A 72089-nucleotide genomic window follows, 5' to 3' on the forward strand; every position below is an offset into this window, starting at 1 on the left:
GATTTAACAGGGAAAAGGGACTCAGATTATTGAGGTTCAGCAATGATGGCGGTTAATTAGGATGCCCTGTAGTTCGCCCAAGTCCTCCAGAAAAGGAAACTACTTTTAGTCTTCATTTTACAGCTGGCAGGTATTGTACAAATCAGTCAACTCAGGCTGCGTGGCCCATGTCCCAGTGCTCTGCAGGACTTGCCTCTGTCCCCCATGTGCATTGCCCGGATGATGCGAGCACCGGAAGGAGACGCGGAGCCGACGCCCGGCCTTCCTGCGGTCGTTACGGGACACCGCCGCCATCCACAGCACTCCATGCAGAAAATGCTGGCCGCCTTCATCTCCCGCGTGTTGAGGCGAGTTGCCCAGAAGTCAGCTCGCAGAGTGCTGGTGGCATCCCGTAACTCCTCAAATGACGCTACATTTGAAATTGAGAAATGTGATCTTCACCTGTTGGAGGAGGGTCCCCCCGTCACTACAGTGCTCACTAGGGCGGAGGGGCTTAAATACTACAGGATGATGCTGACTGTTCGCCGCATGGAATTGAAGGCAGATCAGCTGTACAAACAGAAATTCATACGTGGTTTCTGTCACCTGTGCGATGGTCAGGAAGCTTGCTGCGTGGGCCTTGAGGCTGGAATAAACCCCTCGGATCACCTTATCACATCCTATAGGGCTCATGGTATGTGCTATACTCGGGGACTTTCTGTCCGATCCATTCTCACAGAGCTGACGGGAAGAAGAGGAGGTTGTGCTAAAGGAAAAGGAGGATCCATGCATATGTATACCAAGAACTTCTATGGGGGCAACGGCATCGTCGGCGCACAGGGCCCCCTGGGCGCTGGCATTGCTCTGGCCTGTAAATATAAGGGAAACAATGAGATCTGTTTGACCTTATATGGGGATGGCGCTGCGAATCAGGGGCAGATAGCCGAAGCTTTCAATATGGCAGCTTTATGGAAATTACCTTGTGTTTTCATCTGTGAGAATAACCTATATGCAATGGGAACATCTGCTGAGAGAGCAGCAGCCAGCACTGATTACTACAAGAGGGGCAATTTTATCCCTGGGCTAAAAGTCGATGGAATGGATGTTCTATGTGTTCGTGAGGCAACAAAATTTGCAGCTGACTACTGTAGGTCTGGAAAGGGGCCCATACTGATGGAGCTGCAGACCTACCGTTATCATGGACACAGTATGAGTGATCCTGGAGTCAGTTACCGTACACGAGAAGAAATTCAGGAAGTAAGAAGTAAGAGGGATCCTATAATGATTCTCCAAGATAGAATGGTAAACAGCAAGCTCGCCACTGTGGAAGAATTAAAGGAAATTGGGACTGAGGTGAAGAAAGAAATTGATGATGCTGCCCAGTTTGCTACCAGTGATCCCGAGCCACGTCTGGAAGAATTAGGCCATCACGTCTACAGTGGTGATTCATCTTTTGAAGTTCGTGGTGCAAATCCATGGATCAAGTTTAAGTCCGTCAGTTAAAGGGAGGCTAAGTGTGAATTTATCATCAGTCTCTCAATGGAATGTTCATGGTCAAATTTAAGAAACTGTGTTCTCAACTCAAGGAGGAATAAAACTCATAAAACAAAAGCCTTGTAAGCATTTATTTAAAGAGATTAGTAAAAGAGATTGAAAGGCATACATTCAATAAAAGTGATATTATATTCAATTATGCTGTATATTTTTGCATTAAAACATACTATATAGGTAATAATTCAGTGTGAATATCTTGAAGATTATTTTGAACTTATATAAGTCTAAAATAGGAAAAGCAGATTATTTAACTTCTATTAGTCATAACATTTCCATTTGATTTAACTTTATACTATTTTAATACACTCTCTTTAAAAGAAAGATAGTTGTTTCCTGCTTTCCCTGCCATGGATTTCTATGTAGAACCTCCATCCTGAGGTAAGGAGATTATTTCAAGCTACTCAGGACACCTATGGATATGTAACCATTTACTTGAATTAGGTAATAACAAATACAGTTTAGTGTAACAGTGTGCACATGTGGTGCTGAAGCTTGTTAACACTGACCATTTTTCCAACAATATGTGATATTTAACAGGGCAGGGGAGGAAGAATAAGGGTTTTTTTTTTTTCATATTATTGTATCTTGTTACAATATTTTTAGTCTTTTAACCTTTAAGGAAAAATATAACAAAAATTAAAATCTAAGGGAAAAACTGCATTCCGCTTTAATCTTTAAGTTACAGCTACTCTTATTTTGCAGTCCACTTATGCTCTTATATATTCTAAAATTTAATGGGCCATTCTGGTGAATTTCAGACTGAAAAATAAACAGAGATGGTGATTCAAAGGAGTTAAGCAGAGGAGGTGACATTAATAAAAAGTTGAAAGTAAAATCTACTTTGCTTCTTACTAGCTGTTAACTATGTGTTACTAATCACTACATGATCAAGTATTTAGTATCTTTTAATACAACAGAACATTCACAGATAACTTTTTCCAAAGGAACACACAACGTGTCTTTTCTACAGTCAATTATCCATGTCAATTATCAAGTCATGATTTGGTGAAAGTAGTTTTACTTGGTTGTATTTGACTACTTAAAATCTTACTGAGCTTGGTGCTTGGTATATGTTATTTTTCTGAGATAGACTAAAACCAGAAATGATAATTTGCCTGTGATTTAAGAATAATAGGTGGAACATACCAAAACAGTCAAAGGTTAACCCTTTTTCTTTACTGTACAGCATCTACTTCTACAAATAGAATCTAGATTCTAAGAAATAAGAAAACCAAAAGCTCAGAGGCCTGTGAGAAGATGAACATATGTACATGTATGTACAGACTTAATCTCTGTATCTTCTCCCAAACAAGTTTAAACAAGATAGCCTAACATTCTGAATTCAGAAAGCAAAGACAAACATTGTTTTGCTTATATGTAAGTGATATTACTAGCTAACATGTTTTGATTAGAATGCTGCAGCTGTTCATAGGTACTTGGATTGGATTCCTACAATTAAAAACAAAAAAAGATTTTTCATATGACATGCAGAATAATAAGTACATTCTTCTAATGATAAAGGATTCTTTTTATTTTTACATACTGATATTTTCACATATTTGCAAGTGGAAGATAAGCTGCTCAATTAAGGCTATTTTACATATGCAATATTCAGAAATAACTTTTAAAGTTTTTTAATAGATTCTTTTGATGCCAGCAAAAATTAAGATACAAATAATTGATTAGAAATGAAACCATCCTTAAATCAAGATACATAGATATTGTACTTCACTTCAGGGAGATAATCCAAATTTTGTTGTTAGAGGAATAAAGCATGTTTGTCACAACACAATATATGTTTTCAAATTCCATTAAAGAAGGGGGTTGTCAATGTTTTCTATATGAAAAAATGTTCAGATTTCTTGCATACACTGAGTAATTATAATCATATCACTGATTACACACAATTCCGTAATCATGCAAAACAAAAAAAAAGCAACCAAAAAATTCAAACATGTTGTTTTCAATTAGGTCAAGATTTATTGCCTGACTAATAATAGCAAAAATTTATCAAGCTGTAAACCAGAGAGGTGTAGAAATCTAGCAATTGGATTCTATTTCTTGTCTATAGTACTGGGTTACTCAATCTGTTTTATCCTCAGGTTAAAATACCTACTAAATTATGATAGTCATAGTAAGAATTTCACTGCTGCAGCAAAGCTAGAGTTTCTGAGAAAAGGAAGAGTTCCTAATTTCTTAATCTTTATGATGTGTTATAATTATAAAATATCATGTAGTATGTGTGGAATGGAATAAGAAAGGAGGTTAGAAAGATTTATAAAGGGTATACTAGATTAGAATTACGTTTTTTTAAAAAAATAATAGATATGTCTTCCCATCCAGTGTACAAAAACCAGAGCATATTGTTATGAAAATTTAACTTGAAATTTTGTAAGAGCTACGTTTTAAAAACTGAAATATAATTTTATATAATGGAAATATAAGTTTTACATATGCAATATACAGAAATAATTTTTAAAGTTTCACCCTTCTAAAAGTGTACAAGTCAATGATTTTAGTATGTACACAAGTCTATGCTATCATCACCACTGTCTAATTCTAGAATATTTTTATCATTCCCATTTTCATCAATCCTATTTCCCCTGGAAACTACTAATCTACTTTTTGTCTCTAGATTTGCCTATGCTGGACATTTCATGTAAGCCATACAATATGTTGGTCCTATATGACTGGCTGCTATCCCTTAGCTTAATGTTTTCATATTTCATCCATGTTGTAGCATGTATCAGTACTTTATTCTTTTTTGTGGCTGAATAACATTCCATTTTATTTATCCATAAGTTACAAAGATTTAGAATTTTTTCTGCTTTTTGACTATTATGAATAGTGTTGCTGAGAAAAAATTCAATCACAAAGACAATAAAAATTTTAAATGTATTGGCTAATGCAAAAAACAATATCCCTTACAATGCAATCCCTTTCGATTATAAACAAATAATGATAAAGAAAAGTGTTAAAATACTTTAAGCCTGAATATTTATCAACTTATATAACCTATTGCTCCAGTTGGATTTAGAATTACAATTTTAGACTTGCATAAAATTTGAGAAAAATGTACAGATGTACCACATGCCATGCACTCAATTTCCCTTTTATTAATATTTTATATTAGTGTGTGGCAAGGAAGAGTAAATTCAGCAGGCTTGAGTTACTCAAAACCTGCACGTTTAAGGAAAGATCTCTTTTCATACTCCTGGGAGATAATCTCTGAACCCTTGGAATATTCTACCTGATACGAATGTTTCTGTGAGCCGCAGGCCTTGGGCCATACTATGCCAATATGACCAGATTAGTTTATCTTAATGATGTGTCCCTCTTTTACTCCACTGAGAAGATATACCTGGAAACTTCTGTCTGCTTTCTCTTGAACTTCCATTCATGTGTCTGTTTCCTTTCCTGGCTTTAATTTGTATCCTTTCACTGTAAGAAACCATAACTACAAGAGAAAAACAATCCAGTTTTTTAATTACACAGAAGAAGCTATATATAAAAGAGGAGGTCCAGAGATATTAAGTAGCTAATTCAGATTCACATAGTGAATGATAGTGATAGCTACTGTATCAGTCCATTCTCATGCTGCTATAAGGACATACCTGAGACTGGGTAATTTATAAAGGAAAGTTTAGTTGACTCAGAGTTCAGTAAGGTTGAGGCAGCCTTGGGAAACTTAACGATCATGGCAGAAGAAAGCAAACGCATCCTTATTCACAAGGTGTCAAGAAAAATAATGAGAGCAGAGTGAAGGGGGAAGTCCCTTATAAAACCATCAGATCCCCTGAGAACTTACTCACTATCATGAGAATAGCATGGGGGAAACTGCCCCCATGATTCAATTACTTTCCACCAGGTCCATCCCATGACATATGGGGATTATGGGAACTACCACCGAAGATGAGATTTGGGTGGGGACACAGCCAAACCATATCAGCTACTAATCATAGCCACTATTCTATTTTACTAGACTGCTTTTGCATACAAGACACTATGCTTCGTATTTTGTATACATTATCCCACTTGATGTTTACAATATCCACATAATATAGGCATTATAATCTACATTTCACAGGAGAGGAGATTGAGGTGAAAGTAAGTTGCTCAAGATTTTGCAATTTACAATTGGAGGATGCAGGATTAAAAGCCAGGCAACAAAATCCATATTTTGAAAATTACTTTTTTGTACTACTTTGTACAGTAATAACCATGAAATCTGTTTTTAAAAGGTTCATTAATAAATGAATGAATACAATTAAACTAGAACTAAGGGATTTTATCAGTTACTATAAACTGAGTCTAGATTTCAGGCCTAAAGTAGAAATGCAAAGACCAAGATTGGGAGGAAAACAGACACAGGAAACAAGAAGTAAGGCAGAATAAATATAGCCACAAAAGTTGTGATACTCATCCCATTAAGAAATTGGATCTATGTCCCTTCCTCTTGAATCTGAGTGAGCTTATGCCTGCTCTGACCAATAGACACCAGCAGAAATGACACTGAAATGCAGTTTCAGGGCCCAGGATATGAGAAACAGGCAGCTTTTGCTTCGTATCTCTTGGGAACATTCTCTCTAGGAGCTGTGATTCTCCACTTTAGAAGTTCAAATACACTGAGAACCTCCCGCTAGAGAGGGCATGAGCAGACAGCCTGATCACCAGTCCTGGCTGATCTCTGCCTTGCAGCCAAAGCTGCAAAGGCAACAGACACCTGAGTAAGGCTATCCTAGACCCTCCAGACAGCCCATCTACTAGCTGAAAGCTAACGAGAGATGTCAGACAATGTCTGGCAAAACAGTAGAATCAAAACCAAACTCTCCCCAGATTCCCAATGTACAAAATCACAAGAAAAAATAAAAATGGTTGCTTTTAATATTCTAATTTTTGAAGTACTTTGTAGCGATAGATAGCCAGAATGAAAAGGGAGTTTAGACTCAGCAGAAATTAGAATTACATTGCTTATTCAAACCCAGGGATCTCAGGATAATAGGTGAAGGTTAGTAAACCAAGTCAGAATCAGAAAGTCCCAAGGATATTCCACTGCATAGCTTCACAATTTATAAGTACCAAGGGAGAAAAGATGGGAATCCAGTAAAAAGAGGATAACCCAGGGACAAAATGGTAACTGTTAATATAATTTTACACCATGTGGGGCTGGTTTCCAGATTAACTAGAATACCTACAACATGCATTTTGAGGTTTTTTGAGTAAAATATTGCCAACCATAGGTTTGGAAACACATTGCAGATTACATTTGCAATTTCAGCAACTGTGATTTGGCTGAGTTCAGGCAGAAGTTTTCTGTTGATTAATGAGTATTGGGCCTTAATGGGTCAACTCCAGCACGTGAAATGCCAAGGAAGTATATGAACACTTCGTTGGGAGTGCACAGCTGTTTGTGACTATTCTAGCTAAGTAGTAAAGAGAAATCCAGGCAGCCAAGGGCTTGGGAACATAGAACCCAAGAAGCAAAGAGGGAATGAAGTCAGAAACTCAGCCAAGTTAATAACATTAGACAAAGAAACAGAAGACTAAATCGGAAGGCAGGGGAAAGAGTGGACTTGTATAATGAACAAGGGCAAGGGAACTAGAATTAGGAGTTGGCATTTGGTGACCTTTGTGCTATCACAGGAGTCAATACCTATTAGATGAATTGAATCAGTGGTATCTCATGTCTTGATTGACTCTTCAGAACCTAATTCTTCCTACCCAGTTTCACTAAGTCTTAAAGCAACCCTTCCTTCATGTGGAATGGAAATAAATTAGAATCTGAACTTCGGTGTCATTCAGATCTGCGTTCAAATCACAGCCCTGTCATTTATGAGAAATGATATCTTTGGAAAGTGACCGAATTCTTTGCAACTTTGCTTCTTCATCTGTAAGAAGGTTAACCCATATGACTGTTGTAAAAGTTAAATGAAGAACTAAAGTGACATCTCATCCAGGCATACCCAATGTGATCAATTTCTGTCCACAGGAAGAGAGAGCTTTTCACTTAGAAAAAGAAGAGCATTTAGAAAAGACTATCCCACGACATCTGAAAGCAAGCAAAAATCCTACGTGTTTTGTATAAGGATTGTAGTGGTCAGAAGAAAATGAAAGCAGTATATGGGATATATTTTCTGAAATTCAGCCACCTTTTGTTTTCTTGTGACGCTCTTTTTCTTGACTTAAGTAATTCTCCTTCAACCAGCTTTGGATACAGAAAATCGTACAGAAGGGCCAACAAGTATGGACAGTAAGATTAGATGTACAAGCACTGGAACTACCCAATTTGCCCCAAATTTTGTTCAGAACTGGAGTCAATTGATCTATCCACTATAGTAAAGTGTGTAGCTATTGTGCAGACACTAACTTTGTAAGATCAAGGATGTGGAATACTGCTTTTATTGTAATATAGATGACTATAGATAACCTAATACTAGCTAGCAATTTCCTTAAAATTTGCCCCATTCTTTCTATTGTAGATTCCTTTTAAGGAATGCTCTGAAATAATATTAATAAAAACAAAGATCTGATCAGGCTCAGAACACAAATCAAACAAAAACTCTGCATTCAATCAGTATTATAATTCTTTTACATTGACTTAATTTATGTCTATTTGATCTATGAGGCTGATCTATATAGCAAACAGCAGAGATGTACTGGAATTTGAGAAGAAGAAATGGAAATTTTCTGCTGGCATTATGCACAGAAAGGAACACAATCAAATTAGGAAACACTGAAGAGCAACAAAGACAGTTCATACAATACTTTCCTTTTGACAGGCCAATAAATACTCAAGCTGAATAATTTACCAAAAGAAAAAGGGCTCACTGGAACCTCATGACCTTTTGAACAATGAGCAGGAGTTCAATTATCCACAAACGTTCTATTAAAAGGCTGCTTTCCAGGACACAGTGTTATTTTAGCAGTCATACGTTAGAATTATTAAAGAGAGGGAAGCACTGCCTTTGTAGTTTCTGTGTCCTGCCATAGTTTGTTACCTTGTTTTTAAAAACTCACTGCCACATGAGGTAGCACTTTTCCCAAAAAAGGAAAAAAAAAGTAGGAGGAAGCAATTATTTTCATAATGATTCTGGCAAGTATGAGCTATTAGATTTCACTGGAACATTTTATCTGCACATTACTGGAGTGATATTGTCACTTTAGAAAGTATGTAATTTGCTTCCATTAGAGACACAGTAGCATGTCAACAGCGCTCAAAGAATTTTCTCCATTTCTGTCCACATGGACCACAGTGTTGTGAGCTGCTAATCAATTTCTTGGGTGTATCTAGGCTTCAAGTACTGGAGAGCTTTCTTCTTTCTCTGTCTTTTACAAACCCATATCTTCCCTAAGACAAAGATCTGTAGAAGTCATGTGTGGAATATCACATATTTTGGAATTAAAGCACTGGAGTTTACTGCTATTACAAAAGAACATTATGAACTCAGATCTTATAGAGGCAACACAGTTCCTATGATTTAAATTTCTCTTCAAGAATCCTTTATCATTTCTCACTGTTTTTTTGAATATTCTTCTGAATCTTTTATGTATCTTTCCATATTTTTCTGAATTGTTGAGATTAGAACTAAGAACTCCATACAATTAAAACTCTGACTGTTCTAAAGTGAGTGGAAAAACCGTTTCGCTATTTTGACATGAATATTGGTTTAGTCACCGAATTATGCTTACTGAGGAGAAAGAGTTGAATTCTTATGAGAGCACAATCAACTAAATTCTTAAATATATCTGCGTTCAGACCCAACAAAGTTGGAATATTGTCCTTTCCTGGATGAATTAACTTCCTCTGAGTCACTCTTTACTACTCTATAAAAAAAAAGGAGTATCACACTTACCTTGTAGTGCTGCTATAAGGAGTAGAAATTACGTGTATAAAGTCCTTTCGGCCTGACACACATTGAATACTCCATACAGTAGGTATATTTTTTCCTTCCCCTCCCCTTCTTTTTTTTTTTCTTTTTTTCATCTCCTATCTTATGTTAAAGGTTTGATTTTTCCCACATATCTGTACAGAAAAACATTTCATTTGCCTTTTACCTTTCACAAAAGTCACTTAGACTCAGTCATTCCAAAAGCTTAGTCAGGATTTTTTGCTCATGGATTCCAGAAACTGATTAACTATCATTTTTATTACATTATATAGATCACCAGTGGAAAATTCAGATGTCACCTGGTCTATAAATTGAGTGCACCACACACATAGTATAGGCATGAGTTTCTAGGAGTGGCTTTGCTATTCTTATTATCAAGACTGATCTACTGTGAACTGACCATTTTCTAATAACTCTATTAAATTTTATTTTATCAAGCATTATTATGAAACATAGTACTTGAAAGATGTCATCAATATGACATCTTTCAAGTCTCCAAAACACTATGAACCTTACATATTTTAGTTACTTTAGAAAACTGACATATGTACAGTAAGTTTACATGTGTACAAATGTTTCCTTTGAGAATAAATTTTCTATCTCTATTCCTTAATAAGGACTTTAGTTTTGTGTTAATCAAAAGTATTAAGGGGCAGGTGGCAACATGCTGCCAAGTTAGAGGAGCAGCAGTGCAAACGTTCTATTTTATTAATGTTATTCATAAAGTTTCTATTGTAAACACTGTTAAACTACTTACTATTCACCAAAAGGGTATAAAAAGTGGATCAGAGCTTCAAAATCAATGACATGTTACCCTCTAACCAATGCTACTCTTCAGCAAAGAGGGAAGAAGCTGCTCCTCAAACTCAGCATGCCATTTTTTAATTCACACTTAAATTTCCACTTGAGGAGGCAAACCAAAACAGACTAGTTCTCCCTGAGATGCACCATGGGAATAAGTGTCCTCCCAACTTTAATAATTATCTGAGCAGAGTCTTTCTTCCACTCCCGTTTTCCATCTGAATAGGGCTTGCTTACTAAGCCCTAGTTGTTCTCTACTCTTCCATTTGCATAATTCGCAGATGTCAACTTGCTGGCTCTATTCTGTTCCATAGAATGATAGTCTTTGATAAGTAAATTGTTCTCTCTTTGTAGCTATAATTAGGGATATACGATATAAAAATTTAAAACTGAAACAAACATCAGGATTTAGATAGATAGGTAGACATATTTCCTAATCATATCCTGATTCAAGACTGCTTCCTTTACAAATTAACTTATGTGAATGCCTTCAAAACAGTGTAGAAATATTTAAACATACACTAGTTCAAGAATATGTAAATAGCTGTTATTGCCATTTGATTCATTACATGCAATCTATAAAATCACATTACTCACTTTACTATAGGTAGGAAGTATATCATTATTTAGTTAATGGATCTTGAAATAAAAATTAGAAACTATGATTTTCTATCCATCCACAATGTTTTATTAATGATTTCATGGGTATTTAGGTAAAGTATTTTATTCTTCATTTGATAGTCTATGCAATTCAGCTTAATTCTTCAAATGTTTTTAATCTTATTTTGACACTTTCTTAACCTAGATACCTACTATGTTATTTTTCTAAAGAAAGTAATACACAAGATTATAGAACTACTGTAAGTAAAAGAGACACTTACATATTCAAATCACACAAAATTTCAAAGACAACCAAATAAGATTGTGCTGTATAGACCTAGCAGCATTGGGGAATAACACTTCTGATCAGGATGTTAATATACAATAGTATTTTCAAAAGCAAAATGTTTGGGTTCAACAACATGCAGTGAAATTTGATTTACAAATATTTTGCTCTAGTGGGATCTTTCTGGAGTTCTATTACACTTGAAGTTTCGATTTGATCTGTATTTGCTGCAGATTGGTTCACCCATTGGTTGATGGCTAATTTTTGAATAACATTGAAGTGCTGGAAATACTACATTTACTCATCTTCATAAAAATTGTGGTTGAGTATTCTTGGAAGTGTAAGTCTATACTAATAACCATATGTCACAGCATGATTTTGTACATTCTTAAATAGTAGTGAAACAAAAATTTTTAATATAGGAGTTTTTTTTTTTTTTTTTTTTGGCCAAGAATCAGAAGACCCATAACTCATTTTTCAAAAGAAATTGTTTGTTAACATATGGAAAATTTAAATTGAATTGCTATCTGAGAAAATGGGGGTCTCTGGTGGCAAACACATACAATCACTTATAGTTGTCTTTTTTTGTGAAGGTTGCAAATATATCCAAGATGCAAGCATATCTCATATCTCAAAGGATTGCATTACCTTTCCCTTATTATTCGTATGTCAGTCTTTTACATGTGCAAATAATACCGAAGTCTGATTTCATACCACTTTATGATTGAGGAATATTGGAATATCTGTGCCTAAGAAAATTCTCTAGATTTCTGTCCAGATGACTGTAACTGTCTAGTTATGATTTTCATGACCTTTTAGAGTCTAGAACTGAACATTCTATAGTCTTCTGGAAGATGTGTAGTATTTGAACTAGGGTGCCTGACATACATATAAAAAGAAATGAGGAAAGTGAAGTACTTCCTAGTGGCCACATGATTAAAAGCATGCAGTAGATTTCACTATAATCTCTTCTTTCCTCAATTTAACTATGAATGAACCAAAGTTAGTTATAATAAATGTTATATGAGAACCAAACCTAGCAAACTTATCTATTACACTCAGCACTGAACACATGTTAAAGGCTCCAGAAATAAAGAGTAAATAAAGTAAATACATAGTTTACTGAAAGGAGAAAAACTGAATATATTGGTCAAGAAGACAGAAAATGAAGTTACCCTTAGATAAAACTGGCTTTCTCTAATTGCCTTTTCCGAAAGATTTCCAAAAAGGAACTGAGGGTGGATTTTTAAATCTGTTTCTTTTGCCGGTAAAGATACATGTTGTTCAAAAATGAAAGGAAAAATCAACAGAAAGGGAGTCTAAGACTTCAAAAAAGTATGTAGCATTAGTATGTAATAGTCCTAGAGACAACTTGGTAAACCATATGCTAGAACTGAAAAATCATATTGCCTTTTGAAACTTAAGGAATTTTGAATGATCCCCCCTTTTAAAATAGTTATCATTGGTGCTAGATATTATTGATTTAAATTAAACTTTCCTGCATACTAATATAAATAAATACATACATAGAGAAGAATAGATATGTCTTCCGGGCAAAAAAATTCCAAAGAATTTCTGTAAATACTCTGCCTTTAAGTAGGTGGAGCATAACTCCCAACTCAAGTTTGGGCCGCACATACTGACTTCCTTTCAGAGTATAATATAAAATGGGGAAACACAGTAACTTTACAAGGGAGAAAACTGACAAACACCACCTAAGCCAGGTAATCAAGTTCAATATCAACAATAAAAAAATCACTTTGATATTATCTATGCTTGATATGATGTGATGGAAATGGCACTTTACTTTTGTGGTCTCCCCAAAACATGTAACTCTCTAGTCTAATCGTGTGAAAAATATCAAACAGATACTTCTGGAGTAGCATTATGTAAAACACCTGATCAGTACTACCCAGACCAATCAAGGTCATACAAAATAAGGACTGTTTGATGTAGGAGCTAAGGGCTTGGCCCTCTGAAGTGTCACTGAAAATCACTGACATGAAACCGATTAATAGGAGAAAAGGTATACAAATTTATTTAATGTGCATACATGGGAGCCTTCGGATTGAAGACCCAGAGATTCAGGGGAAATTGTCAATTTTTATGCTTAGGTTCAACAAAATATGGACAGCCAGCAGAAATATGACTGAACAAAAAATGGTATGATCTAATCCTAAGAGACTGAGTGGGGAAACCCAGGAAGGCTGTCTGGATTCTTCTTGGCCTGAGCATTCATTCCTTCCTTCTGGGTGATGGGCTGGACCCTCTCTTGAAAAGGAGGCTTATGAACTACAGTCAAACAAGGTAGTTTGACCTTAAAAAGATAACTTTTATATGGCCAGTTTTTAGTCAAATTTGGAGGGATATTTGGAGTAATATTTTTAGGTATTTTGGTTGACTTTGGGGATAGGAGGTTCTGGTTTCTAAGACCTGACTTGGTGAAGAGGGATTCTAGTTTCTATAGGTAGCTTAGGGAGAATGGGACTGAGAGGTAGGAGGACAGGATGACAGAGAAAAATTTTTGCTTCTGAGGTGATTCTGAGGTTTTCATTTGGAGGTATTGTTTTCTGAGCTCCAACACTGCCCAGAGGAGTTACGAAGTAAAGACAAGTAATAATATAGTATCCTGGAAGAGATCCTCCAGTAGAAAAAGGGCATTCAGTAAAAACTAAGGAGATCTGAAAAATAAAGGATGGACATGAGTTAATAATAAGGTTTCAGTACAGATTTATTAATTGTGACCATACAAGATATTAACAATAGAGGAAACTGGATATGGGATATGTAGAAACTCTGTACTATCCTCACAATTTTTCTGTAAATCTAAAACTGTTCCAAATGGCAAACTTTATTAGAATTTACAAAAGAATTCCAAAATAATTTAACAAATAGGTTTCTATACTAGATTATTCTCAAAGAACTTCAAACACAAAAAAATGTATTTTTAGTATTTAGTCATCAATCTAGTGTTTCATTTATGCCCAAACATTTACAAAGCTGTTAATTCACTGTTTTGGGTGTTGAGATAGAGAAAATATCATCAGATTAATAAGGCCTGTCACAAAGTTGAAGAGGAAAATGCCAACTAACTAAAATTTTAAGACAATAAATGGTTTTAAACTATTAAATGGTCAATTAAAATTTTTTATATACTAATGCTTATTAATGTCTAAATTCTTTATTGTATTCCATTTATTTTTGGAAGGAATTAATTTTGGATATAATTATGTCAATATGAATTTTATTTTATTTTATTTTATTTTTTTGAGACAGAGTCTCGCTGTGTCGCCCAGGCTGGAGTGCAGTGGCCAGATCTCAGCTCACTGCAAGCTCTGCCTCCCGGGTTTATGCCATTCTCCTGCCTCAGCCTCCCGAGTAGCTGGGACTACAGGTGCCCGCCACCTCGCCCGGCTAGTTTTTTGTATTTTTTAGTAGAGACGGGGTTTCACCGGGTTAGCCAGGATGGTCTCGATCTCCTGACCTCGTGATCCGCCTGTCTCGGCCTCCCAAAGTGCTGGGATTACAGGCTTGAGCCACCGCGCCCGGCCATCAGTACGAATTTTAATGTAGGATAGTTGATTCAAACTAATATGACTTATTGTGAATTTTGATTTTGTTTTTGTTATTGATTGCAAAGGTATAAATTTTGAATACAACAAAATATTAAATATTCAAAATACTTAAATTTATTAAGCAAGTTAAAATGTTACTGTTTCAGCCAAAGCATTAATACTGTATGAACATGCTCTCTTCTATTAAATGCAAGTTTAATTATCTTAATTACTGTGGCTCAGTTAGAATTTTTTATATTGTATCTATGCTGCCACATTTATAAATCCCTCTAGGTGCACAATCATAGCTACTATATTTTCATATGTGATGACTTTCCTAAATTGGGCATTTTATTTTTATAAAAATTTTATATTGATTACATGTAATATGGAATTTTAAAGTGAATTAAAGATTTTGAAAATAATCTCAGTGAAAACTGAAATGGAACTAATCTATATTTTTTAAAAGCTGAATAAATTAATCAAAAACTGAGCAGCATTAATATTGACGGACAATTTATTAATGATCAGGTCACGAACACAGAAGAACACTAAGCATGGAAACAGAACAAATTGAAAGAAATAATTACAGGTTATTAGTCAAATATTCTGCAAAATATGTATCATTTCTATCTAAAAATCCAGGTAAACTTCTAATTCCAGTTCCTGGGTCAAAATGGATATATCTGGGTTATTTATTTGTGTATACCTCTCTTGATAAAGAAAATAATCTCAGTTACAGTATTTTATTTCCAGTCATGATTTGAGATGAGAGCAGAGTAGCCTGACATTTATAATACTTCAGTGGCAATTACAGCACAGTTAATATATCAATTTAATTAAATTCTTATAGTGATTCATGACATAAAATATCAAAATAAGTTACCTTGCACAGAAATAGACAAAAGATCAATGTAGTGGGCAGAGATACAATGAATTAAATTAAAGTGTAACTGTCATCTACTGAAAGGATTGTGTACATAAGTAGGGTTTTTATTTTTGTTTTGTTTTTTGTTTTTGGTAAAGCAATCACTTAGAAAGACATCATTTAGGAAAATTAATTAAGATAGATCTCAGAAGGTTCCAGAGATTCCTAAAATCAGCCTTAAAGCAAAATCTAAATTGTTTTTTATCTTAATGAAGAATCAAAAAACTATGTTTGCATTAAATAAAAATAAATTAATTTTTTAACTTATGTTTTACTAAACATAATACAAAATTTTGCATTTTCAGATGTGATTTGCCACTAAATTTTAGTGTTTTTAAATAAACTGATATCATTACAATCCTCGAGGAAAAGCTATACATCAAAGAAAACATATGTGTGTCAAAGAAGAGAGAAAAGTGGCACCAGTGAGTGAGTTGGTCAGGTTTGCTCATCTTCTCACTACCACTTTGAACTAAGTCTGATCATGTAATTCTACAACAATTCAGAAGGAAAGCTGCTGTTTTTTTTCTAATAATAAAGGCAGCAGGGGCTTGAGTAATGAAAGAATGAAAAACAAGATAGAAAAGAGGAAAGAAGGAAAGAAAGAAGGAGAGAAAAGAGAGAGAGAGAAAAAAATGCCATCAGTATCCTAAGTGAGTCTTACTGCTTACATTGTGCTAGAAAATTAATAATTGGTACTTTTACATGTCAATGATTGATAAACAATCTTGTGATCATGTGTTTTTCTCCTTGTGGCTTTCAGCATCTTCATCTGGAAAAAAGAATGAGTTGTGTTTTACTCAGATATCTTTTTTTTTTTTTTTTTTTTTGAGACAAAGTTTCACTCTCTTGCCCAGGCTGGAGTACAATGGTGCAATCTTGGCTTATTGCAACCTCTCCCCTCTGCGTTCAAGGGATTCTCCTGCCTCAGTCTCCCAAGCAACTGGGATTACAGGTGCCTGCCACCACACCCAGCTAATTTTTTGTATTTTTAGTAGAGATGGGGTTTCACCACATTGGCCAGGTTGGTCGAGAACTCCTGACCTCAGGTGATCCACCCACCTTCGCCTCCCAAAGTGCTGGGATTACAGACATGAGCCACCATGCCCAGCCAGATATCTTCTAATGATACATTTTATAGATTATCTGTGAACCTAAAATATCTGAGACAGGTCTCAACCAATTTAGAAAGTTTGTTCTGCCAAGGTTAAAGACCCAGTTGTGACACGGCCTCAGGAAGTCCTAAGGATGTGTGCCCAAGGTGGTCAGGGTATAGATTGCTTTTATACATTTTAGGGAGACATGAGATATCAATCAATATGTACAAGATGTACATTGGTTCAGTCCAGTAAGGCAGGACAACTCAAAGGTCAGGAGGTGGTGTTTCAGGTCATAGGTAGATAAGAGGTAAAAGAGGTTGCATTCTTTTGAGTCCTTGATCAACCTTTCACTGAATACACAATTTAGTCTGGCTCAGTGAATCTGCCTTTTTAACATAAACAAAACAATAGGGCATAGAAAACAATCAGATATGTATTTGTCTCAGGAGAGCAGAGAGATGACTTTCTGTCCCACACCTGTGAAGATAAGCTATTAGTTTGCATGACCAGGATGAAATTCAATACAACTGTTTTAGGGTAAAGATCTTGAGGTCCGTAAGGAATTTCCTTGTGCATAAATTGTGAGGTGGGTATGTAGCTCTTTAATCTTTTTAGCTATCTTATTTAGGAGTTAGAATGGGAGGTAGACTTGCCTGATACAGTTCCCAGCTTGACTTTTCCCTTGGCTTAGTGATTTTGGGGTCCTGAGATTTATTTTTCTTTCACAGTTTTATGGTGAAGCAATCATATCTAGCTCAGTTCCTGTTCTGTAATTTTAGTTACTGCTAGAGTAATGAGTAATCATTAACTCATAAAGTATTTTGCCTTATTTAATCAAGCAAAGTAAGTGTGTGTGTGTGTGTATGTATGTGTGTGAATTAGTTCTGAAATCTTCCAGCCAGTTAAAAAATATTAGGACATTTCTGGACATGTCCTTTAGAAATAGAATTACCAAATATTTCCCCCCAAAGTTGAGTTTTCACTCTCACCTTCAATAGTAATTGTAGGGGAGAGAAAAACTTTCCTTCTACTCTCAGAAGGTTTGATAATTGAGTCTATGAAATAACCTGACAGTAAACAGATTAACCGGAGAAAAATCATTTTAATTATGTGCATACGCATGGGAGCGCCGCAAAATTTGAGACTCAAAGAAGGGCCAGATGATTGAAATTATACAATATCCCGAGGTACAGCAAGGAATAGGAGTTTGGGGCCCTTGTAGTGGTGACAGTGACACAAGTTACGGAAGGGGGAGGGGAGAAAATGCACGGAGAACAAGATTGTTTTGTTATGCATGGAAAAGTCTTTCAGGTATCAGAGGAGGCCACTGAAAGAATAGGTGACAGCCTGTGACAACATCTGCCTGGGCATGGAGTCTCTTCTCCCTGGACTCACTCTTCCCTGTTAATGAGATTCCTGGGGAGTGGGTTCATGAAAATTGAGGATCTATCATTCGACCGATAAGGGAACTTTAGAGAAATGCCCACCCTACACTTCAGGAAAGAAACAGGAGCAAGAGACGGGCACACAGGAGAAAATCAGGCAGACCTTGGTTCTTCTTTGGTTCAAAGCACTCAGTTTGCCAAAGCACCATACTTTGGGCTATTTGCTGAACGTCAACATAATCTTTTATGTTGAAAAACTCCCCTGATTATGCTAGTAGAATGTAATACACTGACACTAGGAAAAGATAACAAATGAGCAAAGAAAATAGAGTTCCATTTCTCTAACAGGACTGCTGAGTCACTTCTCACTTAAAGTTAAGATCAGTCGTAACAGAAAATCTCCAATTATGGTAGGTAAGTTTCACATCATTTATGTATCAAGTCATTCATGGTAGATAAATTTCAAGTCAGAAATGTATTTCCCTCTCACACAAATATTGGCAGACCATGATTAATGTGGTGGCTCTATTATCCTTAGGGACCCAAGCTCCTTCTAAGTGCTACCATCTTTAACAGGTGGTTTCCACCTCATTTTGCAAAATAGCTATCTATCACAAGATTTATAGAATTTATGCTACCATGTTGCTTACATTTTTGGGTCATATCTAGCTCCAGAAATGGTTGACAAATAACATATTTTTGGCAGCTTATTTGCCCAGTTTGAGTTTATGGACTTTATTGTTGAGAAGGTAGGATATTGGGAGATACCTCACAGATACTAGAAGACAACTGGTAGCCTCTGCTCCCAGTCTACCCTTGGGCAAAATGTCCCTACATGTTGAATATACTCATTCTTCTATCCTAAGGTATCTTCTGGTTCTAGTCAACTAGAAAACAAAAGACAAGATTATCTTCTCCTTGCACCCAATGTAGACCTGTGGGGTAGGATTAAAATAACAACAATAAAAGTTTCTGTTGAGAAAAAGAAAAAAATGTTAAATAATTACCAGTTACTAGTTCATTTGCAATTTTATGCACTCAGCAGAGGTGATTTTTTTTATTAGTAATTTTCTAACTCAGTAGTCAAAGTTTTAAAAAAAACTTTTTTTTAAAAAAAAATTCTCAGGACCCCTTTTGCAGTTTTATAAATTCCTGAGTTACACGTTATTAATCAGTTATTGAGAAGAGCAAGGAGCCTATTATGTCTCCTTATGTCTATCAATATTTGCTGCTTTATAAAACTGAGACTTAAAAAAAATTATTTATTGGCTAATTTATTTAAAATAACTCTGGCACATGTTAACATAGTTTTATGAAAAAAAATGAGGAGTGGCATCATTTAAACATTGGCAAAGGTTCTCAATGTCTGACTTAACAGAAGACAACTGGATCATGATATCTACTTCTGCATTCAATGTATTAATGTTGGTGAAGTAGATGAAGAAAATCCAGCTTCACATAGCTAGAAAATTGGAAAGGAGAGATGCTTAAGCAGCCTTTTTGGAAAACTGGTTATTTTTCTTTGATGGTACACCAAAACTTGATGAACGGAAGTTTCTTAAAGGTTAGTTGCAACGTGAAATCTAAAATAAATTAATTTTTTATACTCAGTTACAATCAAAGGTAGTTGTGTGTTTTGCATTTGAAATAGTCCTCTTACTAAATTCATGGGTATTTGGAAAATATTGGTTTCCTGGGTTAATAAGGTTTTCCAAATATTTACACGCTTCATTATATAATATTTATACGAATATTTATATAATATTTATACGAATAAAAAATTCGTATTTGTTAATATCACCACAGAAAAGCCTTTACAGGACTGGAAAGCTATCATGCTCCTGGGTCATAGATGTAATTTTCCAAAATTCTAATTTTTACTTGAAAGCTCAAACCTTATCACTGGCAACAAATAGCATCAGTTATTTTCCTTGAAGTGACAGGTTCACTTTGTTCATTTTAGAAAGAGTATCTCTCCAATATTCATGTTGGTATAATCATAGTTTTCCTATCAGTCATTCTTTCTAGTAAAAATGATGTTGCATGAAATAAGGGGCTGGGCCAGTTAACATCAGTGATTTTTTTTTTTTTTTTCAAAACAACCATCATACTTCTGTAAGCATCAGAGGTGCTTAATGAGTACCTCATATTTCATCACATAAAATATTATAGCAAGGTACTCCAGAGTCAAGTTTTAATAAGATAATTTTTAGTGTTTCATCAAGGACATTATGAGTGAAACTGTGTCTGTATATGAAACTGTGTATGATGAAGAAAAATGACTATTAGTTTAACTTGTTGCCACTGCTTTCATTCCCCTTAAAAGTAACAGCCATTTTACCATCATTGCTTTTGAAATTTCAATGCAAATGTTTACAGAGAGAGAAAAAAAACCCAGAAAAACAAAAAACAAAAACAGACCAATGATGTCTTAGTATTATGAGGAAAAGCACCTTAACTTCACAAATCTCTTGAAAGGATCTTGGGAATACCTAGCGGGACCTCAAATCACTGTGAGGGTACAGCATGAACATTTACATTACTTATGGATGCTGCCTCATTGCACAATTTTTATTTTCATCAAAATTTTTGGTGTGACTCGTTTTGACATAACATTTGTTTTATTAAATGTATAAATCTTTGTCTGATAGAAAAATCTCAATGTTACCTTAATTTGTTTTTCTTTCGCCCTAAGTAATGATGAAGATCTTTTCTATTTACTATTCACAATGACACTAGTGTTGGGATAAAGGACAGAATGAAGGGTTTATAAAGTGATTTAAGTTCATCAGGGAACAGAATTTATGATCAAGGTTGTATTTTCTTAATGGTAATCACTTGAGAGGAAGCTAGGAAACTTTAAATGATATTGGGATAACTGACTAGCTATGCAAAAGCTAGATAGATCTCTAATTTACATATTGCATAAAACACTCTAAATGTATAAGAGATTAAAATGTTAAAAATTTCTATCCATAAAGTAGAAGAGGGTAATTAATTTTAATATTTTATATTTGAAACATCTGTTGAAATATAACACAGGAAAATCAGAAGACTTAAGAAAAATAAATGATAAACCTGACCATACGAAATTACTTAAATTTTTAAATGGCAAAAAAGCGCAAAATAAATATTAACAATAAGATGGGAAATATACATATTTAACACATACCACACATAATTATGCTTTTAAATATATTATGTACTACTATAAATCTGTAAAAAAATATACCTCTCATAAAAATAGGCACAGGATATGTATGTAGGAAATTGAAGTAGATTATAAAAACAATTTTAGGGCCATTGTATTCTAGGGATCTTTGAAGTCAATCTCTCTGATTTATAGATGAGGAATCTAAAGTCCAGGGAGGCATATATAAAAGTTAAACTCTTTCACTCTCCATTAAGTACTTTAAAAACTACAGGTTACTTGACTATATGTCAAATATATATATACATTAATATATGTCAAATGTATATTTGACAAATATATATGAATATATGACAAATATATTTGACATGTTTATGTCAAATGTCACAAAATATGAATCTTTTATATATAGATCTGAGATAAATATATAATATATAAATATATATATCTCAGATATATTTGACATATATTCAGGTCAAATACATCACAAAATATGAATCTTTTATATATCGATCTCACATATATATGTAATATATATATCATATATATCTCACTGTGATCCTGTATAAAAATGCAATTATTTGCAACTGATAGGTTTTTAAAAATAGATTAACATTATCTAAAAATGGATAAACTTTATTGAAATTGACACTATCTGCTCCCGATATATAAGGCTAGACATACTGGTTTAGAACTTAGGCTCTCAAGACTAACAGCTCCAACTGGAATCTTGCTTTCAAAACCTACTGAGCAACCTGAACAACTTACTGAAACTCTGTATGTCTCAGCTTCCTAACGTGTCATCCTAGTTCCTAAAGTTATTGTATTAACTTCTACTTAAAGGACTTATGACAAGCTGTGACATACAGTAAGTGCCCAATAATTGTTGGCTATTATTATTTTCATCATCATTAATAGGTGGGGGCACTTCTGGTGACCATAAACAGTTTTCCCTTTTGTGCATGGTTCCACTGTGGATTAGAAGCATGTCTTATCTTATTGTGCACCACAACAGAAATGAGCTGCATATAGAATTGATTTCTATAGAAAAATCTGTAACCTAGTTATCTTCATAATGTATCAAGTAACATGATGAATGAACCCCAGGTGTATATTATCGGTACAAGGTTGGAGAAAAGATTTAGGGTCCTTTAGGATAATGAAAATGAAATGTATTTATTTTAATATTTTATTTGAGGAAGAACTGACAGACTTAGTTCAAAATTTGATGCAAAAGTGAGGTGAGAGAACAAATGAGATAATCAGGGAATACAAATCAGTTGATTTTATACTCAGATTGTATCTACACACCCTCCTATTTGTCCTGTTCGTATTTCTCACTGTAAGGCTAGTTTCAACTTGACCTTACTGTTCTTTGAAAAGTCTTCTGGAAACACTACAAAAGCTGATAGATTTATCATGGGCTAGATTCGTAGCATTCTAATGTAGCCTGGAAATGAAATTGAACTGGAAATCACCTATGCATACTAAGGCCAATGCCCGCCCATTCTGAATGGATGGCTGGTGGCTTATCACAATTTCTAGACTCAATACTGAACTTAAATAGAAAATGATTCTCAGACGCTAAAAGGCTTTCAGTTTTCAGGGTTTCTTTCCTTTGTCCTTTATGGTCCTGAACTCAATCAAATTGTCAGAGGGCTCCCTCCCATCACAAGGATGATGGAAATGGAAATTTGGATCTATTTATTTTTGAAAAGAAACAGCCATGGGTATGAAAACTTTGCTACTCAGCATTTTAGCAACATGCAATACACCAAAGCAATCAGAGTTTTCTTGCATGAAATACTTTTCTAAAAATACCAAACAGCAAATAAACTTTCTCCTGAGGTCAAATCCTTACTGTAATTGACACTTTTAGTGACATGCTTTCTGTCTATTTTTCCCTATAAATACTTTAAGTGACATTGATGAATTGGACTAAGAGGAAACCATAGGATCTTTTATGCTGAAGCAGAGTTTATTATAGTTTATTATTCATTCATTCCATTACAAAAAACATATTGAGGATTTACAAATTATTCCTCTGAGTTTTCATACTGTATTTTTCTTCCATTTTTTTGGAGGGGATGCTGGTGGTTATTTTTTTAAACAACATTATTGAGATATAATTCATATATTATAAAAGCAGCCAATTTAAAGTGTATTGCTCTGGTTTTTCATACATTCATGGAGTTGCACAACTATCAATAAAATTTAATTTTAGAATATTTTCTTCATGCCAAACCAAATTGCCCATGTATTAGAGCCACTCCCCATTCCCATTCCCTTCTCCAACCACCAGTTCAGAAAACAACAAATAAACCCTCCTTATCCAAAGATTTGCTTATTCTGGATAGTTCATGTAAATAGAATTATATAATAAGTGGTCTTTTGTGACTGGATTCTTTCAAGTATGATCATATTTTTAATTTCATCTATGCTGTAGCATGCATCAGTATTTCATTCCTTTTTATTGTTGAATAATATTCCATTGTATGGATGCATTGTATTTTTAAAAACTATTCCTTGATATTTATGTTATTTCCTCGTTTATGCACAGGTTTTTATGTGAACATACGTTTTCATTTCTCTTGGGTATATGCCTGACAGTGGAATTGCAATGTTACATTGTAACTCATTGGTTAACATTGTGAGGAACTTCCCCATTGTTCTCTAAGACAGAACATTCTACATTCTCAACAGCAGTGTATGAAAGTTTTATTTCTTTAAATTCTCAACACTCATTATTTTCCATCTCTGTAATTATAGCCATCACAGTGGACATGAAATGGTACATGAAGTGGTTTTCATTCGAATCTCTGATGGGGATCTTTTCATGTGTCTTTTTGCCATTTGTATATCTTCTGTAGGAAAATGTGTGTACAAATATTTTTCTCATTTGTCAATTGGGTTATCTATCTTTCATTATTGAGTTATCCAAGTTCTTATATATTGTGGATATGGGGTCAGATATACGATTTGCAAATAATTTCTTCCATTGTGTGCATTCTCTCAGTTTCTTAATGCTTCCCCTTGAAGCATACAAGTTTTAAATTTGATCAGGGCTGATTTATCTTTTGTCACGTGTGCATTGGGTGCCATATCCAAGAATGCTTTATCTAACCTAAGGTCAGAAAGATTTTTTTTTTTTTTTTTTTTTGAGACGGAGTCTCGCTCTGTCGCCCAGGCTGGAGTGTGGTGGCACGATCTCGGCTCACTGCAAGCTCTGCCTCCCGGGTTCACGCCATTCTCCTGCCTCAGCCTCCCGAGTAGCTGGGACTACAGGAGCCCGCCGCCACGCCCGGCTAATTTTTTGCATTTTTTAGTAGAGACGGGGTTTCACCGTGTTAGCCAGGATGGTCTCGATCTCCTGACCTCGTGATCCGCCCGCCTGGGCCTCCCAAAAGTGCTGGGATTACAGGCGTGAGCCACCGCGCACAGCTGGTCAGAAAGATTTAACCTTATTTTTTTTTTTCTAGTAGTTTTATAATTTTAGCTTACATTTACATCTCTCACCAAGTTAGATTTAATTTTTGTATATGTGACAAGATGGGGCCAAACCCATCATATTGCAATATGGGTATCCAGTTGACACAGAATCATTTGTTGAAATGAAAATTCTTCCCCACTGAATTGTTTTGTTGAAAATCAATTGATCAAAAATGTGATGATTCATTTCTGAACTCTCATTTCTGTTCTATGTGCTTATCCTCGTGCCAATACCCATACTGGTTTGATAACTGTAGCTTGATAACTGATAATTATGTTAAGTTTTTAAATTGAGAAGTATAAGCTCTCCAATTCTATTGTTTTTCTAAAGATAATTTTGGCTGTCTTCGGGATCCCTGCATTTCCATGCAAGGAAATTTTCAATTCTATTCCAAAACCAGCCTATCACTTTCTGGGAACAATATAATGGCAACCTGGAGTTTAATATGGATTGCATTTAATCTGTAGATCAATTTGGAAAGTATTTTCATATAAACAACATTAAATATTCTAATCCATTAATGTGTGTTGTCTTTCCATTTATATCTATTTTAAAAATAATATTTTGTAGTTATCAGTGTACATTTTGCTTTTTTGTTAAATGTATTTTGTCCATTTTTGATGCCTTGTAGATGAAATTGCTTTAATTTCATTTTTGCATGTATTGTTGCTGTATCAATACAATTAATTTTTCCATATTAATCTTATGTCCTGCCACATTGCTGAATTCATTTATTAGTTTTACAGTTTTCAGTTAATTTCTTAGAATTATATATATATATATGATCATGTAATTTGCAAATAGAGTTTTACTTCTTTTGTCTTATGCTTTTTTTTTTTCCTAATTGTACCACCTAAAACCTCCAGTGCAAAGTTGAATAAATATGGCAAAAGTGAATATCCTTGTGTTTTTTCTGATCTTAGAGAGAAAACATCCAGTTTTTCTCCATTAAGAACAATGTCACATGTGCAGTTTCATGTATTCTCTTTATAAAGTGGAGGGGGTTTTTATGTATTCATACTGAGTGAATATTTTTATCATTAAAGAGTATTAGATTTTGCCATATGTTGCCATTGAATCTATTGATATGAGCATTTTTGTCTTTTAGTCTAAAATACGCTGCAGTATATTGATTGATTTTCAGATGTTAATCCAACATTGCATTCCTGGGATAAATTACACTTGATCATGGTGTATAATTATTTTTATATCTTATGGTTTTGTTTGCTGGTATGTTGTTGAGGGTTTGCATTTATATTTACAAGGGATATCGGTCTGAGGTTTTCTTGTGATATCCCTGCTTGTATTTTTGGTTTTCTTTTCAATCAGAGTAATACTGACCTTATAGAATACATTGGAAAATGTTCTGTCCTCTGCTAATTTTTGTAAGAATTTGTGAAGGGCTGGTATTACCTTTTTAACAGTTTCATGAGATTAATCAGAGAAGCCTTCTGGGCCAGGGCCTTACTTCATGGATTACAAAATTTTCTAATTCAATCTCTTAATTTTTACAGGTCTCATTTTTTGTAGGTCTATTCAAGATTTTCTATTTCCTCTTGAGTTAATCTAGCTTATCATTTCTAGGATTTTGTGCATTTTTATCTAACTTATCTAATATTTGCCATGCAATATTTCCTTATAATTCTTTATTTCTACAAATCTAGTATTAATGTCCCTTTTTTCATTCCTGATTATAATTTAAGTCTTCTTTCTTCATTTTCTTGATCAACTAGCTAAAGATGTGTCATTTTTTGTTGATCTTTTCCAGGAATAACTTTTGGTTTCATTGGCTTTCTCTACTGATTATCAATATTTCTGCTGTAATATTTGTTATCTCCTCCTCTTTCCTGTTTTTGATTTAGTTTACTCTTCTGATTTCTTGCAGTGGAAGGTTAGCATACTGATTTTTTTCTTTTACACTGTAAGCATTTACAGGTATAAGTTTTCCTCTAAGCACTGTTTTAGTTGGATTCTATACATTTTGGTATGTTGTGTTTTTGTTTTTATTCATTTCAAAATATTTTCTCATTTCTCTTTTGCTTTGTTTCATAGACTCATTCTCTTTAGGAATGTTGTTTTATGACTAGAATATGATGTGTCCCAGATGATGTTCCATGTGTGCTTCAGAAGAATGTGTATTGTACAGTTGTTGGACTGAGTGTTCTGTAGATGTCTTTTAAGTCTTGTTAGTTTATAGTGTTAATTTTTTTTTTTTTTTTTTGCTTCTGTCTAGTTGGTATATCCATGATTGAAAGTGGGTTACTGAAGTCTAATTGTTATTGTTTAATTGTCTGTTCCCCCATCTATTCTGTCAGTGTTTGCTTCATATATTTTAGGACCATGTTGCTAGGTACATATATACTTACAATTGCTGTATCTCCTTGATGAATTGATCTTATTAGAATGACTTTTTGTCTTTAGTAACACATTTTGTCTTAAAGTCTATTTATACTAGATATTAATATATCCAGCAAAGCTTTGGTTTGGTACTGTTTGCATGGCATATCTTTCAGTTCTTTCACTTTCAACCTATTTCTGTCTTTGAATCTAAAGGGTGTTTCTTGAAGACTGCTTTAGTTGGATCACGCATTTTTGTCCACTCTGCCAATCTTTGCCTTTTGAGTATTTAAACAATTTTATAGAATTTACATCTGACAGTTTGCTATTTGTATTCCATATATGCCTTGTGTCTTTTTGTACCTTCATTTATCAATTACTGCCTTTTTGATGTTAAACAGATACTTCCTAGTGTACTATTTTCACTGTTTCATTGTTTCTTATATTTTTTGAGTTATCTTCTAGGTGATTTTCCTGGTGCTTAGTTAGCTCATAACTTTAAACAATCCAGTTCAACTTACTACTAACTTAATGTGAAAGGTATACAAATCTTTGCTCCAATATGCTCTTATTTCTCTCTCCTTCTTTAAACTGTGATTGTCCTACAAACTATATCTTCACATTATAAACCGATCAATGGTGTTTTATAATTATTGCTTTATGCAATTATTTTTATAAAACAGGATAAGGAAAGGGTTATTGATATAATTTGGTTCTGTATCACCATCCAAATCTCACTTTGAATTTTAATTTGCACTATTGGAGGTGGAGCTTGGTGGGAGGTGATTGTATCATGGGAATGGTTTCTAACGGTTTAGCACCATCCCCCTAGTGCTACGTCATGATAGAGTTCTCATGAGATCTGGTTATTTAAAAGTGTACAGCACCTCTCCTCCACTGTCTCTTCCTCTTGCTCCAGCCATGTATGATGTGCCTGCTTCCTCTTCACCTTCTGCCATGATTGTACGTTTCCTCCCTGGCCATGTAGAACTGTGAGCCAATTAAACTGCTTTTCTTTATAAATTACCCAGTCACAGGTAATTCTTTATAGCAATGTGAGAACAAACTAATACCATAATAAATAAATATTTTTATGCTGTTTTATATTTACTTATATAGTATACTTTACTAGTGCTCTTTATTAATTCATGTGGTTTCAAGTGTCATTTCAGCCTGAATGATTCTTTTTAAAAACCTTTTTCGTAGATCAGATCTTCTAGCAACAAATAATCTCCATTCCTCTTTTTAAAAATCCTGGGAATGTCTTAATTTTATATGCATTTATGAAGGAGAGTTTAGCTGAATTCTCAGTGAACAGTATTTTTATTTCAACACTTTGGACATGGTACCCACTGTCTTCTGACATCCATAGTTTTGCATGAGAAGTCAGCTGTTAATCTTATTGAAGCTCCCAGATAATTGATGTATATTTTCTCTTAATGTTTTCAAGGAAAAAAAAAAAAAGTATTTGAATTACATCATTTGACTCTGACCATTCTAACTGCGGACCTTCTGAATTTGTTCTATGTGGAGTTTATTGATCTTGGATGTGTAGATTAATATGTTATAAATTTTGAAATTTTCCAGTCTTTTTGCCAATATGACTCTCTCATCTCCTCTGAGACTTGTTTATTTTGGTACACTTAATGACATCCCATAATTCTCTGAGTTTCTGTTCATTTTCTTTTTTCATTTCCCATACTGCTTCAAAGATTGGATTATCTCTATTGACCTATCTTCAAGTCTGTCAATTCACTCTTTTGCCAGCACAAATACAGTGTTGAGACACTCATATTTTTGTTATTGGTCTTTTTAAGTTCACAATTTATATCTGTGTTTTTAAAGCAAATATAAATTTAATGTACTTTATTGATATCTTTTTGGTGAGATGTAAACATTTTTATTTAGTTCTTTTATATATATAATTTCTATTTTTATTTTTAAAAATACATTTTTTGAAAAATATGGAATGCCTTGCAAATTTGTGTTGCATCCTTTTACAGGGTCCATGCTACTCTTCTCTGTATCATTCTTATGTTAGTATAAGTGATCACTGATTTATTTTGTAAGGCATTTTCTTTACATTTCTTGAGTGCCTTACACATAGTCTTGTTAATTCTTTGAACTTATCTACAATAACTTATTTAAGACATTGTCTTCTAAGATCAAAATCTGGGACTCCTCAGGGATATTTTCTGTTGGCTGTACATGTGTCATGCTTTCCTGTTTCTTTGCATGTTTCATTTTTTAAAATTAAAAATATTATATATTGTAGCCATTTTGGTATCAGTCCTCAACCCTCAAGATTTGTTGTTCTTGCTTAGATTTTTAAAATTTTTATTGTTGCTCTTTTTCTTGCTTCTGCTTGTTTAGTGACTTTCCTGAACTGATCCTGTAGATTCTGTATTCCTTTCAGTGTGCAGTCACTAAGCACTGTACTATACAGGTTGAGTAGTCCTAATAAAAAAAATCTGAAATGCTCCCAAGTCTGAAACTTTTTGAGTGTGTTGACATTATGCAAAAAGAAAATGCTGATTGGAGTATTTCAGATTTCTGGATTGGAAATGAACTGGTATAGATAGTGCAAATATTTATAAATCCTTCCAAATTCAAAATCCAAAACACTTTTTGTCCCAAACATTTCAGATATGAGATACACAACCTGTCTCTTTCTCTCTCTCTCTCTGTGTATACACACACACACACACACACACACACACACACACTTTCTTGTTTTTTGTTTTTTTTTGTTTGTTTGTTTTGAGACGGAGTCTCGCTCTGTCGCCCAGGCTGGAGTGCAGTGGCGCAATCTCGGCTCACTGCAAGCTCCGCCTCCCGGGTTCACGCCATTCTCCTGCCTCAGCCTCCCGAGTAGCTGGGACTACAGGCGCCCGCCACTGCGCCCGGCTAATTTTTTCTATTTTTAGTAGAGACGGGGTTTCACCATGATCTCGATCTCCTGACCTTTGTGATCCGCCCGCCTCGGCCTCCCAAAGTGCTGGGATTACAGGCGTGAGCCACCGCGCCCGGCCACACTTTCTTGTTTTTAAGTTTGCCTTTCTAGGGATCACATCTAGGTCAGTATAATTTAGTGGTCAGCCAATGGTCCATCAGAAGATTTTAAATGCTTTTCTTGTGTAACTACCAGCTTTCAAAGGGTGATAAAGCACATCCAAACTTCAGGCAGTTTTCAACACTTCTTTAGCTTTTACTTCTTGCTTCTGCAGAGTTCTGCTCATTCACATCTGCAAGGTCAGTCAAATGTAAATGACTAATACATCCTTTCCCATGTCTTCCCTGGACTTAGGCATAGCCTTTCAGTTAGATCCCCATGAATGTGTTGCAGCATTTCAGAGTTTTTCTGTGGTCAGCTGATTCTCTGGGATTTTTTAAATCCCTACCCAACTTGTTTTCTTCAACTCAACCACAGCCTTCAGTAGCTGTGATGTTGCCAGGAAATTGCTATTGTTTTGGTAATGCCATGGGGTTGGGGCCCCTCTTTTCCATACTGAGCTGAACTCTGAATCAAATTAATTGGCCACAGCACCCAGGGAATAGAGGTTTTACAGAGCTGTGATTTCTGAGAAAACATTCACTGTTCTGTGGGAATAGTGCTTTTTAAATTTTTATTTTTATCTTTTAATATAGTTTAAGTTCTAGGGTACATGTGCACACAACGTGCAGGTTTGTTACATAGGTATACATGTGCCATGTGGGTTTGTTGCACCCATTAACTTGTTACATTAGGTATTTCTCCTAATGCTATCCCTCTGCACTCCCCCTACTCCACAACAGGTCCGCATATGTGATGTTCCCCGCCCTGTGTCCAAGTGTTCTCATTGTTCAGTTCCCACCTATGAGTGAGAACATGCGGTATTTGGTTTTCTGTCCTTGTGATAGTTTGCTGAGAATGATGGTTTCCAGCTTCATTCATGTTCCTGCAAAGGGCATGAACTCATCCTTTTTCATGGCTGCATAGTATTCCATGGTGTATATGTGCCACATTTTCTTAATCCAGTCTGTCACTGATGGACATTTGGGTTGGTTCCAACTCTTTACTATTGTGAATAGTGCCGCAATAAACATACGTGTGCATGTGTCTTTATAGCGGCATGATTTATAATCCTTTGGGTATATACCCAGTAATGGGACCACTGGGTCAGGTCAAATGGTACTTCTAGTTCTAGATCCTTGAGGAATTGCCACATTGTCTTCCACAATGCTTAAACTAGTTTACACTCCCACTAACAGTGTAAAAACATTCCTATTTCTCCATATCCTCTCCAGCACCTATTGTTTCCTGACTTTTTAATGATCGCCTTTCTAACTGGTGTGAGATGGTATCTCATAATAGTGCTTTTTTTAACAGAGCTCGAAAGAGGTCTGACCTCTTTGGAGCTCTGACTTTTGGCTGCCACATTACTGATCTGGTTAGAGAGGGGAAATCGGACTAGCCCCAAGTAAAAAATGTCACAGATCATGCTCCCTTACAGAGGTTCAGTAGCTTCTCTTGGATAGATGTTCAGTTGGCTCTGTGGCTTTAATTTTCAAAGTGATGAAATGGTTGATTTTAGTTGTTTTGCTCACATTGTCATAGTTTTAGTGGAAAAGCAAGTTTACAGAGGTCCTTACTCCCCCATTCCAGAAGTCTATTCACATTATTTTTTTTTAAGAAAAAGGAAGTACAAAGTACCTTTACTTTCTCTAAGTACTCTTTACTTTCTCATCTCTGTTAGCTTCTCTTCTACTCGTTCATTACCTATCCTATTTATATCTGCATTTTCAAGTAAAATTTTTATTTGTCATGCTCCTTCCATTTTAAAGTTTCTTAGTACCCCCCCTTCCAGGTAAAATATGAATTTGTAAAGGTAAAAGGGATATGAATGTTATTGCATAGTTTGTATTTATATGCTCGAATTTCACATATAAGTTTTAGTTGATTTCTATTATTACTTTTTGTTATTGCTTTTCTCAATGTTCTCATCTTTCAAATGTGACTTGCTTCTATATTTAGTTTATGAAAAATAATTAAATTCCATGAGATTATTCCCTTGCTAGTCTTAGTAATTCTGAATTCCAAATGGAATAAGAGTGACATCTATTACATTTTAACAAATATATTTATATACATTCTCTAATATGAGATAGGATATCTCAATTTTATTACAGTAAATTTATGGCAATAAATTTACATTTATATCCTTTATTTACATTATATCCTTTGCATAAAATCAGTTGGTGAATCATGGCTTAAAAACACATCTTCAATTAGTTATGCAGCAATAATGTCCCCAATATGTATTATCATTTACAATTATAATTTGCTAGATGATACAGATGAGATGTAGCAGTGAGTAACATAATTGCCTTTTTAATGCTGTAGTAGGTATGCTGTGGTCATTAATTATCAACTTGACTAATTATTATTAGTGGCAATTAATCTTTGCTCTAATAATTATTGCTGATGAATATACATGTTTTGCCCCCATTACCTTTTACCATGACATGAAGATGATAGAAGTGATTACTAAACTACAGACTGTCTAAAACAGAGTTAAATAATTTGATATTATAAAGGTGTCCTTGAGCTCAGATAAATTTTCATTAAGCCATGGAACTGCAAAAGGCATTTGACCTAATGACATTTTTCAGATATTAAGGTTATCTCGTTTCCCACCCTCCCTTGCAGATTTGTTTCTTTGTATTTCATGTATGATGGTGCAAAGCTTCTGGGCTGCCTTAAATAGAGGAGTTATTAAGAAGTGTGCTTCTGTAAATGAGAAGGTATATGTAATCTTAGCATTGAGAAAAAGGAGTAGAAAAAAGTTATACAATGCTGACTCTTAAAAGTTCTTCATAGTAGTCACCAAATTTCATGCAGATGTTCTTCAACTTACGAGAGGGTTGTGTCCTAATAAGCTCAAGTTGAAATATTTCAATATCTCAATATCTCAAGTTGAAAAGACATTTAATACACCTAACCCACCAAATGTCATAGTTTAGCCTAGTGTACCTTAAAAGTATGCAGATCACTTATATTAGCTTACAGTGAGGAAAAATTATCTAACACAGCATATTTTACAATAACATGTTGAACATCTCATGTAATTTATTAAGTACTGTCCTGAAAGTGAAAAACAGAATGCTTGAATGGATACTCCAAGTATACTTTCAACTGAATGCATATAGCTTTTGTAACATCATAAAGTTAAAAAATTGTAAGTTGAAACATTGTAAGTCATGGATCATCTGTGTTTACAAATGCCTGTGACCAGTAAAACATTTATAAAAAGAAGGGTAGAACTTGTACTTTTTGTGTTCCCAGCAAAAGAATAATGCCCGGTACCCAGTAGATACTCAAGAAATATTTGTAGAATGCATAATTAAATAGTGAGGTGAGCTAAATATCCTGTAACAATGAGAAGCTGATGTATGCCAATCATTGGGTAATTATTAATTTTTCATCAAAGAGATCATTCAATAAGCTTCCACAAAAATAACCTCTCTTCTAACATTTACCATTCAAATACACTCCAATAAATATATTGACGCTGATTAAATGAGAAAAAAATAAATGTGAGACTCTTGATGCTGATTTTGAACAAAATTTGCTGCATCTTGGAGCAATAGAGGCTTACACTTGCTATGAGTATATCAGAAACATTGTCATCAGAACAAATCTAAATGAACTCCTGTTTTAAGAAGTCTAAACCAGTCCAGTTTATGCAGAAACGTATTACATAGCAATTATATTAAATGATTGGTCTAAAGTATTTTTAAAAGCAGATATTTGTGTCATTTTATGCAATTATTTTGGGGGAATATTTAAAATATATTTTATGGTTCAGAATGGGTTTCCAGTATTTTAATCTTAATATATGATGTTGTAACTGTGGGAAACAGGGTTTAACTTGAGGTTTACTGATTTATGACTACCATCCAAGAAATAATAAAATAATTAGATAATATATTGGTTTCTTTGAAAGAGAAAGTATGGGTGGAGAATGGTATATTCATACAAACAATACAGGAGGAATACATAGGCAGTGGTTTGTCTAAACAAAGAATGGTTGTAGTCACCTGTACGTTTTCTTATGATCAATATGAACCTGGGAAATGGCACTACTTAAACTAAATATAGAATAAAGTGGTGGAAAGCCCTGTGGTTAAGAGGAGGAATTCCGAGGTCAGGAGACCCTGGGTTGGAGGTTCATCTCTCTATTTAGTATGAATTTTCACACAAGTTATTCAATTATTCTGAACCTAGTTTCATAATCTTTGAACCATGGTTATGAAAATAAGATCGTGTCATGGTATTATGGGAATTTCATGTAGGTAATGCTTTTAGTATGGTTATATAATAGTAGCTGTATCAAAAGGTTGTTGAGAGGATTAAGTACAGGAAAATTATTTAGTGTACTTAGCAACATCTAAATAAATACTATGTATTATTTTTATTATTGCTATTACAAAATATGCACAATTCAAATACTACAGAAATGTTTTTAAATTACATGTAAATACAGATATAACTTTTAGACAAAACTATTTTCAAAATCAATAATATATTTATTGAATAATTGGTCTCAAATAATCTATCAGTAAGCCTGCAGAATAACATTTTTTTTTTGTTTTCTGAAATATTCTCTTTAAGCCTAATTGATATTCTGTCTTCTAATGTGAGGAAGTACATAAGCAGAAGGATGGTTCATAGCCAGGCACTTCACTCCTCCAGGTCATTCTGGAGAGAATTGTAATGTGAATTTCACATTGCATCACTGGTATGGGTGGCTTATTTTGTCTTTCTGTAAATAGACACATGCTGGAAACTTATTCCAATTGTTATGTCCTTCAACATTTGACCAAGCATAACTTCTCAGATTGGTCTAAACTCTATAGTGGTGACAAAATTAAAACATTTTATACTCTAGTACAGCCCACTCAGAAATCATGCTCTTCTTTTTATCTCTACTGAATAAAACCTCATGACTTGGCAAGTATTAAAGATTTATCTATTTATTAACATTTTACCCACAAGGATAAAACTCTTGAAATATTACAACTCATTTTCAAGAATGTCCTTGGGATGGAAAGCAGATATATTTTTTGTCACATTACATTTTCAGACCATGTAGGTCACTGTCATAAAGCAGTCACTAGAAAAGTTAAATGAAACCGCATTATGCAATACATTTTTTTCATATTTTAGATACATATACATTTATATAAAACTTGATGGTAAATTTTGCTGGTAGGGCTAAGGACTCTGTGGAGAGATTTCTAAGCTCTTAAGAAGGTAAACAATTTTCGGAATGGAAAGAATTGTGTTTTTCATTGAATGGTGGCAAAATTTTTATGTCTACCTTTATTAAGAAAATATTTATTTATTTTGGTTAACAATTAAGTGAAAAATATGGTAGAGGGTCTTGCCATTCCATTTTCTCTGTCTGACTCTGGAATGCATTATGCATAGAATAGAATGATTGTGGGGGGTAAGGGGGTAGGATGTCAGTGTATCAGATAGGGAAAAATATCAGTTTTTCATCCCAGTTGGCTCTAGAATATTTGCTAGCAGTCCTCAATTGCTGTTGTGAGGAGTGTATTAGGTGCTAGTGTGGATTTTAGCATGGTGGTTAAGATCATAGGATTGGAATTGGCCAAGATTGGATCAAATCAAAGTTCCATTACTTAATAATCTTTTTCCTTAGTTAGCTTACCTGTAAAAAGGGTATAACAATAGTGTGTTACTGGATGGTTGTATGGAAAAACAAGGATCATTTAACACAACACCTAGGAAATATAAGCACTTATAAAAATAAAAGCTATTATTTCCCCTCACATTACAACATTCCTTCAATAAACTGTATGATTCTCTAAAAATTAATTTATCTATTTCTCTTTTTTTAAAATTTATTTTTCAGGCTGGGCCACTTATTGCCTAGAATAGTAAATTATGTAAGCATAGTTCTCACTCCTGAATTAATCCTTTTTATTTATTATACGTTAGATATGGTGGGCTTCTTTTCTTAGTTCATGATTAAGTCATTCAGTCAGTCAGTTCACACTGAACACACCCTCTGTGCCAGTTGTTCCTTTATGCCAGTAGAAGCTGGGATAAAAAAACGTAAAAGTTAAACAGGTACCCTGGCTTCAAAGAGCTTGCAGTTTAGTAATAAAGATAGACCTGCAAACAGGCAACTGCCTTTCCATATGATTAGTGCTCTACGGGGGGAGTCCATGGTGCCACAGGAGCCTATAGTTGGTGTTGGAGACGTGATGTTTAAACACAGACCTGAAGGTTGAGTAGTAGCAAGCCAATCAAAATGTGAGGAGGAAAATAATCCACCCAGAAGAAATAGAATGTGCAAAAACCTGTAATGAAGAGTGAACATGGTATATTCAAGAATCTGAAATAAGGTATTTTTGGTTTTGGTAAGAATGCAGAGGGAAATTTCAAAGGTAACAAGCAATTAGGCAGGAGAAATAAACAAAGGCAAGATCATGAATGGATTCTTACAACACTTTGATTAACTTTTATTTAAAAAAAGAAGCCACTGAAAGATAACAAGTAGGGTAAGAAATGATAGCTACTTGTTTAGGAAATATAATTTGGGGGCAGAGGAAACTAAGGGACAGAGGTCAAAACCAAAGACAAGAGAATAACGTAGGAGGCTACTGTAGTAGTTGAGGTAGAAAAGCATGGATGTATAGGCTAAACTAATGCCAGAAAGAATTGCAAGAAGCAAATGGGCTTGCTAGATGTCTAGAAAGTTTACTCATCAAAACTTTGCAAAAATTTAGATGATATCTGTGGTAGCAATATTAACAGTTAATACTTATATGGAACTTACTATGTTCCCATACTCATCTAAGTGTTTTGCTTATATTAAAAGCCATTTAATACTCCCAGAAAATGTCTCAGTTAGATAGTATTATAATTTCCATTTTAGATGAGCAAACTGAGCAAGATTACATTTAAGTAACTTGTCCAAATTCACATAGCTAGTGGGTAGGAAAGCCAGGGTTTCAACCCAGGTATTCTGGCTCTCAAATGCAAGCTATTTAGTATGAGGCTACTCTGCTGATCCAAATGACAGTTACTGATTTAGTATTCGTATTCAAAGCACTGTGTCAAGTGCACTACAGTCATTAGTTTGTTTAAATGGTAGCAAATTGGTGAAGGTGAGGGAAGACACAATTAGGTTTCTTGCTTAGTTACAAAGATAGGGATCCCAGCAGATGAGCACAAGTTGAAAATGATTAATTGAATTTTAGTCAAGCTTATTTTGGGATGCCTCTGAGTCATCCAAACAGAGGTGTCCAGTAGGCAGTTGAATGTACGTGACTAAAAGACTAGAGAGTTATTTGTTCTGGAGATAAAAACTTCTGAATTCACCAGCATATGGATGTTAGCTAGAGACATATAAATGTTCAGACAGAGAATATTACAGAAAAGGAGGCTTGGAGAAGGACACAGGAAAAAGATCAACTTCAGTGTCAGGACAGAGAAAGATGACTAGAAAGCAGGATAAGGAATGGTTAAAGAGTTGGGGGAAAATTAGAAAATGTGAAGTTACTCAAGTCAAGATAAGAAAACTTTTCAAGAATGACAGAGTGGCCAAATCAACAATGTAAAATACTACACAATGTCTAAGAAACTTAAGGCCTGAAAAATGCCTATTTGATATAATAATATAGAAGTCATTGGTGATCTTAGTATAGGAAGTTTTAGTTGGTTAGCGGAGGCAGAAGCCAGATTTCAGTGAGTTAAGAAGTGATTGCAAGATGAGGAAGTGGTGATAGAAAATCTAGACAAGGGATTCAAGGACTTCAACTGTAATTTGTAAAGAAGAGTTAGGCGGTAATTGAATGGTGGGTGAGTACATGTGAAGAGAATTTATAGATTGGTAGAACAGTAAATAGTCTAGAAATAAAGCCACACTTGTATAGTCAATTGATTGTGCCAACAAAATTCAATGGGGAAAAGTAGCTTATTCAAGAAATGGTATTGAACAAACTGGGCAAACGTGTGAAAATAAATCTTGATTCCTGATTTAGACCACATGTAGAAATTAACTAGAGATGGAATATAGATCTGAAGAACAATTAAAGGGTAAAGAGTCTAGAAAAAACATGATTTGGGGTAGGAAAATATTTACTCAACAGGTCACAAACTAATAGTTAGAAAAGAAAAATATAGTATATAACTTATTAAAGTTCATGTGTTCTGCTCATGAAGACACTTAACTGAATGGGCAGTCTAGCAGAAAATATATGCAAAATATATACACATTCATTATACAGAACTTACATCAAGAATATATAATTACAAAACTCAATAAAATGACAACCCAAGAAAATGGGTAAAATTTTGAACAGACACTTTACACAAGAAAATATATAAATGGCCAACATACAAAACATTAGTCAAAATCATTAGTCATGAGAGAAATGCAAATTTAAAACATGAGATAATTCTTCATACACAGTAAAATGACTAAATTTAAACAGATTGATGATAACAAATGTTGAGGATACAAAGTAACCAAAAATCACATAAATTGCTAGTGGGTATATAAAATTCTCCATCATTGTAGAAAAAATTTGTCAATTGCTTACAAAAATAAAAACATGCACCTAGCCGTTGGCTGAGTAATTTCACTTGTATGCATTTACCTAAAAGACATGAAAAGACTTGTATAAGAATGTTACTAGTAGCTTTATTTATAATAGCTTGAATTTGGAAATAATCAAAATTTCCCTCAACATATGACTAAATAAAAGTACTATATTCACACAATGTAATAATTTTCAGCAAAATAATAAAAATATACAAAAGAAAAATTGATAGCCACAAAAATATGTATAAATCTCAGAGCCATCATGCTGTGCTAAAGAAGCCAGGCATAAAAGTGTACCTATGTGTGATTTTATTGATACGAAATTCTATATTAGGTTTAGCTAACTGATATTTTTGTAAAAATCAGAAAGTGGGTTGTCTTTGGGGTGGCAGGAATACCTGGAAAACAGGAATGAGTAACTTTTCTGGCTAAAGGGAATGTTCTGTATCTCCAAGTGTGAATTATAATAAGTGGATGCATACAATTGAACTCATGAAATTGTACACTTTTGATTTACACACACTTTCTTGTATATAAATTTTAATTTAAAAATGGCCTTAACATTGAATTCCAGTTTACTTTTTGCAGTAATAGAAGATGACAGTTCTGAAACTCCTTTCTATGTATTCCAGGCTTGAACAAATGAGTAAATAGATTGAGGAATATGGAGATAAGGTCTTCCATTATGGAGGAGAGGAGATATTAATAAGGAATAAGAGCAGATTATAATGTTATATATATAGTGGTATATGGAATTAGAGATTTATGAACTCAGTTTTAAATATATATAAATGTAGATATGAACATATATAAATTTGATACATAAATGTAACACTTATATATAACTATGTATATAAATATTCATATTTTCCTGGCTCTGTTTGCTGAAAGGCCTGAGAAATCATGACGCAGCAGTAGCTATGAGTCCACTGAGTACCTGGATCTTGGTTTCTAAATATTACCATTCATCAAAAAGTACCAGGACCTCTTAAAGAAAAGCCTGCTTCCAAAGCTGGGGCAGGGAAAAGTACAAGATAAGCTAGGAATATCTCATTGTAGGAGGAAAAAAAAGAAAATTCTTAAAGAATGACATGAATACTCAAAAGGACACAAGATTTAACTTGAGAGGAATTTCTTAGGCAAATCCAGGAAAATTTGACACCGAAAATGATGACAGAAATTGATTATAGCCCATTGAATAAAGTAAAAATCTATAAGTTGATATTGGTATATATGAATGCATGCATGAGTCACTGAACAGTAAATTAATAAATTTAAAAAGGGAAAACCTTTATTTATAGAATATGAACTAATAAAAGGAAAAGAGAAGACTTCCCACAAAATTCTAAAAGAGCAATTGATCTCACATAAAATGAGGAACACCACTTACATCCTATGAGTGAGAAAGAGAAAAGACTATGCAGATATGGGAATTTTTTATATTTGTAGGTGAGAAAGAAAAACATTTGATTTTTCTTTTTGGTGGTGATGGTGTTTTCTCTCTGTCAAGTATGATGTCTGAAATGGCTGTCCAGAAAATGGGCTCGATATCAAATTAGAAAATATGGAAGGACCTTGAGGAGCCTATTGATATTGGAAATAAAGAATTTATAATTGTCCAAACTGGCAATCAGGGTTACTCTTTCATTTTAATTTTATCAGCATTCAGTTCTATCCCTACCTATAAAATTGTATGGTGAGGAATAAATGTCATTTTTCTTTGAAAACTCATTTATAGACATTCTTCTCACTTTATGGTTTCACATGCTTATAAACTGCAATTTTCTCTTAGCAATATCCAAGTGAGACAGAGCTAAAAGTAGGGCCAGCATTAACTCCTTGCTGAATCTAAAATTAAATAGCTTTTACTCCTTCACTTTGGAGGGCAGAAGTCCCTTCTTTTGTTAATTAAAATTTTTATTGAGGTAACCGTAGAGTCACATGCAATTCTAAGAAATAATATAGAAAGATCCCCTGTGTACTTTACCCAGCTTTAGTCAATAGTAACATTTTGTACAACTGTAGTATAATATCAGAGACAGGATGATGACATTAATATAATCTACCAATCTTACTCATTTCCATCATTTTACATGTACTCATTTATGTTTGTGTATGTGTATTTACTTTGACACAATGTAATTATATATATAGGTCTGTTTATGTACTAACACAGTTCAGGTACTGAAGGTTTCCAACTCCTCAAGTATCTCTTGCATTGTTCTTTTACGACCATTTTTATTCCTCTCCCACTGACCATACCTTCCATTTGTAACCCCTAGTTGCCACCAATCTATCCTCAATCTTCTAAAATTGTTATTTCAAATGTTTTATAAATGGAATTGTACAATATGTAACTTTTTGAGGTTGTTTTTTAAATTTAATTCAATTCCCTGAGGATTCATCCAAGTTATATGAATCAAAAGTTTGCTCCTTTTTAACACAAAGTATATTCTGTGGTATGTATGTACCAGAATTTATCTTTTGAAGGACAATTTGAACTGATTCCGGTTTTGGGCTTCTACAAATAAAGCTGCCATGAACATCCATGCACAAGTTTTGGCAAAAACAATTTTCATTTCACTGGAAAAATGACCAATAATAAATTTGCTGAGTATTAGCGTATTAGCTAGGACTGCATAGCAAAATAACAAAGACTGGATGGCTTAAACAACAGAAATTTATTTTCTCACGGTTCTGGAGGAAAGAAATCCAAGATCATGGTACTAGCAGGGTTGGATTCTTCTGAGGCCTCTCTCTTTCACTTGCAGATGATCACCCTTTTGCTTTGTCTGCATGAGGCCTTTTTCCTGTGCATACAAACCCCTGGTGTCTCTTATAAGGAGGCCAGTCATCTTGGATTAGGGCCCCACCCATATGAGCTCATTTAACCTTAATTGCCTCTTTTGTGGACCTGTCTCCAAATACAGTCACAGTGGGGGTTAGAACTTCAATATATGAATTTTGGGGGGCATATAACTCCACCTATAACATATAATTATGGGGTATTACTTTTATAAGAAACTGCCAAACTATTTTCCAGTGTGTCTATGCAATTTTGCATTCTCACTAGTATTCTACAAGTGATTCAGTTTCTCTGCATCCAAACACCCTTGGTATTATCACTATTTTTAATTTTACCTAATTTGCAATCTCAAGTTGTATTTTACTAATGGGAAATATGTCTATGCTTAACATCTTCTCATGTGTTTATTTATCATCTGTGTATCATCTTCAGTAAAATGTCTGTTCACTTCATTTGCCTATTTTCTAATTGGATTGTTGAATTTTTATTGCTCAGTTTTTAGGGTTCTTTTTATATTTGAGATACCAGGACTTTGTTGAATAAGTACTTTCCAAATATTTTCTCCTAGTCTGTAGCTTGTCTTTTGATCCTTTTAACAGTTTTTTTTTTTTTTTTTTTTTTTTTTTGACAAAGAAAAAGTATTTAATTTTAATGTGGTCTAATTTGTCATTTTTTTCCTTGTATAGGTTTTGGAATCGATTTAAAAACTCTTTGCTGAGAGCTAGATTCCAATGATTTTCTATTTTTTCTAAAAGTTTCACAGTTTTATATTTTAAATTCAAGTCCATAATCTATTTTGAGTTAATTATTTTCATATGGTATAAGCTTAGGTCAAAGCTTAATTTTTGCCTATTGATATTTGTCAAAATTCAGTTGGTGTATCTGTGTGGGTCTATTTCTGAGCTCCACATTTTGTTTCATTGGTCTATTACTGAAGCCCTCAATCATACTACATATCTTGATTCTTGGAGCTATGTAGCAAGCTTTCCATTTCAGGTACAGTAATTTTTCCCACTTTATTTTTCTTGGTCTAGATTGTTTTAGTTATTCTAGAGCCTGTGGCTTTCCACATAATTTAAAAAATAAACTCATCTATATCTGCAAAACTTCTTCCTGATTTTTTTTTGCAGGAATTACATTAAACTTACAGATCAGAGAGAACTCATATTTTTACTGTGATGAATCATCCAATGCTAAGCACAGTATGTCTGTCAATTTAGATTTTTAAAATTTATTTCATAACAATTTTGTAATTTTCAACATATTTAATGTACATATTTTGATAAGCGTATACCTAATTCATTTTTTTGAGTAGCTGTCAATGTTATTGTGTTTTTAATTTTGTTGTATCTTCATTGTCAGTATGTGACTTTTTTGTGTGTGTTGATCTTATATCTTACCTCCTTGATGAACTCATTTATTAGTGCTAGTACTACATTTTTACATTCCTTGCTATTTTCCACATATTTAAGGAAGTCATCAGTAAATATAGATAGTTTTATTTCTTTGTTTCTCATCTCTATGACTTTTTTCTCTTTATTGCAGTGGCTAGATTCCTTGGTATTTTCTATGTATTTTAGGGTCTGTGGTATTTTTAGTATATTCTATACATCTAATCATCTGTAAATAGATATAGTTTTATTTGTTTCCAATCTGCTTTTTCTCTTTATTGCAGTGGCTAGATTCCTTGGTATGTTCAATGCATTGTAGGTTTCCTTTGCATTTTTACAATCCTTGTTATTTTCGATGCATACGAGCAAGTCATCTGTAAATAGAGACAGTTCTAATTTTGTTGTTTCTAATCTGTATATTTTTATTTATTGTAGTGGCTAGAATTTCCAGCAACATATTGAATAAGAGTGGTGAGAGCAGACATCCTTGCTTTGCACCCTATCTTAGGGAGAAAGCATCTAACCTTTCACCATTGGATATGATGTCATCTGTAGATATTTTGCAAATGGCTTTTATTAAACTCAGGTAATTCTCATCTATTCCTAACTTGCTGAGAGTGTTTTATTATGCATAGCTGTTGGATTTTCTCAAATGCTTTTCTACATCAAATGATATATGTTTTTCCTTCCGTAGCTTATTGATATGATGAATTACATTGATTTTTTAAAGTTGTAACAGCCTGGCACAAGGGGAAAATAAACACTTGGTATGTAATTCTTTTCATACATGAATGGATTAAATTTGCTAATATTTTGTTTCAGATTTTTGTACTTACATTCATGAGAGATGTTGGTCTGTGTATTTCCCTGTTTTTGTTGTCCTTTCTGGTTTTGTCATCAGGGTAATATTTGCTCATGAAATGAGTTGGAAAACATTCTCTACCACTCTATGCTCTTGAAGAGATTATACACAATCAGTTTTAATTCATTTTGGATATTTGGTATAATTCTGCACTAAACCCATCTAGTCCTGAAGATTTCTTTAGTAGGAACTTTTAAATGACCAGTTTTAAATTACTTTAACAATTATGCACCTATCAACATTATGCACTTCATTTTTGTTGAATTGTAATAGTTGATAGTTTTGAAGGAATTATTCCATTATTTTTAAATTGTTAAATTTATGAGCAAAAATCATTTGTAATATTTCTTCATTATGAGTTTAATGGCTATAGGATCTGTAGTAATATCTATTTCGTTCTTGATTTTGATGATTTGTGTCTTTTTTTATATATGTTGCTAGAGATTTACCGATTTAACTGATTTTTAGAAACCCTCAGCTTTTTCCTAATGATTTTCTCTGTTTTTTTCTATTTTCAATTTCACTGATTTTTGCTCTTTATTTCCTTCATGTCTTTGGGTTTTTTCTTTCTCTAGTTTGTTAAGGTAGAAAATTAAATGATTGATTTGAGATCTTTCCTCATTCTAATATAAACCTTTTGAGCTATAAATTTTCCTCTATGCACTGCATTAGCTACACCTCACATATTTAGGTAGGCTGTGTTTTTGTTTTCACTTACCTGCATATATTTTTAATATCCATGGACACTCTTTATTCATGTATTATTTAGAAGTGATTTATTTTTCATGTGTCTAAAGATTTTCCTGTTTTCCTTTTTCTATTGTTTTCTAATTTTATTCCATTATAGTCAGAGAATATACTATGCATGATTACGCTTTAAAATTCTTTAAATTTGTTGAAGTTTATTTTATGTTCCAGGGTATGGTCTGTCTTGGTAACTTTTCCATGGGTGCATGAAAAAATATGTATTGTGCTGTTGTTAGGTGACATGTTTTGTATTTGTGAATTAGATCCTGCTGACTGATGTTGTTCAGATCTTCTATTTTGTCACTGTAAATAGTAATTTTATCTGTTGCTGAGAGGAAGATGTAGAAGTCCTTGACCATAATTGTGAACTTGTTTCTCCTTTCAGTTATATCAGCTTGTACTTCCTGTGTTTTCAGGCTCTGTTGTTTGATGCATGCACTGTTAGAATCACTATGTCTTTCTAAAGATAACGATCATTATTTATCTCTAATAATTTTCTTTGCTCTAAATTCTACTTTATCAGATACTAACATAGCCATTACTGTTTTTCTTTGATTAATGTTTGCATCATATATATTTTTCTATCCTCCTACTTTCAACTTACGTCTGTCAAATTTGAAGTGTTTCTATGAGCTATAGTGGGATGTTTTCATATCCACGTCGCCCATCTCTGTGTTTAGAGTGGTATACTTAACCCATTAACATTTAAGGTAACTATTAACATGATGTTGCTTAAAACTGCCATTTAATTTGCTTTCTATTTGTTTCCCCTGTTTCTCATTCCTCTTCCTGCTTCTCTTTTCTTGCCTTCTATTGGTTACCTGAATATTTTTTAACATTTCATATTGCTTTATTTATTGTATAATTTAGTGCATCTCTTTATGGAGTTTTCATAGAATTGTTCTATAGATATATCTATATCTATCTATCTAAAATCTGTTATCATTTGAATTTGTGTTTTTGTATAGTGTCTCTTCCAGTTTCTTTCAAAATTTTTCTTTGTCTTTACTTTTTGAAAGTTTAATTATGATGTATCTTGACGTGGATTTCTTTGAGTTTATTTTGTCTGAATCATTCAGCTTCTTAGATCTGTAGGTTTGTATCTTTTGTCAAATTTGGAAAGTTTTCAGTTATGTTTTCAAACATTCCTTCAGACTAACCCTTTCTCTTCTGAGAATGATGATACAAATTTGGATCTTTTATTACGGTTCTAGAGGCTCCTCAGTCTCTGCTGAACTTTTTCAGTCTATTTTCTCTGTTGTTTAGGTGAATTCTATGAACTGTCCTCAAATTCACTGTTTCTAATGTCTGTCATCTCCACTCCTATTATGTTCATGAAGTTTAATATTATGGGTTTTTTCCTATAATTTCCATTTAGTTATTTTTATAAGTATTCTTTCTTTGCTGAGATTTTTTTATGTTGTCACTTGTTTCAAGATAAGTTGAAATTAAATACTGAAGCATAGTGATGACTTCGTTAACTATGATAAAAATCCATATTAGATAATTGCAACATCTGATTCATCTGAGTGTTATATCAATTGTCTTTTCTCACTAAGGTTGTGGTTGTCTTGGTGTTTGGAATAATAGGTAACTTTTCATTGTATCCTGGCCATTTTATCTATTATATTAGGAGATTCTGGATTATATTTCATTTTTTCAAAGCAGTTACTCTATTTCTAGCCTACTTTTTAATCCTGTAATTCTAATGGCAATTTAAATGTTAGAACCTTGGTGGTGTTATTTTGATCTGCTTGGTTTATGTGGTGCTGTAGGAATTCCCACTTGCCTATGGATGCTCCCTGAGCGTGGGAAGTTTTCTCAGTCTGGGTTGCTGTGTCTCTCACAGTGGCAGAAGGGTGGCAAGGGATTCACTACCCATGACCCCTACTTCACAGTTTCTCTGAGCAGGGAAGATGATTCTCATACCTGGAGTGTAAAAGAGATTTCCTAGGTCTGGCAGCTTGTTGCTACTGGGTCCCTATTGCTGATTCGGCCACCAGTGCTAGTGCCCCTGGAGAGAGAGGAGTTTTCCAGGCCTGGCTAATTACCATTGTTGAGTCCTCTTGCCTCTTTTGCCCATCTAACCTAATTCTTCCTCAAAGTAAATTGGGTAAAAGAGACTTCTCAGGCAGGACTACTTGCTATGGCTTGGTCCCTCTAGAGGGTTCTGCTGGCTTCTCTTGCCCACTCAGTGTTGATGGGTAGAAAATGGGTGTCTCAGGACCAAAGAGGCATCCAAAATAATACCAAGCCAATTGTTGTGACTGAGTCCCTCCTGCTGCTTCCACTCATTGTTTCCAGTATCTCTTGGAGGGGAAGAGAATCTCAATCAAGTGTGAAAGGGGAGTGCATCCTGGTTGCTTTAAGTTGATGGGGTTACTAGTTGATTAATCCCCCTTTTATTGGTGTCAGACTTGTCCAGTGTTCTCAGAGGGCCTCTTAATTGATCTCAGAAGAGAAATTAGAATATGTGGGCTGCTTTCTGTTGCTAGGTTGGGATCAGCAAATGCCTGGTCTGCCTTCACTTTCTCCCGATGGGTGGGGTAAATGTAAGACATTCCCCGCTACTCTGCTTTTCCTCCAATCCTGGGATCCCAAACCAGTCTGTTCTCTTGTCACCTTCCAGAGTTCTTTGGTTGTTGGTTGTATTATTTCCAGCTTACAGCTGTGCTTAGCAGGGAAGAGCAAGGAGAAGCAGGTCTATACCAGATATACTTGTCTGGACCGGAAGTCCCACACCATTTAATTTTGACAGTGATTTGTTTTTAATAGCTGTGCAAGAACTACACATAATGCTTAACCTCAAATATTTGAATGTTTTATTTATCTTTTTCTCTTATATAAATTGTAAAGCAGTTTTGCAGCCCAATGATAATATATTATTCCTATAGAGGTAATTCACTAAGATTTATTTTTAGGTTCTAAAATCCTTTGATGATGACTTGATCTTTGCTATCATAGCTTAAGTGTTAAGTTTTCCGATAGCTCATTCAACCAAGACTTTGTACCATTTATTGTTCACTGGGGCCTTCTATTAGAATAAGATTTAGCCGCTTTTCATAAAATGAGGAGGTAAGAAAGGATAAAAAGAATATAAATTGGGTTAGTCCTTATACTTAAAAACATTTTAGAAGAGAAATATTATCTTTGACAAGAACAATGATGGGAGCGTTGAAGTAACTGGAAATACTATGAATATGTACTTTGACATTTAGATGTAGATTGAGCACAAAGAAAATACCAATTTTATTTGAAAAGATATACTTCTAATTAATAACTTTCCAACAAAGCTTTTCTAAGTTCTATCATGGCAAATAGAATTGTTAATGAAATGTTTAACGTTATTTATAAGGAACATAACAGTTTGGGGTTACTTGTTCAGTGTAGTCAAACTGTACATTTATGAGCTATTATCCAGACTTTAAATTAGAAACCATTAAAGAACATGTGCGTATTGAACCTGTGTTCACTGTACAATATTTGCTGACATAATTTTAGACTTATATAATTCTAATAACTTTGATTTTATGACATTGTTGGGGACATATATGATTTATTTGATGCGAAAATATTGGTTAGGAAGGCAATAGCTAATTATAACTTTCACGGGAAATCACTTTCATTTATATGGCATGGTTTCTATTAGCAAACTGTGAAAAGTGGAAACTACTACTAATAAATGTTTCTGTGCATAAACACATTCACCGAGCAACTGAAACAAATTGCTCAGGATCAAAATTTGATTAAATCATATGACTCTGGAATAATCGCTTTATATATTCCAATTTGGAATCATTATCATTACCACTCTTTTTTCCAATTTACCAAAGTATTTGGTCCAGAATCTCTTCATCATTGACTCTGATATATTTACTCTGTCAAGCAGATTTTGTCCTTTTTTTCCTTATGGTATCTAGTGCTAAAAGAATTTTATTCCATACATTTTCTGAGAAAATCTAATTTGCTTTTCCAATTGCTTAGAATTAGTCTATTGGCAGACATGGAGGCCCTTAAGGAGCCATTTGCTCTCTCAGTTTAGTGTGCAGAACAAATTAGTACTTCCCAAAATAATACCAATTAAGCTAACGTTAAAAAGTTAGTATCTGTGTTAATCTCAGGAGACAAGTTATCATATCCCTCCAAAAGGGCTGCCACTCAAGGGCAATGCTTTTCAGATTGCATAGTATGCTACTTTTATATTATTCTCCGAAGATCCACTTTTGCTAGATGCTATCTACCATTACTATTTCTACTTCTGTTGTTCCTGCTGACACACTCACTATTATACTTGTACACAGTATACAGACACCATATTTTTTCAATCCACAAATTTTAGCATTTCATTTTGACAGTTGTACTGGGTAGGAGTTCAAAAGACCTGAATTCTTTTTCTAGTTCTTTGAAAACTACTGTGTGACCTTAGACACTCATTTTGTTATTCTATCAGTCATTTCCTCATTTGAAAAATTAGCACATTGGACTAGATCAACTGGTGCATTAATGCTCTTGGACCAATTTTGGTAAATAGTGTTTTATTGCAACATAGCCATGTTCCTTCATGTATGTATGTGTATAACTACTTTCACACTGCAACATCAGAGTTGAATAGTTGCAACACAGACCCTAGGACGTGTAAGCCTAAATATTTACTCTGTGTACCTTTTGGGGAAAGTTTTTCAATACTGGATCAAATGATCAAAGTTTTTTTTCCAGTTGTACACATTTATCACTCAAGAAGATTCTGATAGAAAAAAAAATCTTGGCTTGCCTGCCAAATATGAAAATAACTTTAAATTATTTAGTTTTCTCTCATGAAACTTCTCCAAATTACAAAGTCATCCCAGCTCATTTAAATACAGAGTTACCACAAGTGATAATCCTATTGAGTGAAGACAGAGTGATAAACCCAATGGTAGTCACATTTTTAGCAGTTTGTCCATTTTTCTAATACTTCAATATTGTCCTCAAATTATAAGAGATGTAGGTTAATCCTAAATCCATCTACATTTATTGGGAGATTTTTATTCAAAGTCCATTTTGAAAAACAGTCACATTTCTCAAATTATCAGAAATCAAATGGAAGAAAAAATATAAAGTGAAAATATAAATGACTAAAATTCCTAAACTCACAGGAAAAAATGTAGATACATATAGAGATTGGATGTATATGTATGTTTATACTAATTGGTAGAAGATATCAACAGTGAAGGCTCTAGTTTTATTATACATCAGGGAGGATGATTGGCATTCATATTGGATTGATGCTTAATAATGTGTTTTATTTTTCTGTGACTTTCAAAGCACTAAAATGAAAATATGCCAATTATGTGGCCACTGGGAAGTGATGAACTGTCAATTTTCAAATTAGTGAAAGATCTTAAAACCTATGATTAGGAACTTCAATTGCACATTAGAGGCAAATTGGGAATTACTGCAGCATTGTGAGAAGAGAGTGAAAACATCAATTTATTGTGAAACTTTTGGACTGAAGAATGGAAATAAATTACAGAACACAACCAAAGTCACACCAGAGAAACCTAGGACAGTTGTATTAACTAATTAGATTTTCCTTCTCTCTTACTTCTTATAAAATCAGCTGAGCTATCATATGTGTTTATCTCATTTGTTTAATTTTAGTTTATATAACAAATTGTGGTAGAGTTTTGGCAAAAATGGTCACAACTATTCCCTCAGTAGTATCCACATCCCTTGCAGTGTGGTTTTGGCAGTGCTGCCATTAAAATGTGGAGTCCATTTCCCTACAACTTAAATCTAGACTGGCCTTATGACCTGGTTTGGCCAACTGAATTCAATAGAATTGTTTATATACTAGTTTTGAACAGACTTCATGAGATGTTTCCTCCTTCTATTCTTTCAAATGGTGTCCCTGTAACCTTCACATCACAATATTTTAAAAGCCCTATATGATCTCTGTGGCATTGAAATAGGGTTGGCTTGTGTATTCAGTAGAATGCTGCATCAGAGACAGTTTCTGATGACCTAAACCAGGTGAGAAGTACATTATGTCTGGACTTCAGGAGTAGTGGTGTGGGGAAGCCAGCTGCCAGTTATAAGGACACACAAGCAGGCTCATGGAGAGAGTTTAACATGGAGAGAAACCTGCTTGTCAGTACCAGCTTGCCAGCCAGATGACTGAACTACCTTGGAGAGTGATCCTTATGCCCCATTCAGGCCTAAAGAGACTGGAGTTCCAGATGACATCTAACGACAGCCTCACAAGAAACCACAAGCCAGTATTGTCCAACTGAGCTGCTCCTGAATTCCAGCCCCACAAACACTTCAATTGCTATCCTTTGACTGGTTTTTCATATGTTATACAACAATTTCTAACAATAAAGGATAACTGAACAGGGTACATAGGGTTTTAGCTGCATTAGGAACTGTGGCCTGTTGGTGGTGGCAGAGGTAGTATGTGCAAGTATGATGCATTTAAATTTCTCTATCTTAATAATTTGTTTCCCTACAATGAGCACATTCTGATTCAAAATGTTTGTCATTCTTTTTTTCTATTCATTCCTCAATTTCATAAGATTGTATTACTTTTGTGTGTGTGTGTGTGTGTATATATATATAATAAATGTGTATATATAATTATATATATACATTCTTATTGTTTGATGTACCAGCTTCACATATCTTATATCTGGCTTGTTAAAGAGGAGTTTGGCATAACTAACATTACCACAAAAATTATCATCTTTGAGTTCTCGAATTTTGCTAGTTATACAAATGCTACATTAGATAGATAGATGGATGGATGGATGGATGGATGGATGGATGGATGGATAGACAGATATATAGATAGATAGATAGATAGATAGATAGATAGATAGATAGATAGATAGATAGATAGAGGTTGAGAGAGAGAGAAAGAAAAAGACAATGTCTCACTCAGTTGCCCAAACTGGGCTGCAGTGGTGTGATGATAGCTCACTGCAACTTTGAACTCCTGGGCTCAAGCAATTTTCCTGCCTCAGCCTCCAGAATAGCTGGGACTACAGGGACATACTACCATGCCTGCCCATTTTTTAAAATTTTTGTAGAGATAAGGGCTTTGCTGGGTTTCCCAGGCTGGTCTCAAACTCCCGGCCTCAAGTGATCCTCCTGCCCTTGCCTCCACTGGGATTACAGGCATAAGCCACTGCAATCAGCTCATCATCACTATTTTTAATTGTAGTATTAACTATATGCCTTACATTTATGTTGGTTGTCGAGTTTTTCCTTTCTGCTAGTTTTTGTCCATTCATCTCTTAGTTGGCAGAAGTTTGTTCCTTAGGAGACAGTTTCTTCAAGAAGACTCATGGAAACTGAGTTGTATGGCCACAACAATTTATTCTTGTCTTTATACTTGAACGACTGGAAATACAATCATTAAGTCAGATTTTCTTTATGGATTTTAAAGACATTGCTCTAATACTTTTTAGTATACAAAGTGTTATTTGGAAAATCTGAGGTCAGCCTGATGTTGGGGTCCACATGTTTCCTAAACAAAGGAATGAACACACAAGACAACATAAGACAAGACAAACCTGGCGGCCGCCTCGAATGGCGCCCTCTGCTTTATTTTATACAGTCGTTTGTGGAATGTTGCCAAGTCACAAGACACATTGTTGTTTTTCTGACCTTTCCCTGACTTTCTGGATTTTCAAGATGTTTACACATAAACAAGCCCCCAGGGTCTGCTGTTTGCAGCTGGCTCCTTTGTCCTCCCTGTTTACAGGGAAGGAACACCCTGCTTCGTTTGCAAGAGCAGGACTTATCGGAAAGTCTCGTTTGCGAGCACGAAGTCGTCTACAGCCTGATTTTTTTTTTATAATGAGACTGAATTTAATATTTTTGATGAACTGCTAAAGGGTTAACTTTATTTTTTTTTTAATCTAACATTTACTAAGCAATTACCACATGTTATGAAATAACTATACAAGAGGTTTAATCCTTATCCCCATTTTTATAGATAGAAAAATTGAGGCACAGAAAGTTAAGTAAGTTTCCCAGTGCCATAGGGGAACTAAGTGACTCAAATTTTCCCAAAACAGTGGCAAGGGTCCCAGAAAGACTGATTCTCCAACTCTGGGAATATTGAACTTGGGTTTTCTTTCTACGTTGTCAAATTCTGAACAACGTGCGTGTTATATCTGCCTTCTCAGCACTCTTTGCTCCTTTGCATAGATTCAAGTTCTTAACAGGTTTTTTTTTCCTGCTGAAGTACTCCCTTTAACACTTCTCATAGTACAGATCTGCTGTTGAGAAATTCTCTGAGTTGATTTTTGTCTAAAAAGTCTACATTTTCCTTTGATTTTTGAAAGCTATTATTGCTGGGTATAGAATGCTAGTTGATTATTAGCACTCTAAAGATATCACTCCATTGTCTTCTGTTATGGAGTCATTCATATCTTGGTTCTTTCTGTGCATAATGTTCTTTTAATCTCTTGTTGCCTTTAAAATTCTTTATCACTGGTATCAGCACATTTGGTTAAAATTTAGCTTGGTGTGGTTTTCTATGTGTTTATCTTGCTTAGAGTTCCTTAGATCCCTTTAGAGCTTTCCTTAAACGACGAAAAATCCTAACCATTATTTTTTTAAGTCTACTTCTCTGTGTTTTACACTAGAGCTACCATTCTATGTGTGTTAGACCACTCTAAATTATTGATTATTTATCCATTTATTTTCAATCTTTGTTCCCTGTTTGAGTCACTTAAAATGATTTTCTGCCCTATATTTAAATTGTTTAATTTTTCCCTTCAGGATCTCAGTTGCAGTTAATTCTATCCATAAGACATTCATTTATTTTTCATCATTACAAGTTCCATCTGGCATTTATTTTTTATCTCAAATTTCTTTTCTTATAATGTATTTTCCCTTTCATCCATCAGCATATTGAGTGCATTTATAATAGTTTAACATCCTAGTTTGTTATTGATAGTTTCACCATCTCTGTCATTTCTGGATATGTTTCTACTGACAGAGCTTTCTCCTCGTTATGGATCAATTCTACATCTGTCCTAATGAAGAAAGAGCTGTTTATAATTAGCCTTCACTGCTCAGAAATAAAGATTATATACTGGGCTGAGAAAATAAATTATCAAGGTGAAAAAAATACACTCTATCAAAGCTCTTCAATCCTGTTTCCCATTTCCAGTTATAAAGAAATCACATAGAATCAAACATTTGAGAAAATTCAACAAATTAAAGGTGAAATCAAAATACAAACAAAATTAACATCCAAAGGAAAGTAACTAAACAGTAAAAAGGAAAAGTAAAATTTTAAACACATGAAATATTTGTACAAAGTTTCTTTAGAATAATTCAACTGATGAAAACAGACTAAAACACAACCACTTTTGATAAGAAACAATCTCCTTTTGAAAGTTAAAAGCAGCTGCATGAAGAACAATCTCTCAATAGACAGTAAAATACCAGGGGGTGGGGGATACATGACAGATGATTAAAGAACTAACTTAAAAGATAGAACTTAGCATTTCTTCTAGAACATGAACTAAAAGGACAAAATGATGAAAAGCATGGAAAGATGAAGAATAGAGCCAGGAGTTCCAACATTTGTCTAAGATTTCCAACAGTTGTCTACTTGGAAAATACATACAGAATAGAAGGAATACAATAAAAAATAATAGAGGGAATAAATATCTGTGCTGTAAAAACAACTAAACAAAATTGTTGCAGATTGAGAGACCAGCAGAAATACAAGAAAAGGCAAATATCTTAAATAGCCTAATAAATTATAAATCCAAGGAAAAGAAAATTCTAAATACATCTTAGAATAAATATAAAAACAAAACAAATAGATTTGCTAACAACTATTCCAAAGCTTTGTATTGATCTCTCCAGGAATATTTAAGAAATCTTAAGACTCCCCCACTTATTACTATTTTTAGTGTAAATAGGAATTAATCTAGGGATAAAATAGGTAAACAAAATTTTAATTGTGGGATTCTACTTTCCTTTTACCTCATTTTACCTTATTTTTTCCATGGCACTTGGTTGCTTTTTACATACTGTATAATTTACATATTTATGAAGCTTAATGGTTATATTTCCTTTAATGAGAATATAAGCTCCACGAAGGTAGGTGTTTTTGTTTACTGATTGCTCCCAAAACTTAGAATAGTGACTGAAACAAAATAGTTTCTCAATATTATTTGCAACATAAATTATTTATAATATAAACATTGGAAACTACCTTAATGTTCATCAATAAGACAATGGTTGTATGATATATAGTACATATCCTGATCGTGTACTGGTTCAATAAAGTGACAAAATTCTATATTATTGAATGCAAAGTCACAAGCCCATCTGTAAGCATGTAAGTGTCTAAAATAAGTAGTAAAGTATATTCTGAAATACTAAGTATAATTATTACCAGTTGGAATTGAGAAATGGATGGTCAGTCAATAGTCAATAAGTATTTTACAAAAACTTATGTGCCAGGTAATATTCTAGGAATTGGGGTATACCAGTGAAGAGGTTCTTACAGCAAAGGTGAATTACATTTTAGTGAGTGGAAACTAATTTACAAGCATAACTAAGATAATTTCAGAAACTGAGAAGTCTACAAAGAAGATAAAACAGGGTTATATTGTGGAAATTAACATGGGAGATGTTGACTGTCTTTTATGGGTTAGTTGACTTATAGTTTGGTCTGGACGGTATCTCTGAATGACGAATGTTTAAGCTGAAACCTGGATATGAGAAGGAGGGCAGTATAAAGATCATGAAGATTTAGGGAATAAGCACTGGAAGCAGAAAAAGAAAAGAACAATCAGCAAGTGCAAAAGACCTGGGATGGAAATGTACCCAGCATAAGCGAAGGGCAAAGAAAGACCAAAACGTGTGGAGCATGGCAAGTGAGGACATGGCTTGAGGGGACAAAATGAAAGAGGTAGGCCAGGGCCTCATTTCAGGCATGTGACTTCAACATTGGAGTGCATGTTTAATGGGGGGAGCATCAGTGGTGATATGGTTTAGCTGCATCCCCACCCAAATCTCATCTTATAGTTCCTATAATGCCCATGTGTCATGGGAAGGACAAGGTAGAAATAATTGAATCGTGAGGCGATCTCCTCCATCCTTTTCTCCTGGTAGTAAGTTTCATAAGGGGCTTCCCTCTTTGCTGGGCACTCATTTCTCTCTCCTGCCACCATGTGATGAAGGACATGTTTGTTTTCCTTTCCACCATGATTGTTAAGTATCCTGAGGCCTCTCTAGACCTGCAGAACTGTGAGTCAATTAAATGTCTTTCCTTTATAAATTACCCAGTCTTGGTCAGTTCTTTATAACAGCGTGAGAACGGACTAGTACAAATGGGATTTCAGAAAGTCAGAGTTGTGGTCTGATTCACACTTAGAACCGGTATCATGGTCAGGAGGATCAAGAGTGAGTCCAGACAGAAACTTGTTAGAAGCTGATACAGTAATCCAGGTGAAAGATTGTGGTGACTCTGAGCAGTGTGGTGAGCAGAAGGACTTTCACTTAACATCTATTCTTTTGTGTGTCCTTTCTTCCTGTCTTTCTCTCTACTCTTCCCCTTTTCTCTTTGTCTCCCTCTCTTTCCCTCTTCAAGCACCTAAATTTTGTGCTCCTGGCTACAAAGAAATCTCTCCAAAATTCGTATTATTCTGGATAAGGCTTTAGAGATAATTGTAGCAGTGACACTGATTAGCAGCAGTACTAACTGTGGCAGACGGTTTGAAAATAGAGACTTATTTCATCCCACTTATACGGCTTTGGGGTATATTTAGTTTCAAGGGGGAGGTGCCATCTTTGCAATATTCATTTTCAATCCATCATATGTACTGCAGTGGGAAGGGGCATCCACATTTGTTGTGTTTTCAATGGCTTGTCAAAAAGAGCTGACCTAAGAGACATTCAGAGTATTTGGAGAAATACTTGTTATACTCTAAAGTGTTTTCAAATAACAGTTTTCAGACTCGGGGTAGAATTGGAAATGTACTGAAATGTTTAGAAATCTCTCTCCACTATAGGGATTTTGCTATTTGTATCTGGTAGGAAATAGCTTTCTATAGGCATAAATTTGACAGTAATTATTTCAAAGGAAACTAAAAATCTGATTTGCTAACATCTATGAAGGAAGAAGTTCAGGTTACTAAATTAAAAATGTCTACGTTGGATCTGAAAATAATTTATTATATCCCATAGGAGAAAAGATGTGGCTGACCCAGTCTCTGCAAATAGTTAAAGGAAGAGGTATGATTTCACTCCTAATTGGCTAAGTCAAACACTTTAACACTTGGTATGCATGACATTTTGGAGAATATAGAAACTTTGTCAGTTCATATTTGACCCACTTACATGGGGCCAGTGTGCCAATAAGGGCAAAGCTGAGGCAGGCTGGTACCCATCATAGCACTGCTGTTTATAATGCCAGCAACTTAGAATTTGAGTTTGGCTTGTTTTGTTAATTTCTCACTGAACGGCATTTCTCTTGTAGAGTAGAAAGGATCACTATATGGATTAAGTTACTGGACAGTAGAAATAACTATGCTTATTGGCATAGTAATATTAACATAGAAAACAGAAAATGAAAATAAAATATCCATATGAGAAACATAAAAAGTACTACAGTCCTGTAAATATCAGGTGAATATACTGCTTTGTGGTCTAATAAACTAGAAATGAATAGAAAATACTTGTGAGAATTTTAATCTCCAATTCCTATTTATTGAGTAATTTGGAGTATGTATAGCATCGGAATATTAGAGGCGTTGTGTCTTAATTACTAAACCAGCTATGATTATGCTTTCTCTAGCAGAAAATGTTGACGTTCAACTCAGTAGAAACCACTGGATAATTAAGTTCAGTTCATGTCTGCTATAATGGCATTCTGTATGCTTTAGCATTTGTCACTTTCAAAAGTATCCCGGTTTTGATGACAAACAACATGGGCACCATAGCATTTAGGATCCTCTTGCTAATTTTGTTCAGGTATCCACCATATCCCCCAATCAGACCAAATGACCCAAAGGAAGGTGACTATCTCCATCTGCCAGAGTGGGTCCTGATATGTCTAATCCAGAGATTGATTTAGTAACTCATGTTATGCTTTATATAATCAGCAGTGGGCATTCTCCCAGGAACACTTTAAACTCTTAATCTTTATGGTGTACACATGACCTAAGTTATCTGACTCAAAAAGAAATTTTTCATAGCTGAGGAAGAGGGAAAGTTGTCTCTCCTTTAGAAATAAACAGAAGTATATGGTCTTTATGTTTGAAGGCAATCATTTTGCAGCCATGAGGGCAGGTAACTTAAAGGTGAAGCTGAATCAGACAGGCAAATTAAGGAAATCGCTGGAGTCCTACTCATAGCCCACTGGAAGACAATCTTCCTTCTTATATTCTGGTTTTTAAGATAATGAATTCCTTTATTGTTTTTTTTTTTTTTTTTTTTTTTTTTTTTTTTTTTTTTTTTGAGACGGAGTCTCGCTCTGCCACCCAGGCTGGAGTACAGTGGCCGGATCTCGGCTCACTGCAAGCTCCGCCTCCCGGGTTCACGCCATTCTTCTGCCTCAGCCTCCCGAGTAGCTGGGACTACAGGCGCCCGCCACCTCGCCCGGCTAGGTTTTTGTATATTTTAGTAGAGACGGGGTTTCACCGTGTTAGCCAGGATGGTCTCGATCTCCTGACCTCGTGATCCGCCCATCTCGGCCTCCCAAAGTGCTGGGATTACAGGCTTGAGCCACCGTCCTTTATTGTTTATACCAGTTTGAGGCAGTACTTTAAAAAATAAAATATCCTTATAAATACACTTTTATGAGGTTTTTCTAAAAATAAGATTTTTCAAATAAAATGTTTTACACAGTGTTTGGAATAGTAAACACAGTAATTTACTTTTAACGTATCTAGGAGAATGCTGTTACAGTAAATCTAAGTGCAAATACTCCAATGTACAGAATTTTGGACTTTAGATATGCAACATTCTTTTTTAAACTCAAATAGAACACTTTCTAGAGAGATGAGATATTTTCTCATATCAGCAACCAAGATCTAGACAAATTAGGTTAGAAGCTAGTAAGTACTTAGATATTCTTTCTCTGGATATAACTTCTCTTCAACTGCATCACTCTTTCTTGAGTGGAAACAATTTGTGGTTAAACACCAGCCTGACTCAAGGTACTATCATGGACTTCTGGGTGAGTATATAAACGTGTACATGTTTCTGGACCTCCAGTGGGTAGTCATTCTGCTTCCAGTAATAACATTTCAAAAATTGGGAAGAGAGAATCTACTCCTTTCCTTTATTAACCTATGTGGTTTGAGGAGGGTTCTATCCACTCTTCTAAGGCAAAGCATGTGTTCAAAGTCAAGTTGGAATCAGGGCCTAATTTTCTCTCTGGCCAGAAATAAATATGTGCCATGGCAATGGACCTGAACAGCAGGTTAGTTATTCACTGCATGCAGAGTTCAATTAACAAGATCAAGGTCTGGTGTAAAGAGGTTTATTCTGACACTAGCTTAGAAGAAGAGGCCCAAGCATCCTGCCTTTAATGTAGTGCTTCACTTTTGGAGCAGAAAGCAAGGTACTTTTATAAGGCAGGGAAGGAAGTAAGAAAGGGTGGTGGGTCCGCATGCCAGCTTGGTACCAGGGAGTTGAGCTGGCACCTTCATGGGCAGAAAAAAGTTGTAAAAGTAGCCAAGTGGGCATGCTTTTGACATGGCTTCCTGATGATGAGAGTTCCAAGTTACTCCCTGGAGGGTGAGAGTTCCGAGGCAGGTATCCTTTGCTCTGTAACTTGATCAATTAACTCTCAAGGAGAGTTCCATCTTAGAGCACATGGTTAGATGTAGCTGCCCTGTAGGGATTGCCTGGTGAAGGGGAGGTAAAGTGTTATATTTGCATTTCTAAAGTACTGAGTAGGAAGCAGGGAACAGGGGAAAGGAGAAAATAGAAAATTAAAAAATAATAATAATAGTGACTCAGCCGGATGCTGTGGCGCACACCTATAATCCCAACACTTTGGGAGGCTGAGGCAGCCAGATTGCTTGAACCCAGGAGTTCAAGACCAGCCTGGCCAGCATAGTGAGACCCTGTCTCCACTAAGAGAAAAACACAAAAATTAGCCAGGCATGGTTGTACATGCTTGTAGTCCCAGCTGCTCACAAGGCTAAGGTGGGAAGATCATTTCAGCCAGGGAGGCAGAGGCAGCAGTGAGCCAAGATTGTACCATCGCACTACTGCACTCCAGCTTGGGTAGCAGAGCAAGACACTGTCTCAAAAAAAAAAAAAAGTAACTCATTCCCTTTTTCCTAGACAGAATGGGTGTACATGGTTACATTAAAACAAACCAACCAGAGTTAGAATCATAAGGCCTCTGACAACACAACTAAATAATAGTGTGTTCTCATTCTGCACTTGAATTTTTGAGAGCTTCTGTGACTGCTACTACTGCCACTACTATGAGGAAGTTCATGTTTCATACCACTTATGTAGCTGTCTCAGTCCAGAACTGCTACAGCTGTTTTCCTCCTCTCTACTTTGCTACAAACCCATTTTCCAAAGCTTTGTAAACTTACAATGTAATTACTTCATGCAAAAAGTAAATTTTGTGTTGGCTGTAGTATATACTAGTACCGGTCCTGGGATATGTAAGTAGGTAAGAGACACAGACCCCTCCTTGAGGAGCCCCAATGAAAAGTTTGCAAATCATGTTGCCCAGGTTGCAAGGCAATTTAAAATAGCTTGGCTCCTGAACACCTTCGTTTCAAAAATTTCAAGTACTAGTCATTGTATCAATAGCCCCTTCTGCCATGCATTCAAAGAGAGCTACATGCCTATTTACTATAAAAAAGTTATAAATTTGGTAATTAAATTATCAAACCATCTTACAAGCCAGTATTAAATTCAGAGCCTCTCTTCTACTTTTCCACACAGCACAACTAGTAGTTCAGAGGTAAGCAGGAGTTTTTAGATTTCTGAGTCTGATACAAATCATGCTAGCCAGCTTCAAGCAACTGGGGAATGTATTATCATCAGGAGGGAGGAGGCCTCCAGGCATTTTCTCAATGTCAGTACCCGAGACGACCTAAATCTAGAAGGAAGCCAGCAGACTTTGAACTTATAAAGATATCAGCAATTTATCCAAAGATAGAATTGCTGAATTACCATATCTTTTGAGACTCTGGTAAAAATAAAATAACAAGAAAAGAAAAAAGAAAAAGCAACCCAAATTCAATCCCCTCTGTCACTCACTTAATTTTCCATTTATTAGAGAAGAAAAATCAGAGTGCCATGAGCAGAAGAGAAAGTCTGAATTAGTTCTGTGAAATCGTAACAGGATGCCTAACAACCCTAGAGGGAGATGGTAATAATATGCTAAAGAGGTAGGCCAAGAAGGTTTGCCCGCCATGCTCAACCCCTTAGAAATGTTAATTTTCATAAGAAGAATGGCAGGATTGTTTTATTTTTAGGAAGAGGGTGATGGGTAGTCTATTTTGATTTTAAACATATAAAGTAGGGTGTCATGTGTCCCTGAACTCTCAATGGAAATGAGCTCTTGATTGGATGGTGACTGCCTTGCCTACAGTAGGAAAAACTGCTGAAAGATGAGAAAATGGCATGAATTAATGCTGGAAATTTCACCAGAGGGGAGGCAGAGAGAGAAAAAGATGATCTGATTATACATTCAGGGATGACAGGTGAACCTCCAAAAGTTCAGAGGTTTAGTTCGGATATCCATCTCAACATTTAGCTGCTCATTTGAAGCTTTGCCAAGCACAAGGGAATATAATCTGTTTCAGAAACTGTTGACAATCTCTCAAGATCAGTGGGGCTTACCATAAGGCCTCTTGTTCCTGCAGTTTTCCTCACTCTATCTCTTAATAAAGAGTTACCAAATTGTATATATTAGTTAGAATTTCCATTTACTGCATATTTTGCTATTGCTGCTACCCTTGTAGGTTCTAAAATATAATACATAAATAATATTACTCTTCCTAAAACTTATTATCAGCCCAAAACCCATCAAATCATAAAAGAAAGCAAAGGTAAAAGTTAAAATACCAATATCCTAATTTTGTTAACTTTGTAGAAGTTTTCTATTGACTTTACCTGGTCAATTGGGAAATAATTAATTCATTCTCTTTTAACTAGTTTGGCTCTTGTGCCTAATTATAGATTAAGAATACACTTGTTGTTGTTAACCATACACATTTTAACAGCACAGGCTACATAATTTTTACCACTGCCCAGAATTCAGTTATAGTCACTATCTAATTTATTTGTCATAGGGTTTAGGAGATTTAAAAAAAAACAACAACAAAGCACCATAAAACTCATATGAACACGCTACACAAAAAAAAAATCTGACAAAAACAGGCCTAATTCTTTCTGCTGCCAAAACAAATCATCTCCTTATGCTTGCTATGCAAAGTGCAGTGCAGACCAGCAGCATCAGTATCACATGGAAGCCTATTAGAAATACCAAACTCAGAGTGCATCTCAAATTTACGCTATGAGAGTCTGTATTTTAGCAAGTTCCCAGGTGATTCCTGTGTACATAAAATTTTGGGAAGAAATTATATACTACATTGTCATTTTTCCTTGATAATAAAATTTTATTGACACATCTCAGTTTTGAGGTAAAAACCTTTTCTAATTCAAAATAAATATATTTAATTTTTCTCATTACAAGAATATATGTCTATTTAAAAATAACAGTAAAGCATTCATGAATTTACAAAGAAAAAAGTAAAATATCTCATAATTTTATTCCCTAAAAATGATCCCTGTTAACACTATAAAAAGTAATAAAAGGAATAACTACTTTGTAGAGCAAAAAGTATCTGAGAAAAGTCTCAATTTAAAAGGTGTATTTTGCCACAGTTAAGATGCACCTGTGACAGAGCCTCAGGAGGTCCTGACGACACTTGCCCAAGGTGGTCAGGGTACACCCGGCTTTTATACATTTTAGGGAGATATAATACATCATTGGGTACATGTTAGATTTACATTGGTTCCGCCCAGAAGGGCGAGACAACTCAAAGTGGGAAGGCAGGGGTGGGTGCTTCCAGGTCATAGGTAGACTTAAAAATGTTCTGATTGGCAATTTGTTGAAAAAGTTATCAGTAGAAAAGAATGTCTGGGTTACCATAAGAGGTTGTAGAGACCAAGGTTTTATCCTGCAGGTAAAGCTTCCAAGTATCAGACTTCAGAGAGAAAAGATCGTAAATGTTCCTTATGAGACTTAAGGCCTGTGTTGATGTTAATGCTGGAGGGGTATATTGAGGCATGTCCAACCCCCTCTTCCATGGTGGCCTAAACTAGATTTTCAGATTAACTCTAGAATGCCCTTGGCCAAGGGGATGGGTCCATTCAGATGATTGGAGGGCCTTAGAATTTTATTTTTGGTTGACAGCTTTCATTATTAAAATTAAACTCAATTATTCACTTAATATATCCATCTTAGGAAATCATTACCTCATTCATGAAAATTAGGTTATGGTTTAACTTTTAAAAACAATTCTAAGATTATCTGGGCATTATCTTCAGTAAGATTTCAATAAAGAAGACTTTGAAAGCTCAGAGGCAGGGGAAAATATGTAATCCATATTTGTTCTTGAGCAGTTTGCATACACACCTTCCCTTCGCCATGTTGCTCTTTACGTCTCCTTCTTTTCTAATAAATTAACTCTGCTTGCTTCCCCCTTACGCAAAGTATTTGATACTTAACACAGGCAGAAGCCAAGAAATGAAAAGCCAGATAAAACTGACACATGAAGATTTAACATAGCAAAAGCAAGTATCAAATGACAAAAAACAATGTTTATGAGAAAAAAATGCTGTTTATATATGAATACAAAGAAACACCAATGATTATTCCAATAGGCAAAATATATGAATATTTTGAAAATTATAAATGGCCAGTAAGCATAGAAAAATTATTTTACCTTAAAAGAATAAGACAAATGAAGTACCATTTTTTCCACGTGTTAGTTGGCGAAGGTATAGAGACAAAATGGAAAGAATCTGAGGAAATATAACTTTCATATACTTATGAGTTATAAATTGGTACATTTCTGAAGTGTAATTGGATGACATGCATTAAACTTGTTATAAGAGGCATACACATTTACTCATAAATACCTTTTCTCAATGTTTTAAGAAAATGATTATTGTGTGAATTTTTTTTTTTTTTTTTTTTGAGATGGAGATCTCGCTGCAACACCCAGGCTAGAGTGCAATGACGTGTTCTCAGCTCACTGCAACCTCTGCCTCATGGGTTCAGGCAATTCTCCTACCTCAGCCTCCAAAGTAGCTGGGACTACAGGTGCCTGCCACCATGCCTGGCTGATTTTTGTCTTTTTAGTAGAGATGGAGTTTCACCATATTGGCCAGGCTGGTCTTGAACTCCGGACCTCAAGTGATCCACCTGCCTCAGCCTCCCAAAGTGCTGGGATTACAGGCATGGGCCAAGTGTGTGAAAATTTTATAAAGACGTTCATTAAAACAGCTTTAAAAATAAAAACTTGTAAATAAAAGGTCATAATATCTGTAGAGAAAAAGGGATCACTTTATTTTCTATTACAAAAAAGTAAACTAATATGCAGATTGAAGAGGCACAGCCTTTAGTACAACTGAAAGCGTGCTGCTCTCCAAAGAACAAAAAAAAAGTTAGAGATTTTATTAAAAGGGTAACTGTTACGTACTGCTCTTTGAGAAATCTCATTGGTACTAGTAAGACTTTGAAGATCTGGCCAGCTCTAATTGGTAAGTGACTGTGGTGGGCAGAACTAGTCTGAGAGTTGTATCAGGTTTTTTATGTAATCATTAGAGAAAACTGGTCTCCGGTTACTGCAGGCAGTTTTAGCTGCCAGGCTTGCAGAGGATTACATTTTACGTCTCACGCCCTGAGTGCTTTCTCCCCCTGGCTTCTCAACTCTGTTTTAGTTGAGTGTGACAAGAACAGTCCAATTCATATGACCAGCTTCCACAAATTAAAAGATAAACTAGATGTCCAACAATTTAAGGTTTGTAAAGTAGATTATAATAGGGTCATACAATAGAATGTTGAGACATTATTAAAATTATACTTTATTTTATAATTCTTATAAAATGAAAGAAAATGATAGTTTCTTGAATGAAAATGTATATGATCATTTTGTACCAATTTCTATTTTGCAATTTTGAAATTAGGCAATTTTGTAGCAAGTTTTTCCAACCATTTTTTCCCCACATGAATAAAAATGATTTCACTCAGAATGAAGTACTTACTGGGGATAGTTTTTATTCATTTCACACTATCAAGATAACAGTGTAAGTATAGTGTTTTAAAAATATTGGAAGGGAGAGGACAAGCAAATCCCCAACATCCACTTCATCGTGATGTTGGAGATTTGTTTATTCACATTCGAGTAAACATTTCTGAGGTCAGGGTCTGGTATTAAGTCAGCTGTTACCATTTCTTTCAAAGCCTCGGAAAACTGGCATACTCATAGCCAAAACCTCACAATCTGCCAAATATCATGCTACTGCAGGGAAGGATCTGCCTGTCCCTTAACCTATTATTGTCCTTTCGCTTTGCTCATATGCACAGGAAATAACCAACAACATTGAGTAAACAAATAGCTTTTGTCTGCAATAATCTATCCATCCATCCATCTATCCAGTGTAACTGATGGCTTTAACTTTTTGGTCCATCATTCGTTACTTCCTTGTCTCCAAGCTAGGTCACAAAGCTGAGAAATGAGAGATAAATATGTACATAGTCTTAATTGGTATCCCAGACATACCGATGCAATATGGAAAGCATTGTCCATCTTACCTCATACAAGCAGACACTAGGGTTTATTAGGGAGTAGAGTTCTTTAATGGGAATTTGTGAGAGTAATTTTTCACCAGTTCAACTTCCAAGACAGTCTGTGATGATAAGACCGGGGATGGAGATGTGGGTGCAAGAGAATCTCTTGAAGAATGACGAAGGGAAGTGGCATTTCACAGCTACAGTTAATGCTTTCTGAGCTGCAAGAATTTTTAGTCCTATACTCTGCTGTTAATAGAAATATATGTAATGTAGAAAAGTGAGAACTTGATACGTGTTACGGGGCGAACTGAGGCAGACAGAAAAAAAAAAAAAACCGCTTGAGGAAAGAGGGCAGTGAATGGAGAAGGCTATGTATCATTCAGCTGGACAAGGGTGAGTGAGAGCCAATAGGCTACAAAGGTGAACAGTTGTGAATTACCTGAAAGACCTTGCACAAAAGGCCGTCTTGCCTGCCTGGGTTAGGGGACCTGGGCAGAAACAAGCACTATCTATCTGGTAAGTCCTGGGAACTAATCAGACTGTGTCTCCTGCACCAGGGAGCTAACTGAACAATGAGAACCTCCTCCCTGACCCACGAGGTCACGGATAACACTCTGGAGAACTTTCCACCACAGAAGATGTTTTGTAATGGAGGATCACTACAAAAATCGCACCAGCTAAGTAAACAAGCCTCTAACTTTTCCCTCCCTAGTCTCTCCTCTCCTTCCTTGGCACAAAGAAAAGGACCGAAGAGATGCAGAGTGAAATATAGACCAAGTACCCCCTTCTATATTGAGCTATTCGCTATTTCAGATCTGAAGGGCAGGAAAAAAATATATGTTTTTGTTTTTATCTATTTTTTTTTAGACAGTCTCATCCAGGCTGGAATGCAGTGGTGCGATCACCGCTCACTGTAGCCTCCACCTCTTGGGTTCAAGCGATTCTCATGCCTCAGCCTCTCAAATAGCTAGGATTACAGGCACATGTCACCGTGCCCAGCTAATTTTTGTACTTGTAGTAGAGACAGAGTTTCACCATGTTGCCCAGGCCGATCTCGAACTCCTGACATCAAGTGATCTGCCTGCCTTGGCTTCTCAAAGTTCTGGGATTACAGGCATGAACCACTGTGCCCAGCCAAGAGGGAAAAATCTTTAACTTGACTGTGAGATTCAAGTTTTTACTTAGGTTAGGTTAAATTTATGAACACCCTGAAAATGAAACTGTTCTAAAACTCTAAGATGTTAAAATCACTGCAAGTCTATGGGATCAACTGGAATTTTGCCTATAGCAAGAAAAGGAGATCTAATACATCATGTTTGAAGACATTTGTAAGAGAACAAAAAAATGCTCTTTTTTGACTACACCCTAATGAGTTCGGCTGACTCAAAAAACTGCCTTATACATACATTAAAATGTGGGGTTATTCACTTGCAAATATGCTTTATATAAATTACTTTGTTTTTAAAGTAAAGTATGCCAAAACCCCCCATATATATCATATACAACAGAATGCAAAATAAGGTATTTCCTGTCAAATATAACTTTCAGGAACTTCAAACACATTAATCTATCAACAAATAGGTATTGCACATTTATTTATTCATTCAAATATATATTGAGTATTGCAAACAAGCATTAGAACTATAAATATAGGCCTGGAAGTCTTATATATTATGTTTCATCTAAATCTTAATATAAAAAAAGCACACGTTCATGCATTTTCCATTTGTTAAAACATTGTATTTGTGATTTAGAAAGGTAAAGATTAAAATGTTCTTGCCAACCTCACCATTAGAGTAAGACCAGAAACTGGATTTAACTATAAAACGGGATTTACTAAGAGAAATAAAAATAAAATGCCATAGATTGCAAAAGAAAAATCATACAACAGAAGGCATTTCGGGGACAGGAAATTAAGATGTTAGATTACGATCACAATAATGAACTGGAAATCTGTGTTTAACAATCAGATTTCCAGACTCACTCAGCCTTAAGTCTCCTGTACTCTAACAAGAATGGTAGCTCCATGCCTAAGGTCTTTCCTAGGATTCTGCCCTGGCCTGCAGTATCATTACATCTTCACAACTATGCCCATGTTAGGACATACTGTCCCCTCAATAGAGAGGAGGAAATTAAGACTCTGTCCCTTTTTCTCATTTCTCCACTCAACAGTAGCTTTGATCACACATTCTCTCTACTCCCACTCCCTTCAATCTGGGGTATCCCTCTTTCCACATTAGGTTCCAGTGTCACTGTAGTGGGAAAGATAGAGGATCTAAAGTTAGAAGTCTGAGATTTGTGTCCTGGGTCTACTACTTACTTATCATGTTAGTGATTCATTTAACATCTGAGCTTCATTTTACTTTTCACAGGAACTTCTCTAACACTTGTGAATATAATGTGAAGTACCATTTTTGAAAACATCTGCAGGCTAGAATGTGCAAGTGATACAGGTGTAAACATTCTAAAATAATAAGAAGAATTGGTCACTTCTCTTTTTCCAATACCACATTGCATCAATGTATGTTTTAGCACTTGTCACTATTATTTTATAGTTTTAATCTTTTTCTCCCCCACTCAATAATGGATTAATAAAGAGGAAGGATTGTTCTTATTCATCTTTGTAGCCCAGTCAATAGCATGGCCCATAGTAGATACAAGGGAGTTAGTCAAAGAGTAAAGTTAGTGGTGAGAGGGAAAAAGCTAAGATTATTTCAACCACAGCCATATTAATCAGAGGTACAAACATAAACATGAATATAAAATTTAACAATAATTTACAAGCAGTAGCAATGTAGAAATAACAATGAACCAGTTTACAGGGATGTTTAAGAAGCTTAGGAAAAATGGGTAAGCCTTTAGTCAATATAATTTATGGTATCATTTGATCTTTTAAATAGATGAAATTAAAGCTCTATGTAAAAAAAAGAAAACATTCTTATGCTTTTCCCCATATATCAGGAGACTAGATATCTAATAGGGTACTAAATGACCTTAGCAGTTTAATTAACTTTTCTATGATGCTCTCCTTATCTAAAGTGGTGGTAAAACCCCCTTAGATCTATGGCATAGGATGAAGATAAAGTTATGCATATAAAAAGCTTGGAGTTTTTTTTTTCTTTTTTTTCCAGACAGGTCTTTTAGTTTTCGGTTCCATGTCCTTTCCACATCCATGACATTTGAGTTATTGTTCTAATTTGTGTTTCCTTGAGGGCACTGGCTCGTGGATAATCCTGACAGAGGAAATTTGTTTTCTGCATGGGTTCTTCTTGGTTTTGGTGAAGCTGCTGACCTGGGTGCCTGTCCCATGCTGCTGGGCATCTGTCACAGTGTAGGAAGACCTGTGCTTCTCTTGGGGATGAATTTTGCTGGCAGACTTTTTAGTGAAGAATGGCTGTCCTCACTGAAACACCCTCTCCAAAATACTGCTGCTCCCATTCCCTCTCTCATTGCCGGAGAAGCTGTCACTGCCTGTGTCTAGCGTGAGAGCTACTTCCAGTGGTTCTCCTACACTAATTACCCCAGACAAGACCTACTCACCTCATTGTGGACAGGTTTACCCTCCTGCCACATTACTCCCAGCTCCTGACCAAGTCTGCTCCTCCAGGTTGACTGAGGCCTTAGTCCTTACCCTTTCTGTAATCCTGGGATGAAGAACAGTGGAAACTCCCTGTAAGAGGCTGCTGCCTGAGCTGGCTTATTTTCTGCTTATTTCAGCTGCTTGTTAATACTGCTTTAGAGTCCTGTCTAATTATATATTGCCAAAGGAACTTCAAATGGCTCTCCTTCTGTCGGTCTTATCGACCTTATTTTTCTTGTTCTGTCAATGTCTGGCTCTTGATCTTCCAAACTCAGTGGTGTTCCTGTGGTCAAGTCATCCCCAGTATTCCTGGTGAGGACTCGCTATTCCACAGGAAGGTGACGTACGATACTTCAGTCTGGGTATAGTTCTGTATTTGTGTTGAAACCAGTAGCTATCCCATAAGATTTCTGGCACTTGGATGACTCTCTGAACTTGTTTCCCAGACAGATTCAAATGTTCTATCATTTTACAGAATTGCTGAGGGGTTTGTGGCAGAGTATCATGAGGGTGTCAAGCTTCCATCTCTTCCCTATAGGTAAGTCTTGATATTTGAAAAACTGAATACACTTGCTGGCACTTCAAAATTTTTTTCAGTATGTTGGGAAAGATTGCCTTTAACAGCATCTATTACCTTTGCACACTAACTACATCATAATGGCTGTCCAATGGTTTTAGGACTCCTTGTTGCTTCACATGTCCGTTAAAAAGTAAAGTGAACCTTAACTTGTGTTTTCTATAAACTCCCCTGGAACCTCCCATCCCCAGACTTATAATAAATATCATCAACTTCTTTCATGCAGTTTGTTCTCTTGCACAGTAGCCTGACTAAGCCCTTCAAGTATGTGTCAAATGTACTTTTTTCAATTTTTTGTTACTTCAAAAAATAGCTCAGAAAGGATTTCTTTTCTTTTAAGTTGTTGGTACAAATGAAAAGTAAGCTTAAAGAACGTCTTTGGAGGAATCTCTGGGTGCTTAACAATAGAAACCATCATCAGTTATACAGAGTCTCTGTACATGGATGAAAGATATTTTAACTATGGAAGGGACTTTTTTTTAAGGTAGAAAAAGCCTTTTCTAATTTCTCTTGGCTTTGTCTCCTGGGAGTGATTTTAGAAAAATTAATGAGATATGGTCTAGAAATCACTTGTGCTCCTTAGAGAGGTGCTATGCAAATTTAAGGTAACAGCAGAAGGACTCATCACATTAAGAGTCAGGTAATTATTTGAAAGACTAGGAAACTTAATTTTAACCCATACGGATTGAAGTATTTGTTGAAATTTTGAAATGATGTCCAGTTCCAAATGAGAATCATCACTGTTGTCAATGCCCTTGGAAAACATCATCAAACAGTATTCCTTCTGCTGTGTTAAGCATCTTATAAACCTAATCAAAGTCATTTCCCCACAGGAGAAAATATAAAATAGTTTGCTTTAGGTAGTTTTGAAGCATTTCCAGGGAGAGCTTTTATTTTTCTTTACAATTCACAGAGGTGTTTTACTACAGTGCACAGTCCACAGTCCACTTAACTAGCTTTTCAGTGTCATAAACCTAAGGTTACCTTGTGTTAATTTTCCTCTGCGTCCACCTGATCTGCCAGCATTTTTTCCCCCATCCTTAAAACTGACAGCAAGATGACTGATTACAGGCAACTGCAAGGCCACTTTTTGAATGCATGACCTTTTCTGGAATCAAGTTAGAAATTCAGAGGATGTACAGAAATCACTGTAAATTAATAAAGGAAAAGAATCTAACACCCACTGACCAGTTGAGCAAATCATCATGTTCACTTGCTCCTAGAAATCATTTGCAATAGATATTCTTTCAATTACAGAGAAAATTAACTACCTCACAAGAACCAAATTAAGAAGTCCAGTGCAATGAGCTGGGAAGGTCTTTAAGAATGATGGGGCCACCTGATGAGCGACAATTTCACATTTAATTACAATGGTGTATAATTTATAACTCTCCTTTGTTTCAAATTACACCACATTGGTAGAATTTCCAGCTGAGGAAACTCTATGCTGTGAGGAATCATATGCTCTATGAGGAATCATATGCTGTGAGAAGGCTCTGCATAGGACCACTTGATGACATCTTATGTGATACAGACAAAGGCATCATAATAAATAGTACTGATTTTCATTTTGCTCCAAGAAGACAACATGTATCTTTAGCAGAATTTCTCACACAGAGCTCCAAGCCTTTGTTTTGATTACATGACCTTCTTCTGGACAGCCTTTGTGTCTGGCAAGTAAGATAGAGGGAACTTAACAGAGAGTATTACTTACTTTGTCCTCCACTTACACTGGACAATAAAGTACCTTTAAGTCAAATAATGATCACTGGGACACATTCTGAATCTTGGTGAGGGAGGGAAGCCAGGAAACAATACAGGAGAAGAGATAATAGCTATTAGCTTTAAAGGGTATGACTTGTGATATTAGATAGGATCTGTGGGATTCCCAGTGGAAAAGACAATATGGTGATAGGCACATGTCTATCTTGCACTCTAGATTGTTCTCACTACAGTGTGGAACTTAGAAAATCAAATTTAGCTTATCACCTAGAAAAGTTTGAGGACTTCTTTCACGTATTTTTAAACTGTCCTTTAACAAATAGCAATACCGTAAAAGAGGCATGTAGATACTTGTTGAAATCATCATAAAGTCGCTACCTCCATTCATCATACTACATTATGATCTTACCATCTTCAACCCCATCAGATTTTTTATTTTTAATTCCTAAAGTAGAGAATAGTCTTATAATTTATAGTTTTAAATATTGAAGGAAGATAGTTTTAAATATTGAACATGCATTTCTGTTTTAAAATATAACATTTAAAAGACTGCAATTCAATAAATATATTTTAATATGATTTTACAAGTGTTTTAAGGAAAAGGCTAGCACAATATTTAAGGAAGAGACATTAGACACATTAAAAGTCAGGAAAAATATAAGTATGTCCAGTATCGGCACAATTATTTAATATTTTATGAAACTATAAAACATTGCAATTAGAAAAGAACAAGAAATATACAAAACATAATAGAAGGATTCACAGATCCTTCTCAGAAGGGAGAAGAATTTTTCACAGATTATATAATTGCAAAGATTTTCCATTACAACAGAACCATCCTTCAAGGGGTCCCAGTCTTGCCCTGCCTGTTCTGAGAGGTTTCACAGTATCTACACTAGAGAGGTAAAGTGATAATGAGTGGCTGGTTA

The 72089-nt window shown here is 34.9% G+C and overlaps 1 protein-coding gene and 1 pseudogene across 2 annotated transcripts; one reads left to right on the forward strand and one right to left on the reverse strand.

Annotated features, from left to right (window-relative positions):
• Window positions 1–256: 256 nt before the first annotated feature.
• Window positions 257–1629, forward strand: PDHA2 (pyruvate dehydrogenase E1 subunit alpha 2). Of its 2 annotated transcripts, XM_037987863.2 has the most exons (2): window positions 257–829; window positions 923–1607. In XM_037987863.2, the coding sequence occupies exons 1-2, from the start codon at window positions 307–309 to the stop codon at window positions 1480–1482; spliced, it is 1083 nt and encodes a 360-aa protein (XP_037843791.2). In that variant the 5' UTR covers window positions 257–306; the 3' UTR covers window positions 1483–1607. The 2 variants fall into 2 exon arrangements, with proteins under 2 accessions (XP_037843791.2, XP_007997503.3); XM_007999312.3 differs by having other exon boundaries at window positions 257–1629.
• Window positions 1630–29012: 27383 nt separating this feature from the next.
• LOC119623974 (U6 spliceosomal RNA) lies at window positions 29013–29108 on the reverse strand (annotated as a pseudogene).
• Window positions 29109–72089: the final 42981 nt, after the last annotated feature.

This window comes from Chlorocebus sabaeus, chromosome 7, assembly GCF_047675955.1.
Source record: "Chlorocebus sabaeus isolate Y175 chromosome 7, mChlSab1.0.hap1, whole genome shotgun sequence".
Lineage (NCBI taxonomy): Eukaryota > Metazoa > Chordata > Mammalia > Primates > Cercopithecidae > Chlorocebus > Chlorocebus sabaeus.

Excerpts from the sequence above, each read along its gene's own strand:
- PDHA2 (XM_007999312.3), top strand. The coding sequence starts at position 307 with ATGCAGAAAATGCTGGCCGCCTTCATCTCCCGCGTGTTGAGGCGAGTT.